This window comes from Coffea eugenioides, chromosome 3 (assembly GCF_003713205.1).
Source record: "Coffea eugenioides isolate CCC68of chromosome 3, Ceug_1.0, whole genome shotgun sequence".
In the NCBI taxonomy this organism is placed as follows: Eukaryota; Viridiplantae; Streptophyta; class Magnoliopsida; order Gentianales; family Rubiaceae; genus Coffea; species Coffea eugenioides.
Window position 1 is genome coordinate 46098832 of NC_040037.1, and position 72089 is coordinate 46170920.

The window sequence follows — 72089 nt, forward strand, 5'->3', positions numbered from 1 at the left end:
TGGTTTCTTAACTTTAACACGCTTTTACCCCCTTTATAAGAAGAAAAATTATGTTACGAATTTTAGTTTTCCGTATCCGTTATGTTACATTTCCTCTCTTTTAGTTCATGTATAGTTATCTATATAGAATAATTTTTTTTCTTCGAGTCACATCTTTTGCATATTCCTGACCTCTTTAAGGAATTATTTTTGGGCTTCACAATTAATGTGATTTGTACCAATTAAATTTTAAAGAGGTATTTTATCCCTCTCAATACCCCTCTAGGTCTAAGTTTGCATTCATATAGAAGCATTCAAATGTGATAAGTTTTGTAAGTTAGATTAAAAAATTTTTTGACTAAATCTAGCAACTAACCTTAATTAGGTTGAAAAAGTGCCTTAGATTTAATCTTTGCTTGCCCTTTTTTCAATCATAATTTTTCGAACTCTTTTCTCTTGTTTTTGAAGATCTGAAGTCGTCTAAAAGATTTTTATTTATTTTTTCATATAAAATATATTTTGGATGACTTGGTACACTTAAACTTGATACCAAGTGACGATTCTTTTTCTAAAAATCCTTTTTAAACTAATATTTTGGGCCCAAGCTGTCACATTATTTAAAGTCCCATTTTAGCCTCCTTTTTCTTTATTTTCTTAAAATTCAAAACTCATTTTTAAAACACCCTTTTCTCTTTTATTTAAAAAATGGGGCGCGACAGATGCTCAATGATAATGGTGATTTGTATAGATTTCTCAAACGATGAACTAACCATTTTCTTCTTCCAATTTACCCATATTTTGAAGTTATTTCTGCCTTTTATTGTTGCTACAACATCCCGAAGTGGCCGTTGCATTTCAATGGTCTATTAGTTCCTCACTTCCAAAATGTTTTCAATTGTATACTTTTTTCCCCTTTGGTTTCTGGAATGTTTATTTTTTTTGGACAGCATAAGGGAATTAAGGGCACCAAAATACTCTCTTTCCTCCAACATGCATTTTCTAATATTACTTTTGATCAAAGGGGCTAACATTGTTAACCAACTATCAATTTCAAGGGTGCTAAGCATGATTATTAGGGAGGCTAAGTGATATTTCACAAAGTTTAGGGGAGATTTATGAAATTACCCCTTTTATTTATCATGTAAATATTTCGTTTCCCTCTTTACTTTATTTTTTTAGTGAGTTTTTCTTATCATTCTTTTTATTTATCATGTAAATAGTTTGTTTCCCTTTTACTTTAATAATGAAATGGTTTGGCAAACAAGGATCCAATGAGCACCCACTAAGAGGGAATTCAGGTTTTAGCCTTTTTTTTTCCTCAAAAAGTGTAGTTAATTTAGGAAGTACCTAAATGCAGGGGGTGTATTAATTGTGACCATGCTATCAACATGGTAAATTAAGTGTAATTTAGATGTTAGATTTTTGGCATATCTTGTCACTTTGATTTGTAAAATTATGTATTGTTGCTTTCATTTGTAAATGGGATAATTTCATAAACCTCCCCTGAGATTTCTGACAATTTCACCGACATCCCCTAAAGTTTGTAAAATTACACAAACCTCCACTGAGGTTAAGGTTTTGATAACAAAGTTAGTCTAATTAGAAAAAGTAATATTAAAAAAGTACTTTAAGGAAAGAGATAAATTTTTATTCCATAGATACCCCTTATGCATGTATATAAGTCGTATTAGTAAATGAATAAAAAAAATTAAAAGTTAGAAACAATTAATAAACACATTTAACCACTCAAAAAGTTCACATTTAATAAATTAAACACTACAAATAAGCAACAAAACTACACTAATGATTACAAAATTCAGTAAAACAGACTAGTCACCTCTTTTAATTTGATGTTTGCTATGATTCTTGTAATTTTGAATAGAAAAATTTTCAAATTTTGTCTATTTTTTTCCTCCTTTCTCCTTATTTTCATGAAATTACTTTACAATTGTCTCCTTTATTTCCATAGAATTACTTTGCAATTATCACAACTTTAAGTGTTTCAAAGAAAATTGAAAAAAGGGAAAAGAAAGGCAAAATTTGAAATTATTTTTTGTTTAAAACTACAAGAATCATAGCAAATATTATGTTAAAAGAGATGACTAATTTATTTTGCTGAATCTTGTAATCATTAGTGTAGTTTTGTTACTTATCTGTCTAATTTATTAAATGTGAACTTTTTGAGTGGTTAAATTTGAGTATTAATTGTTTTTAACTTTTAATTATTTTTTTTCTTTTACCAATACGACTTATGTACATGCATAAGAGGTATTTATGGAATAAAAATCTCTTTCTCTTTAAAGTACTTTTTTAATGTTACTTTTTCTAATTGGACTAACTTTGTTATCAAAACCTTAACCTTAGGGGAGGTTTGTGTAAGTTTACAAACTTTAGGGGAGGCTGGTGAAATTGTTAGAAACCTTAGGGGAGGTTTCGGAAATTAAGTCACTCTATCCTATATCTAACATTATTGTATTGTATTTCGAATAACTTATAAACAACTTTAGTTCCATAAAATTCTTTTCCTAATACAAAATGTCACCATCTACTCAAATACCCATAGTGATGTTAGAAAGTGTGTCAAACTTAAATACATACCAAATCCTAGGTATTATTGAAAAGTAAAAGCTAAAATCACTGCACTAAATCATATTGGTGCTTTTAATATAATATAGATATAGATATAAGATTAACTTATAAACCAACTACTAGTTAGGAATTTCTTGGTAGTGCCTCTTCTTGTCCTTGGTTTCAACTCTTTCATATGTATATATACACACACATATATGAATTTCATCGTATAAACCTCAAACAACTAGAAAACTTTATGGAATCCGAAATGTAATAGTTTGACCTGTCTTGGTCTTTTTAGTTCTTATTGGCCCAAAGCTCCAGCAATTGGTTACTTAGACAATGGACTTGTTCAAAGTTTTTTTTTTTTTTTTTTGATATGGGATTTTTCAAAGCTGCTTGTCCTAGTGATTAAATTTGCCATATTTAGCAATTGAAAACCAAGTCGGGTGATTTAAAACATTGATCAATACAGATATACCGACAGAAACACACAATCAGATAGAGATATCTATATTGGAGCGACATACGGGCAACCACTTGAAAGGGATGTGTTTGGGCAGGCTGTGGAACAAGCAACCGCCAGCACTAAACAAATGCGGCGTTGTTGATCATGCTAAAATATTATACACCTTTGATAGCAATTGCTTTACATTCTTAACAGAATTACGCTGAATCCGGTTTTATGACTTGGAACAATTTTAAAATTACAAGTGGTAGTATTATTTAGTCGTATATTATTAAAAAGTGCATGAAGTGGAAGAAAACAAATATGTTCATATTTGGTTTTACATTTGCTAGGCCAAGTGTGAAACTATTTTCGGGTTGAACAGGTCGTCGATTATAATACGGCTAAAGGTGAAGGAGAACAAGCAAAGTATATAGTGGCTAATTTTTCATTGGAATTGAAATGAATCAGTTGTGGAAAAAGGGAGTCAATAATTGTTAAATAACCAATATAAAATAATTGACATTTGAATTTTTTTTGTTCTAAATTCAGATTGCTGATATCAATGTGCGTACGTGGTGGTTAGTAATATATATTCAAACGTAAATTTCAGATTAATGCTTTAATATCTTTACCTTATTGTGTTTTTTAAAACCAGTGAATGACCATTGTCTTAAGTTGATTTAATTGAACGGACTAGTTTTCCACAAAAAATTGTGCTTTTAAATTTCAATATCGATGTGAACTGATAAATGATTTATAAAAATTCCTGTAAGTGACTTATGATCGCGAAAATATGTCTTGACCCGTAATAGTGATCGAAATCGAATCCACCCAAATTTTTATTTTTATCAAAAGATATCTCAATAAAAAATGTTATTGTATAAAATGATAATTCTACAATTGATTTCAACTCTTTGCTTCTCATCTGGACTATCATATTCATTCCTATTCTTGTGTTGTCTGCGAGATATGTGATCAATCATTGAGCAAGCGATAAACTATGATTTTAAATTCGGACCGGGCCAGTTGGTCCAACTGGTTGAATCGGGAACAGTTAGGCATCGGGTTTGAGCCTCTCCAAAAGCTTGCCTAACAAAAATTCAGTCAAACTTGATCAAAGCCCGGGTTTAACCGGAAACCCACTAAATCGGTGAGAACTGGGGTTTTCATTTTTTTTCTTGTTTTAGTTGAACTTTTTTTTTTAGCTGACTTTTGGTTTACTTTTTTATTTTCATGAATTATATTGAAGAAAAAAAATATAAATCAAGCTTAATTGATCTATCAAGCAAGATCTACTATAGATCTAATATCAAAATTCAAAAACCAAAAGAAAAAAGTAAGTAAGAGAGATGGAGAATAGAAACAAAAAAAAATGTTGATTTACGTTTTGAATCAAAAACTTTAAAAACATGAGAGGAAAGAATGTAAACAATAAGATGATATGATATTTTCTTCTGGTAATAGAAGAAAAAAAGACAAAAATTAAAAGCAAAAAAGAGATTGGTAAAAAAAAAAGAGACCCAGAAGAGGAATGAAAAGATGGAGAAAGATGGATAGTCATCGAAAAGACAGCAACTCTTCAATGTTTTTGGAGAAAACCTACTCCTAAGGCTCATCCAAACCAACCTTTGCCGGCTTCACTACTTGGTATGCCATCTTGTCAATGATCCTTTTGCTGCTGCTTACCCAAGGATGAGGAGGCCGCAAGATGGTATTGCAGCGACCTGGGGCTCTGTTTCTTTCTTTTGTGGAAAACAGTACTAGGGTTAATGAAGTGAATGTTTAATAAACTTTTCTATTATTTTGTTTTGACTCCTAAATATTTTAAACAACATATAATTACTCCTATAAGTTTTTCTAGATTTTCAATTGTAGCTTCAATTTCTTTACTTCTTCAAATAGGTCTTACAAATTTTGTTCTAACCTTATCAATTTATATTTACAGCTTCTAGACATTAAATTTGAGTTAGGTTCGAAGGGTATTGTATAGTAGAATGTTTGGAAATAAAGGTTAATATATATTATCTAAAATTAATATATATTTATGACATCACGATGATATTGTCCAATTCTGAGATAGGTCTAACTCTAGTCGAATCCATTGAACCTGGCCCTTGGGCTCTGCCGAATCACTGTCGGGTCTAAGTTTCAAAACATAGCCAATAAATCACTCAGCAACTACTTTTGAAGCAAGCAACCACCATGACTAAACAATTGTGGCATTGTTCATCGTGCTAAAATATTATACACCATTGAAAGCTATTGCTTTAAATTCTTAACAGAATAACGCTGAATCTGGTTTATGACTTGGAACAATTCTCAAAGTACCATTAGTTAGCATTATTTAGTCGTATATCATTAAAAAGTGTGTGAAGTGGAAGTAAGAAAATTAGCAAGCTCACATTTGGTTACTTTTTCACCAAAAAAAAAAATGCTTTTGAATTTCACTATCAATGTGAAGATTGTATTAGTGGACAATTTGCAAAAATTCTTACAAGTTACTTATGGTGCCGAAAATATGCCTTGACCCGTAACTGTAATCGAAATCAAATCCGTCCAAATTTTTATTTTTATCCAAAAAAAAGTCTCAATCAAAATATCCATTCCTGATTTCAACTCTTTGCTTCTCATCTGGACTATCATATCCATTCCTATTATTACGTTGTCGACAAAATATGTGATCAATCATCGAGCAAGCGATAAATCGCCAAACAACTACTTTTGGTAATCTTTTTTGAACCACATTAATTTACTACATATAACTTTTAGAATATACATACATACATATATTACATGTTTCATCCTATGAACCTTAAACAGCTAGAAAACTTTATGGAATAGAAAACATAGTTTGACCTATCTAGGTTTTATTGGTTATTATTAGTCCCAAAACTTAAGCGATTGGATACTTCTTGTTCAAAGTTTTATTTTTAATTCTTTGAATATGGGATTAGTTCAAAGCTGCTTGTCCTAATGATTGGACTTGCAATATCTAGCCAGTGAAAAGCAAGAGGGGTGAATTTATAACATTGACCAATACATATATACCGACAGAAACACACAACCAGCTACTACGCGAAAGGGATCGATGTGTTTGCACAAATTGTGGAAGCAAGCAACCACCATGACAAAACAATTGTGACGTTGTTCATCATGCTAAAATATCATACACCTTAGAAAGCTATTGCTTTAAATTCTTAAAAAAAAATTACGCTGATCAGGTTTTATGACTTGGAACAATTTTTAAAGTACCATTAGTGGCATTATTTAGTCGTATATCACTAAAAAGTGCATGAAGTGGAAGTGAGAAAATTAACATGTTCACATTTGACATTTTTGGGTTCAACAGGTCGTCGATTATAGTACAGCTAAAGGTGAAGAAGAACAAGCAAAGTGTATGGTGGCTAACTGTTCAATGATATTGAAATCAATCAGTTGTGGAGAAAGAGCGTCAATTATTCTTAAATAACCAATATAACTTAAATAACCAATATAAAATAATTCACATTTGACATTTTCTTGTTCTAAATTCAGATTGCTGATATCAATGTGCGCTTATCGTGATTAGTAGTATATTTTGAAGTAGATTTTTGGATCAATATTTTAAATTTTTTACCATATTGTGTTTTTTTACAACTAATGGATGACTAGAATTTCAAACTAACTTAATTGATAAAAAAGAACTATTTTTTCACAAAAAATCACTTGTTTGAATCCCGCGACAATCTGTAAGAATTCTTACAATTGACTTATAGTTTCGAAAACATGTTTTGACTCGTGGTGGTGACCGAAATCGAACTCATTGAAACTTTTATTCCTACCCAAAAAAAAAAAAAAGTCTCAATCAGAAATCTTGCACTGTTGTGGCATCCTTTCCGGAAATAGTAGTATGTAGCACACTTAAAAATATAACTTCCATTGCGTTTCCCGTTGCTCCCATACACAAGTTATATTAGGTATCTCCTACCCAATATTTGTTCGATGCTCAACCACAAGATAGTGCAACTATCTATGAACAAAAGATGGTACAAATCCTTGTCCTGTGCTTTCCTCCAGAACTAGATTTCAAAGTCAAACTGTAACGTTTTGCAGTAGAGTTATGTGATTCTACTTGAAATACAAAATCCATATTTGGTAAACAAAGACGGGATACCACTATCTTTTGTTCGGTGCCCAAATACAAGATAGTGGAAATTTTTACAAAATAAAAATGATACAAATACTTGTCTCGTTCTTTCTTCATTAACAAGATTTCCAAGTTCAAAGAGTAGAATTTCATACAAGAGTTGAATGATCCTACTTGAAATATAAAATCCATGTATTGTGATGCAATTTGGAATAATATTATCATTAGTTGTTGCCTGAAAATTTAAAGGTAGCTAGCATGATTATCTAAAACTTACTTGTAGAGATACAACGATTAATGCTTCTAGGCTAGAGTTTTTTTTTTTTTTTGGGGGGGGAGGGGGGGTTACTTCAAAGACGGAGAAGGGATACTTAGTCTAAATTTTATTATGATGAAAATAAAAAAAATATGGAGGAGGACAAAAACCTGACCTCCGATACAATACTTGGAATGGGAAAATACAATAATAAAAAACGAAGTACTACTGTAGTACAATTATACGATAATTAAATCTGCACAATCTGAAGCAATTTTGGCTCGAATGTCATTCCCTCACGGATAAGGATAGCTGTTGTTGAGGATGAGATTGTAAACATGCCAAAGCATTACCTGACGAGTAGGTATCCCCGAAAACTTGACTCGAGGAACCAATTATTTGGGACAACAGTAATCTAATCCTTTTCAGATCAAAGTATAATGGCCAAGAAGAATGACTGAATGAGAACCCGAATTCAGCAAAGAAAGTAAGGCTCGAGAAAATCTCAACTGGAGGGGAGAGTTGAATCTCAGGAACATGATCAAATTGTGGTGCTACAATCAACCGTTGAGATAAAGGAAATGTCACAATAATTTCGGTGCTGCATTATGACCAATAAAAAAGTGCGTATCAGTTTTTGCAGACGCGTTTTAGCAGAACAAATAGGTCAGCATCTTTGCGAATTTCTTGATCAAAGATTGAGCAATTCTCTTCAAGTTTCTTAGCAAATAGATCGAACACCTGATCCACAATGTCTGTTTCGAAATGATCTTTGATGAAGCCCTCACAGATAGATCTGGTCTGTTCATTTTTGCATCAAAAGGCAAGTGCTGCATTGGGTGATCCAATATCTTTATTCTTTCATCTCTAAAATGGCCATTCGCTTTTATAACCTGGTCCAATTCTTCAATTGATGGAAAGTACATTGGCAAGTTGAATGAATGCACTTTTTCTTGACTGATAAATCCCTGCAGCATACACAAACGAGCAGCCACAAAGTCAGAAGAAATCATTTGAACTGATGACAGTGACCCCAATACTTGCATTGCAGATCAAATTAGTAAACTAGATTATTAATTAAAATATCTAAAATGAAGAAAAAGAATATGAAAATTTTCAGATCCTACCAAGTAGGCCATCTCAAAAAGACATAATCCTAACAGCTCTTGGAGGAACCCTGCCCCAGTATTAAAGGGAAGGGCGCCACTCGGAACACACTACAAGAAATTCGGCCTTTTGTGATAACATTCTCAGTGACATCAGAAAAAGTAGTCACAGTTGAGCAAATTTAGTGACGACTTTTGATGTTATCATAAATGACTGAGGGTAGACTCATCATTAGTGACAATACGGGATTAATCGTCACAATATAGGCGGCGCGCAACTGGCCTGTGTGGCGGGAAATTACCATCGTGACGACTTGAAAAAATATTGTAACTGAAATAGGCCCTATAATGACTACTTACAATATTATCACAATGTGGTTACCGGTTCAAAGTTAATGACAACAATTAGTCGTCACTGTTTAAAGTAATTGTTCCCAACTCACTTTCATTAATATTCTACTATGCCACCCTGAATTTTTCAATATTGCCCCATATGTTGTAAATAAATTTTATTAATTCTATTATGGCACCTTATCTTTTACATTTTAACCCCGTATGTGGTAAACTAATTTCATTAACTCTACCATGACACCTATCTTTTGCAATTTAGCCTCATGTGTAATAAACCAATTTCATTAATTCTATTATGGCACCCTAACATTTACAATTTAGCCTATGTTTTTCATTAGTAAAATGGGGAAGGCATTGTAATTAAAATGTATACATATTTTATAATTGTTCCAACATCATCACTGTCGCTCAACCAGTTCAGAGGTAATGACAACAATTAGTTGTCACTGTCTAAAGTACTTGTTCTTTGATCATTTTCATTAATTCTATTATGCCACCCTAACTTTTGTAATTTAGCTCCAAATGTAATAAAAAAATTTCATTAATTCTACTATAACGCCATAACTTTTGTAATTTAGCCCCATATGCAGTACACTAATTTTTTTAATTCTACTATTACACCCTAACTTTTGTAATTTTGCCCCATATGTAGTATACCAATTTCTTTAACTCTACCATTACACCATAACTTTTGCAATTAAGCCCTATATCTAATTCGCCAATTTCATTAAATCAACTATGGCACTCTAACTTTTGCAATTTAGCCCTATATGTAATATACAAATTTCATTATTTGTACTATGGCACCCTATGGTGTTGCAATTTAGCGCTATTTTTATTAGCAAACTATAAAAGGTATCTTAATAAACTATATATGTATACCTATTTTATAATTTTCCCAAACTTAGGTAATAATTTGTTATAAATGTAAAAAAATTCATACATTCCCCATTTATCCAAATGACAACATGGTGAAAAATTAATAATTTGGATAATCTAAAAATAGAGGTAGTCAATAATAGAATTTAACAATAAAACTTAACATGAAATTAAGTCTAATCCTAGCATTTGCATGATCAAAAGGTTGTTATTAATTATAGAAGCCATATTTATCATTTATGAATTGGTACATATACCAAATAAATAGATTTAACATTTCGTACATGTATTTGCAAACTATTTTGATTGTTCAATCAACTAATTCAATTGTTAGGTCTTGTGAGACTGCAAGTCATACATAATTGATAACACCACAAAATGAGTACCAAAAAGATTTTAATTAAAAAGTGCTTATTTTTTTTAATCGTAAACATATTTCTAACAACATTTTTACTTTTTGAACTATTTTATTGTATAATAAATTAGAAAAATTCCTATATTAGTTAAAATTGGTAAAAACAAAATTTGCCAAACACACTAAATTGTCATATTCTATTATTTTAACACAATTTGAGAGTAAAAAAAAAAAAAAACTCAAAACAATAGAAAAACTTAATTACATAATGATGAGAAAAAGAAAAAAGTGAGAGATAGGTGAAAGGACAAAGAAAGCGTGCACTTCTTGCATCTAAATAAGGAAAAGCCGTGCTTTTCATATGTACGGAACTAAGAGGGGTAAACTAAAAAATTCAAGTGGCGTGGCGGGCTGAAGGGACTTTAGGGAAATGACACCGTTTGATTCTATGTCCTAATGACTTAGCCTAAATTTAAGACATCTAAAACGCAGTATACCAATTCACAAACCTCTCACCCCCATCAGAAATGGCTTCGCCGCCGCTCTCCCTGTAGTTACCGTTATCCCTCTTGAGAATGAAATGGAGGCCAACGCCAACTCCCTCCCTCTGCCTGACGTCATGAAAGCCCCAATCCGGCCCGACATCCTCCAAGACGTTCATCGTGACATCTCCAAGAACTCTCGCCAACCCTACGCCGTCTCTAGGTCCGTCAGCCACCAAACCTCCGCCGAGTCCTGGGGTACTGGTCGCGTTGTTTCCCGTATCTCTTGTGTTCTTGGCGGCGACACTCACCGTGCCGGCCAGGGTGCCTATGGCAACATGTGCAGCGGTGGCCGCATGTTTGCTCCGACCAAGATCTGGCGCCGTTGGCACCGCAAGGTCCCAGTCAACAAGAAATAGTATGCCGTGGTTTCTGCCATCGCCGCCTCTGCAGTGCCTCCCTTGTCATGGCCTGCTGCCACCGCATTGAGTCTGTCCTGCAAATCCCCTGTGTGATCTCCGATTCTGCTGAGGCCATAGAGAAAACCTCCAATGCTATCAGTCTTCTCAAGAAATTTGGGGCTTACCCTGATGCTGAGAAGGCTAAGGACAGCTAGGGTATCAGCCCAGGAAAGGGTAAGATGCACATTATTAGACAATACTACTAGTTAATCGAGATATCAGAGCACAATTTTGTAATGTAGTGCATGCAGATTACATTTTGTACAGTTGCTTTTCATTCATAAAGGCTTAACATTATGATTATTTGAAGCTTATTCTTTTCAATTATTTGTCATTACTAGAATTCCAAAAAAATTTAAATTTCTGGTAAGTGCTTCAAGTGCTGAGGTTTTCTAAAACCCTTTCATTCTACACGAGTAATTGGGAAGGCATGGTGTCAGGACTCTTAAAATTGAAAGCAGTCAAGAATTCTGACATCCTTCATTTGCAAGGTGAACTTGGTCTACGGTGGGAAAAAATAGAATATAATTTACTGAACACCTTGATGATTGACAAACTGTTTGATGACATTCACCTGACAAAGATTATGTCTATAAATAAATTATTGTTGGCTTCATGCTCACTTAGAATTAACCACAGCATAAGGTATAAATCTATTACTGAAACTGCAGCTTCATGGTTGCACGAATATCTGGTTGAAAGGACTATGGGAAAATTTTGACTCTGTTTTTGTTTTTACCACAGTCATGGTGATACAATTTCAGACTGTATATTGCAATATTAGGGTCGACTTTGACCGATTGATTAATGCCATCGGGTGGCGTCCCTACACTTATATTGTTGACCGTCCGGCTTTTGTAGAGTTGGTTAGGCAGTTCTATGCCACATTTGAGTTCAACCTCCCCACTGGTTACACAGTTTCTACTCCCAAGTCATCCGTTTTTGATTAATGGGTCAAGAGTTCCACCACTCCATTACTGATTTCAATCTAGCCCTTGATTTTATTGATCCAGCCTATGCCGAGTCTCGGGAGTATGCCGAGAGTACGTGTGACTACGTAGAGCCTTTTTTCTCCCGCTATCGCTATATTTGGGAGGATATGTCTGTCGACCGTGCTGATTATGACCCCCGTCAATCTAAGAGTTGTTATCTGAAGGACTTGGCGTCTCGCTATATCCAGCGTTTCTTGGCCTATAGTTTCTCGGGTAGGCGAGATAGCTCGGCCATTTTGTCTAAGCCGGAGTTTTTCTTTATTTGGTGCATGCATAACAACATTAAGGTTAATCTGGGGTGCTGGCTCGCTTCTCAATTCAAATCTGTTTTACCTAAAAAGAAGCGCCCCCTGATTTTTGGGTCATATATTACTTATTTGGCTGTTAATTTGCATGTGCTTGATCTCTCTAACCATGATTTGCATGAAGCCTGTCAAATGGAGCCCTTAAACATTCCTTGTCTAGAGAAAATGGGCTTGGTACGGAAGGGTGAAGACGGGTGGGAGGTTGTTCCCCTTGTACCGACTTGTGTCCCTCCTCGATCCTCTTTTGCCCATTCTTCCACTGCTGGCGGCTATCCTGGCCCGTCTACCTCCGCACCGCCTCCTCCAACCCCAGGTGCTAATGACTAGCACCAACTCCAGATGCAAGTTCAGAGACTGGAGGCTCGGGTGACCCACATTGACGTCAACGTGCATAACATGGCGCAGAATTTGGCAGCATTTATGCACCATGCAGGTCTTGCTCCTCAATTCCCGCCTGACCTGCCATTGTTTTGACAACTTCAGGGAAGTACCGTTGCCCTTCCCCTTGCTTTTGGTGTTATATTATCACATTGAGGGCAATGTGTAATTTAGGTGGGGGGAGATCAGTTATGGTGTTAGTTTTTTTTCAATTTTTAGTTTCTAGAGGGTTTTTCTTTATTTTTAGTTTGTTTTTGTCTATCTTTCGTTTATTTTCTTTTTCTTTTTTCTAGTGATCAGTTCTTATATGAATACCAAGTTTGATGTTGGATTGCTGCCTCCAATTCTGCTATTGCCAAGTTTTATTAATAAAAGTGTATCTAGTTAATGTGGTTGAGTCCAAGAACATCTCGTTGGTGAATATCGATGACTGTTCGACTCTTATAATTTTTGGGCTAACTTTCTAAGCATAGGGAATAATTGTTGGCATTTTTCATGTGAATTGGTCCAGTTATTAACTTTAGTTCTCCATGTTTGAAAATATGAGGCCGGCTGCTGTTACTTTTGTGTTATTTTTAGTTATTGTGCTATATGGCTGCAAATAAGAGTTGATTGTACTCCGCTAGTGTCACTACTGAGTAACCGGAGATTTTCATCAAAAAGTGTCGATTCTCATGTCAAAAAGTAGCGATCACTATGAGTATATGGTTTTATAGCGATCGGAGTTGAGTAACTGAGCTCCTCCATCTGGCAAATGTTGGAATTCGCATCAAAAGGTTCTAATGTCTAGAGACTAAGTCTTTTCTTACTATTAAAAAAATAGAAAAATAGAAAAACGTGATAAAAAGGCGAAGATTGTGTTAGTATGTGAAAAAGTCAGCTTGCCGATTTGTGAATTTAATGTTGAGATTTTGGTTAATAGTTGGACCATTTGCTGATGAATGTTGAGCAACCATTCCTTTTTCTTAGGTCAGTTTGCCTTAATTTGGAGGAGTTAGTGGTTTAGAAGCTAACTGGGGTGATTTTTCTTGGATCTTGACCTGTGATGCTTGATATATGTTTTTTTTGGTTTCTTGGCAATACGATAGTTGGAGAAATAACCATTGTCAAAATTTGGTGTTTGATTGTTGTTCTCGTGCTTAAGGACAAGCATGATTCAGGTGTGCGGGGAATTGATAGAGTGTTAATTGTTAGTAATTTTATTGTTAGGAATTGAAAAAGTCAGCTTGCCGATTTGTGAATTTAATGTTGAGATTTTGGTTAATAGTTGGACCATTTGCTGATGAATGTTGAGCAACCATTCCTTTTTCTTAGGTCAGTTTGCCTTAATTTGGAGGAGTTAGTGGTTTAGAAGCTAACTGGGGTGATTTTTCTTGGATCTTGACCTGTGATGCTTGATATATGTTTTTTTTGGTTTCTTGGCAATACGATAGTTGGAGCAATAACCATTGTCAAAATTTGGTGTTTGATTGTTGTTCTCGTGCTTAAGGACAAGCATGATTCAGGTGTGCGGGGAATTGATAGAGTGTTAATTGTTAGTAATTTTATTGTTAATTTCTCCCTTTGTCCTTACCAAATATTGTTTTAAATTATTAATATATACTTATATTTGGTATTTGGACCTATCTACAGGAAGTAGAACTAAAAAGTGCTAAAAAGGGGGGATCTTTTGGAGAAAATTGCTCCACACGTGGGAGACTTCAAAAAGCTTCACGAACTTGGCCCACAGGGTACTAAGCAACGGACTTCCTTTTCCTTTTGCTGATAAAGAGTTGCTGACTAGGAGTCTTCCTGTCAAGAGGAAACGAAAAAAGTGGAATTCAGAGAGCTTCCTTTTTGTACCTTTTTTCTCAATTCGGCGGGACAACGTAGGGAGCATTAGTCATTGTTTAAGAGACAGTTTAGTTTTCTTTCTTTTTTTTTTCATGCGTGACTCTTGTTCGATAAAAGTCCCGATTGGAGAAACATCGTTTATTTCTTGATTATCTAGTGAAAAACGTGATGTCTTTGCAATCAATTAATTTGCGTGGAGATTTACTGATGTGGCGTGGTTAAGTTTTCCATCTAGTCAAGGATCAACGCGATAACGCAGTCCCGAATATCTATGAGATCGAATTAATTTTCATGCGTTCCTTAATTTGTTAATATTTGCACGTTGTCTGCTTGAATTTCCATGGGATTATTTTGTTAATTGAATGTCAAGGGTCCAATGTTCAATGCGACTTATTAATCTCCTGTCAAATTAGTCAATTAAATCTGTAATTATTTAAATTGATTAATATCAGTGGCAACTAGCATTTTTATACACTAGGGGAGCGTGCAATCTATTTTACATAACCCTCGTAGCGTGTTATTGATTAGGGTTAGGCTTTTCTAGTTTTTTATGCAATTAGGAAATTAATTTCTATGGTCGTACCTAGGAGTGTTTCCTGGTTAGGGGTAATCAACGGCCGTACCTTGGTTGTCAATAAATTAAGAAAAAGCTGATCGTCAGAACTTATTGGCGACTATAACTAACATGTTAATAAAATTAAGTGAACCTCCATTGCATCAATGATCGGATGATTGGACTGTGTCTGTGAAGTTGTATCCTTGGCTAGAACTTGCCTATTATTTATTTAATTCCTGTCTACATTCGTGTTAGTTAATTGTTTACTTTTGGTTGAATTGCTTAATTGTTTTTAGTTTCATTCCGATAAAATTCCCCGTTGTTAACTTGAACTTTAGTAAGAAACGAATTACTCTCAATTCCTGAGGATACGACCCTACTAGCCCTGTTTACAAAGCAATAATTATTTGTGAATAAGCAATCCTATTCTGGTATATCGGGTCAAGCAAACTCTTCGGGAACGGGGTAAATCAAGTAACCCATTGTACACCTAGAGTCCCTGCTCTAGTACTTAGAATTGGGTTTTGATTACTTAGAATTTTACTAATTACTATTTTCAGTGAATTGTACTTGGTGAGTTAGCTTTTGAATTTTGTTTATTCTATTTTCATTTTCATTCCATTAAATATCCCCCAATTTTGTTCTATTGACTTGGGAAGAAACAACTTCCTACCCGTTCCCTGTGGAATCGACCCTACTTGCCATTGTATACAAATTTAATACTTTTGTAGACAAATCTAGTATATCGGATCAAGCACACTCTTTGGAGACAGGGTGAATATAGTAACCTATTGCACATCTAGAGTTACTACTCCAGTACTTAGATTTGTTCTATTATTAATTATGGTGGTAATTAGGATTTTTTAGTAATTATTATTGCACAGGCTCAACACCTGTCAGTAATCATTAGAATAACCTTTTTCTATGGAAAACATACCAGTTTTTAAGTAAATATTACCATCCTTTTAGTGAAAGTTACAACTCCTTCAAGAACTTTTAGGACTTTTTAAACCAAATAAACTTTTAGCAAAATTTACCAATTAGTACTTTTCTATCTGACAATTGGTAAAAATTATAATTTTTTTTAGCAAAACTTATTACATTGTTGACAAACCTTACCAACTTTCAAGCATAACTAATCATTCTTTTTACAAAAAATTCACTACTATTTCAAATAAAACATTTTACTTCATTTACCATTCTTAGCATTTTTGTAGCAAAGTTTGTAATCTATTGAATATTTTACTAACTTTGTATCAAAACTTAAAAAAATAAACTTTGTAGCAAAACTTAGTAGTATATAAAAATTTTATTAAGTCTCTTATAAAATATACAACTTTTACTACAGTTCATGTTCCTTGATTAAAAAGTCTTGTTAAATTTTAGCAAAACTTACCACATCCTTCTAAAAGCAAAATTATCTACTTCATCGCAAAAATCATAAAAGCCCATTCAGGAAAAAATAATTATTTATGAATAAAGTTATAACTTTTTCTAAGGATGCTGTATATTTTTTGCTAGGTAGGATTATGTTAAAAAAAAGGTATTAAAAGTGCTTGAGGATGATTGTAAATATCACTAACGGAATAATAAATTTTATCAAAAGTTTATTAGGTCATAAGAAAGTACTAAAAAGTCCTTGAAAAAGCATTAGTTTCATTAAAAGAATGGTAAATTTTACTTAAAAAATGGTATGTTTTGGCATTAAGAAATGGAAGATTTTGCTAATGAAGCCATAAATTTTCCTTGAAAATGTATTAATTTTTTTATATAAGAATAGTAAGTTTTGCTTGAAAGTTAATAGGATTTGGGAATGATGCAGTAAATTTTACTAAAAAAAGTGACAACACGTGTTAATGAAATCTTATCTAAAAGATGCATTAACAAGGCCTAGTCCAATGCTTGATTATTTCTGAGTACATGTTTTCAGGTGGGATCTTGCTTTGGTATGGTAACTACGTACTCTTCAGGTAACGACAATAGATATTATTAGTTTAGTTGACAAAATACAAAGATTTGACAATACTAATTTGATTAACCAAAGAGCACCTTTACAAGATGTTAGGTTACATGTAAAACCACAGTTCATTTGGTCGGCCATTCGACTATAAATAATGGATTCTTAATGGTCCAGTTTTTTTTTTAACTCATAATATGTTTACAAGTTGTGCCAATTTATGGTTACGAAAAAAATTGTCTTAAATGACAAAAGCTGACTAGTTTTACGAGTTTTGGCCATTAAAATTACAACGTTAGCTGATGATTAATTATTTTCTCAAGGACAGGACATTACATAGTAAATCATTTTCTCAAGGACAGGCCATTAAAATTACAATGTTGGCTAATGATTAATTCCACACACGGCTTTCAATTTTGAGCTCTCATGCATAATAATAAATAGTAGAATTAAACATTTATAGTCAAATTTTTCACTTTTCTCTTTTTTCACATACTTTCACTATTACCTTGATCTACATTTAAGAGAAACTTTTTACAACCTTCTCCAAATTACTTGCTAACATTTTTTTTCTACCCTTTAGTATTTCTGATGAGCTGATGGTTCGTGGACTAATTAAGTCATCATCATTGTTGTTCACCTTCACACTTCACCCCACCTGAAGAAAAGGGTGCGTGCTTAAACGCTCTAGGTCGGCAGAAATCTCTAGCACAGCTGTCAAGAAACAACCAAGCATCCACAAGAATACTATCACAACTCGAGAGAGATCAGATTCAAGAAAAATAAAGACTTTTGTTCATTTTCCTAAGCCATGTTCTGCATGAAGTTGAGTTAACGGGGATTGAAGTAGAGGGTCATTTAATTGAAGAATAGCTAGTTTGGAGAGAATTGAAGAAGAGAGTGCAGCAATGGCAGCCCTTCGGCTCCTCCTCTTTTTTTTAGTGATGACTGCAGGATGTCGTGGGATCTTCCCTAACACGGATCCTCGCGATAGTAATTGATGCGACTGCCAAAAACGTGATCCGAACTGGACAGCAGGAGACTGAGCGAATTGGGTGAGCTCGAACTGATATGAACGAGCCGCGTGAACTGTCCTGCAAAGAGAGATGAACGAAGGGGCTACTTCCCCGCAGTAGCCCCGACGTTCAAGTCAGTCAGAGCTTCAAGAGCAAAGGAACGGTATAAAATACTGTAGCCAGCGTACCTTGTCCCGTCCTGATGCGTGGTATTTATAGAGCTCTTGGTAGTAGTTTCCTTATAGAACTATAAGTCCTGGTGGGAGAAGGTTTCTCCTAGGGTTCCGTCCGTAGCCTCCAACAAGTTCGGAGGCCGTGGCCCATCAAGCCCATCCAAATGAGGGGCGGCGGCCTTGCGCGAACTGCCCTCCTGTCTGTCCGAACTGACCTGTTCGAACAGACGGGTTACCATGTCCGAACTGACACGTGCCTATGGTAAATTGGCCCCACTACACTAGCCCCCCTTCAAGTCTAGAGTCATGGAAGGGTTGCATGAATCTGGACCGAATTTTGAGATGACGCTTCAGTTCGACGGGAGGACCCACCATTTTGCAATCATTGTCTTGGCCTGAGTAACCGTCACATCCGCTTACATAACGGTCGCTTCAACCGTCATGTCGCCTCCTAATTACAGTTGCCAGACCAAGCGTCGCCTAGTGCCACGGTTACTGGAATTAAATTCAAATTTTAATTCGGGACGCTTCGTCTTCCCGCTCTGATGGCCTGTAAATAGGCCCCACCAGACGTCACTTTCATGCTTTCTCATTCATTCTCTCCACCCTCCATTTTCCAGTAGTTCGATCTTCCTTCTTTCCCAAGTCTGTTCGTGCGTCCGTCCGAGAGTTCGGTCAGGAGTCTGTTCGATCGTTACCTTGAGCACATCTTCACACCCGAACTGTCTTCCCCTATTCTCACTAGTAAGCCCTCTTTTTCCTCCTTTGTATGTCTTCTTCTGAACACTCCGATATAACCAACCCGGTCCCTAGGCATAGGATAGCCCGACCTGTACACATAGAAGTCCTTTCTTCCTCTTCTCCCTCTAGCTCGACCTCCCTTAGTTCCTCGGGATCTGAATACGTTCCTTTCCCAGCTCATTCTCCTGTTCGAGCGATAGACCAAACCGAACAGCCAACCCAGTCTGTTGTCGGAACTGTGGCCCAAGGAATCCCCCTGGAAGCAGTTCCAGTTCATACGAGGGCAGGGGGCCTGACATCGACTTCGGGGAAATTGATGTGATCCCTCCTATCTTAGAGCAGGGGACGTGGATGAGCTGGTAGGGAAATATAACATTCCCCTCCAGTTCGAGGCTAGGGCTGCCCAACCTGGGGAGTATGCCAGCCGACCTCCTCCAGGGTTCGTGGCCATTTACAGGGATCAGCTCATAGCTGGTCTTCGACTTCCTATCCCCAACTTTCTTTTTCAAATTCTGACCTTCTGGGGAATCCGAGTAACCCAACTCGTCCCCAATGCAGTTCGGTCCATTCTGGGTTTCTTCATTCTGTGTCGAGTCCTTGAGATCCCGTACTCCTTAGATTTGTTTAGGTCGTTCTTCCAGATGAAGATCAGCGGGCACACGTTCACGGTTGGTTCTACTTCGCTCGGAGGAGCGGAGCTCCCACCCACGACCTGTTTACGGGGGCCCCCTCCTCGATCAAGGGCTGGAAGGCCCAGTTCTTCTTCATGAAGAACATAGGTTTTCCTCCCCCGACTTGGAGGGAGAAAATCCAAGTGTCTGACCCTTTTCCATCATCTCTTCTCGAGGCAGAACAGGATCGATTGGTCAGTTCGGGCTTGAGGTTGGGCGTGAAGGAATTAAGTAACGCCCAACTCTGGGCAGCTGGTTTGATCCGATCAGACGTCACTGCTCCGGCTCCCGATCTCCAACCCCTCGCCCCGAACGACCTGGATGCCTGTAACTTTCTTTTGCTTATTCTGTCTTTTCCTTTCTTGTACGAACTCTTGCCTGTTTCAACCTGATTAACTCTCCTCCTTTGTTGCAGTGAAAAGGTTTTCGCAGCTGCTGAACCTTGGCTCAAGTTCTCTTACTCCTGCACCTTCTGCCACCCCAAGAGGCTCGGCCCCCCCACAGCCTCCACTAGCGCCTGCTCACCAGGCCCTCACTCACTTATCTCCAATGGAGGAGCCCGAGAAGAAGAAGAGGAAGACGTCCAAGGCCAAGAGGGCCCGGACTGAGGCCACTTCTTCTCCAGTTCCAGCAGAGCGATCTGCTCCCACACCCCAGCTCAACCACTATGGGGTGAACTCTGCCGAGCAACAGGCTTCGTCGGAGTCTCCTCTGGCGATGTGGCGGCAGAGAAATGTCATTTCCCTGAAGGAGATGTCTGAGCTGAGCTCTCACCCCCACCCTATGTACTTTTGTCCGAAGTGGGGGTTGTCGGTCAACGACCTAGCTCAGTTCCCAGAGGCAGCCCGGGAGCTCCTTCGCGGCACAGTCCTCCCCTGCGACTACAACTTTATTCGCGTCGCGTCAGGCCCCGAATTACTCCAGCACTACTACCTCAGTGCGGCTCAGGTCAGTCCCAGACTCCCTATTCCCTTTATTTCAATCAAGTTCTAGTTTCCTTACTATGTTCGAATGCAGCTGAACGTGGCCGGCTCTGAACTGACGAGGAGGTACGAGAACATGAACGAGACACTGTCTCAGGTTGAAGCGGCCAAGGACAAGTTGGAGAACCAGCTCGACGTCGCGGAGGCCGAGTTGGAGTCCTTGAAGAAGCAGCTCGGCGAAGCTCAGGCCAGTCGCGAGCTGGAGGAGAAAAAGAGCGCCGACCTAACGACTCAGTTGGAGGCCGAGCAGAAGAGGTCGGCCGAGCCGGCCACTCAAATTGAGGCCGCTGGCGAGGAGGGTCGCCGCTTAAGCGTTCAAGAGTTCAAGAGGTCAGAAGAATTCCTGAATGACCTGGCCATCTTGAACGGACCAGTCCTCCAGATCGGCTATACTCAGGCGATGGATGACGTGCAAGCCCTCCATCTGCTCGGCTTCGAGCTCGGGAGATGGCCGAGCTATAACCCTCATGCGCCCGAGTAGATAGATCGACTGGTGGAGGGATACGCACATGGACAAAAGCTGGCCGATCCTACCCTACCTCCGACTTCCGCCGAGCCCGAGCAGGAGCACTAAGGGGAGAATTAGATAGTGCTTAGTGTAGGGAGTGTGGCCGAGCTGAGTAGGATCAATTCATTTTTGTATGAACTCATTTCCCTGTAAATCTTCTTTTGAACGAAATGAAGCAGCTTTTGTCCAACACTTGATAAAATACCATAAATTTCTCATCATACTTCTGTGTGCATTTGTGCGAACTGGCTACTGACTCGCTCGACTTGACTTGCAAAAAATAACTCCAACTAAGTTCTAAGGTGATCAGGTCGGGTAATGCATGAATAGTATAATCGAGCTCTATCAAAAGAGTCTCAAATTCGAATTATGCCAAGTACGTGGGACTTCCTCCCTATTAAGATGAGCTAACCTACAGTACCCTGCGCCATCTACTTCTTTCACCACATAGGGCCCTTCCCAGTTCAGACCCAATTTGTTTGTACCCGAGACCCTACTTACGGCATTCTTTCGTAAGACCAGGTCTCCTGGCTTGAAAGAGAGGTGTCTTACTCTGGCATTGTAGTGCCGCGCGATCTGTCCCTTGTACTTAGCCATTCGTATAGCTGCTTCTTCTCTCTTCTGTTCGAGCAGATCCAAGTTGAGTCGCATTTCTCCTTCGTTATCCTGGGCCACGAAATTCTGCACCCTGCTTGAAGGCATACCAATTTCTACTGGAATTACTGCCTCTACTCCATAAGTTAAAACGAATGGAGTCTTTTGGGTGGCAGTTCGGGCGTATTCGGTAGGCCCTGAATATGGTAGGCAGTTCATCCACCCATCTCGTTCGAGCAGATTCTATTCGAGTCTTTAAACCGTGTAGGATAGTTCGATTGACGTTTTCTACTTGACCATTAGCTTGAGGGTATCCCACAGAGGTGAAGTGTTGCTGGATCCCGAGCTCGGAGCACCAATCTCGAAATGAACTATCGACGAACTGTCGGCCGTTGTCCGAGACCAGAGCTCGCGGGACGCCGAACCAACAGACTATATTCTTTCAAAAGAACTTCTGTACTGACCTGCTGCTAATGGTGTTGAGCGGTCGGCCTCCACCCACTTAGTGAAGTAGTCTATGGCCACCACCAGATATTCATAGCCTCCAGGAGCTCGGGAAAAGGGACCAAGCAGGTCAATTCCCCATTGGAAGAACGGCCACGAGCTCTGAAGTGGAATCATATCCTGAGTTGGAGCGTGGTGGACTGGTACGTGCAATTGGCATGACCTGCACTGTGCTACCAGTTTGGCTGAGTCTCAAAAGATAGTGGGCCAGTAGTATCCGAATAGCATCCCCTTCTTGGCCAAAACTCGCGGGCCAACATGGTTCCCGCAGATGCCCTCGTGCAGTTCGCGCAGGACGTAGTTTCCTTCCTCGGACGTGACACATTTCAGCCATGGACGCAAGTATGACTTCCGATACAGTACTCCATTCATGAGCACATACCTTTGTGACTTGAGGAGGATTTTTCGAGCCTTCGCTTTGGTTGAAGGGAGCTCACCATTGGCTAAGTATCGCACAACAGGGTCCATCCATGAGCTCATTACCTGAATCACGGCGGCGTCCAACTGTTCGTACGCCCGCCTCTTGACGACCTCTACCAGAACCTTCTTATTCAGCGTGCCGAACGACGTGAATGCTAGCTTGGAAAGGGCATCTTATTTGGACTTCGGGGAACCTGTTCGAGTGTGACTGTTTGAACAGACTCCTCAGTTCATGCGCCTTGGCGACATATTTTTTCAACGGCTCTTTCTTGATTTCGTAATTTCCCAGGACTTGGTTTACTATCAACCGCGAATTACTATACACCTTTGTTGATTCAGCCCCCAATTTTCGGGCCATCTCCATCCCCGTGATCAGAGCCTCGTATTCAGATTCATTATTAGAGGCTCTGAAGTCGAACCTTAGGGCGTAAGCTAGCTCCTCTCGAGTGGGGCTGATCAGAAGGAGCCCTGCTCCACATCCTTCCATGCACGAAGCCCCGTCCACATACAGCACCCAGGTCGGGATGGGTTGCCCAACAGCCTCCTTGGTTTTTTCTTCCTCCATTCGTACAACAGCTTTTCTGCTCTGTTTGGCGTCAACTCGTGTTGGAGCTCCTTGAGCCTGCTTGGTCTCAGCTAGTTTTTCACCGGCCTCTCCGGCCTGCTCGAGCGGGAGCATATACGGCCTGTTTGGCCTCAGCTCGAGCGGGAGCATATACGGCCTGTTTGGCCTCAGCTCGTGAAGGAGCTTCTTGGGCCTGCTTGGCCTCAGCCGGTTGTCCACCGGCCTCTCCGGCCTGTTCGGCCTCTGCTCGTGCAGGAGCTTCTTCGGCCTGGAAGACCTCAGCTCGCGAAGGAGTTTCTCCGGCTTGTATGGCCTCAACCGGCTTTCTGCCGGCCTCTCCGGCCTGTTCGGCCTCAGCTCACGTAGGAGCCTCTCCGGCCTTCATGACCTCAGCCCGCACAGGAGCTTCTTGGGCCTCTCTAGCCTGAACCGGCTTTGTGCCGGCCTCTCCGGTCTATTTAGCCTCGGCTTGGCAGGAGCTTTTCCGGCCTGTTGTCCGAGGAAAATGCCTTCCCCTATAAAATTAGCCAGTGCCTGGGCTTTGATGGCTGTCTGCAGTTGGTAACCAAGGTCATACTCAGATAGCTCTACAGCCCATCTGACCATTCTCCCTGACACGTCGGGCTTAGACAGGATCTGTTTCAAGGGTTGGTCGGTTATTACCACAATGGGGTGAGTTTGGAAGTACGGTCTGAGTTTTCGGTCTACGTGAACTAGTGTTAAAACATACCGCTCCACTGCTAAATATCTGGTCTCCGCCCCTTGCAGAGCTCGGCTGACATAGTATACCGGCCTTTGGACCTTGCCTTCTTCGCGGACCAACACCGCACTCACTGCCTCCTCTGCAACAGCTAAATAGACGAACAGAGTTTCGCCTTGTCCAGGAGAGGTCAAAGCAGGTAGTTTGGCGATGTGGGCCTTCAGTTCGTCAAAGGCTTTCTGACACTCGGGGGTCTACTCGAACTGGGGACCTCGCCTTAAGGCCTTAAAGAAAGGGAAAACCCGAACTGCTAATTTCGATAGGAACCTGTTCAAGGCCGCCATCCTTCCAACTAGCCGTTGCACCTCCTTGATGTTTCTAGGGGGAGCCATATCCATGATGGCTTTTACCTTATCCAGGTTGGCCCTTACTCCGTCTTTGGATATTTGGTACCCCAGGAATTTGCCCGACCTGACCCCGAAAATGCACTTCTTGGGGTTCAAACGCATGCGTGAGCTCCGAAGGACGTTGAAGACCTCCCTAAGGTCCGTGATGAACTGCTCCTCAGTTTGGCTCTTGACTAGCATATCATCCACATAGACCTCCATATTCCTGCCAATTTGATCTTTGAACAGTTTATTCACCAGTCTTTGGTAAGTCGCATCTGCATTTTTTAGGCCAAATGGCATGGTGACCTAACAATAGGTGCCGTATTCAGTGACGAAAGAGGTCTTCTCCTGGTCCTCCTCGTCCATGGCTATCTGGTAATACCCTTTGAAAGCATCCAAGAAACAGAAGATCTCGTATCCCGTGGTGGAGTCCACAAGTAGGTCGATTCGGGGGAGAGGGTAGGAGTCCTTCGGGCAAGCTTTGTTCAGGTCGGCGAAGTCTACGCATATCCTCCAGGCCTTATCGTCTTTTTTTACCAGCACAGGGTTGGCCAGCCAGGTCGAATAAAAGACCTCCTTCACGATTTTCGCCTCTAACAACTTTTCGACCTCATCCCTGACGACCTCATTCCTTTCAGGCGCAAAGTTCCACTTCTTCTGTTTCACATGTCGGATATTGGGGTCCATATGAAGCTTGTGAACTGCCAGTTCGGTCGGGATCCCGGGCATGTCATCCGCACTCCACTCGAAAATTTCCGCGTATTCTTCCAGAAGGGACTCTAGTGCTCTCCTGGTCAGCTCGCTCAGGCAGGAGCCCGTCTTGACCGCGCGATCTGGTTGTCCTCTGCTGACCGGCAGCTCGATCAACCCCTCATCTTTCTCCAGTCTCTCCACTTTCCCCACTGGCTCCCAAGGCTCCAGGCAGGTCGTTTGAGCCACCAGCTTTTCCTTACCTTTGAGAGTGGCGTTGTAGCAGGCCTGAGTTACTTCTGGATCTCCCAGCATCTCCGCAACTCCGGCAAGCATGGGGAATTTCATGCTAAGGTGCAGCGTCGAGCAGACGGCTCGGAGTGCATTCAGAGTAGGCCGCCCCAGAATCATATTATACAACGAGGGCTCCTTCACCACTACAAAGTTCACTGGGACAGTTCGGCATTTTGGCGACACCCCCACCTTGACCATGGGAGTTATCATTCCCTCAGGTCTTACCGATGGACCTGCGAAACCAATTAGGGGAGTTTGGACAGGAATGAGCTGCTTGTCTTCCAGTTGCAGTTCTTTAAAGGTCTTGTAATATAACACGTCAATGGCGCTCCCGTTGTCTATGTACACCTTCTTCGCTTTATAGTTGCATGTTACGACCTCTATCACGATGGCCTCATGATTATTGGAGGCCAATGGCACCGCGTCCTCAGGCCCATAGATGATTTCTTCATACATTCTTAATCATTTATTGGGATTTTCCTCACTAGGGAGAGGGCGGTTGTTCCGTCGGGCGGTGTGACTATCACCTCCAACAGACCTCCCAACGATGGTGTTGATCACCCCTACCAGGTGCTGCCCTTCCTGTTCGGGAGTTCGGTCCTGGGGTCCCCGAGGTCGGTCGCGCGGGTGGCTCGCGCGTCCTCGCCTATATTTCCCCTGTCTCTGGTCAGTTCGTCCGTCACGTATGAACTGCCTCAAGTGTCCCCGCTTGATCAACTCCTCGATGTCTTTCTTGAGGTGCCGACAGTTTTCGGTTTCGTGTCCTACGCCCCGATGGTAAGCGCAGTCAAACCTTGATCTCGCCTGGTCCTGTCGCTGAGTAACTGTCGGGGGGCTCAGGGGAGGCCCTCTTGCTTCATCACTGCGAGGACCTGAACTTGGGGCGCTGTGAAGGAGGTCCAGGCCCGCTCTCTCTCATAGGGCCTGCTCTTGGGCAGGCGATCGGAGGTACTCTTTCGTGCCTGGCCAGGTCACGCATCCCTCGAGTCTGCGTCCTTCCTTCGTCTGTCGTCCCTTAGCTTCTCCTGTTCGCCTTTCAAGCGGCTGGCTTCCTTCACATTAGCCTTCTCGTGAGCTCGATCCAGCATCTCCTGAACTGATTTGGGAGGTCTTTCGACGAACTCAGTGTATAGTTTCTGCTTGCACAGCCCATTGATGAAAACGGCCATGACGATCTTATCATCCCGGTCCCGAACCTGGAGGGACTCGTTGTTGAATCGCACCATGTACTTACGCAGCGACTCCTTAGGCTTTTGGTGAACTGTCATCAGATGAGCTGTGGTTTTGGAGAATGCTCGCGACGAGACGAACTAAGCTGCGAATAGTCGCGTGAGCTGGCTGAATGATCGAATTGACCTAGGGGCAATGCTTGGAACCATTGACACGCCTTGCCCTCCAAGAACATCGAGAAGGTCTTACACCGGATTGGAGGTGCATATGGGTCAAGAATGCGAACAGGTGATCCTCCAGATCCGTGGTTGCATCGTAAGATTTCATGGTTAGTATTTTGAACCTTGCGGGCAGCGGGTAGTTCTCGATATTCGGCACGAAAGGGGAGGCGGTGTATCTGTCTGCCTCTAGATTCAGCAAGAGTTCCAATTCGTCTTGGATCTGATAGTCATCCTTCCTTGGGGAGGGCCCCCGGAAGGGCTCGGGGTGTTCTGTCCGGGAGTTCTTGTGAGAGGGTTACGGAACATCGACATGCTCCCACCTGAGCTCCTTTTGTGCCCGCTTCTGCCTGGGATTGGGGCTCCCCGTCTGGGACTCCGAATGCTCTACTCCATCCATCTTTCGTGCCTTGGGCCCCTGGTCACGAGAGTCCCCTGCCTGCCCCTTGAGATAGTTCACAACCGCTTCAAAGATGGGTAAGTTCTCCGCCACCGTTTGCACTAGCTGCTCAGGCGGGATCCGAGAGAGCTCTGCCCCCTCTCCCCCGGGAACTGGTTCTTGATGGGAATTTTGGGAGTTGCTTCACTCGTTCCCCCGGGACTCACCAGCGTTCCTCGTAGATCTAGTTCTTGGCATGATTTGCAAAAGAAGAATTGTTGTTCCCACAGACGGCGCCAATTGATGCGACTGACAAAAACGTGATCCGAACTGGACAGTAGGAGACTTAGTGAATTGGGTGAGCCCGAACTGATGGGAACGAGCCGCGCGAACTGTCCTGCAAAGAGAGATGAACGACGGGGCTAATTCCCCAGAGTAGCTCCGACGGTCAAGTCAGTCAGAGTTTCAAGAGCAAAGGAACGGTATAAAATACTGTAGCCAGCGTACCTTGTCCTGTCCTGATGCATGGTATTTATAGAGTTCTTGGTATTAGTTTCCTTATAGGACTATGAGTCCTGGTGGGAGAAAGTTTCTCCTTAGGTTCCGTCCGTGGCCTCCGACAAGTTCAGAGGTCGTGGCCCATCAGGCCCATCCAAATGAGGGGCGGTGGCCTTGCGCGAACTGCCCTCCTGTCTGTCCGAATTGACCTGTCCGAACAGACGGGTCACCATGTCCGAACTGACACGTGGCTATGGCAAATTGGCCCCCACTACAGTAATGTACTAGTCTCGTGCTGCATGCTTTTCCAAGAATATCACAGTATACAATTGCAGGCATTTCTTATCCAATTTGATGACATCGGATTGCACTTTTGGTTGGACTGCTTTATTGATACACTTTGCGTCCAAATCCAGTACTTTTGTTGGTGTAAAGAGTGAACTAGCCTCGTCATTCTTCATGAAAAATGTCATTGTAGCTTTTACATTTTGACATCGATTTGAACTATAATATATATCAAGAATACAACTACTAGCTTGTAGTAGATAGTAGAGTTTATAAACAAATAAATTATTAGTTTTCTTCAAGTTCAAATTTGGGCAGGAAGATGCATTTAGCCGAGTTGGATAAAAAATTTTGAAGCTTTGAATCAGCCAGGGTCTTTGAAACACATGACAGCATCATATGTAGCTATTCTTATGGGATTATGGTCTATATGTATGAAAAGAATTTTTTTCAGTTTGGGAAAGGGGGGAGGAAAAGTAGGAAAAAGTTATTAGCTACATATTCTATGCTTTCCATTTCTTAGATTGGATCAAGAAAAATGGTTGAGTTGGGGCGTAGGGAAAGAGAAATCATGTTCCTTGATTTTTGCTTCTTTGTTGCTTCTCGCATGAGTACTTTAGTTACAGTATAAACTACAAAGTTGAGAAAAGGTTGACCTTAGAGTTCCAATTAAAGCCTGGAACTAATGAATCAACTCTGGAATTCCATGATCATGGTAAACAGTTGTCTCTGGATTAATTTGAGAAGCTAATGGTAATGAAACCAATGAATGAAAGAACAACCAGGCCACAACTTTATGCCAAAAAGGGAAAATAAAAAAAAGGCATCATAGGAACCTCATTTTTTTCACCTTTCCTGCTCCAGTAACCTATGTAAAGACAATTTGAAGTATTTCATCACTTAATTTTCTGCCAGATTTTCCCCCATCCAGTTGGCCCAAACAAATACAATTTTTGGCAGCCTATTAATTCTTGCTAGTATGTACTTTTCGTTAATGGAGTCTCATAAATGTACCATCTCTTTGATTACGTAGTTTCTATGCTTGCAAAGTCCTTTTGATCTTAAGTGGATACAAATTCTTCTTCTTCTTTTTTATTTATCTCAAGTGTATTCAAATTCTTGCAGTTGATGTTCTTCTGTCTTTGAAAGATCAGTGGCAAAACACAGCACCAAGTTGGGGCAAGTCAGATGATCCTTGTGGATTTCCTTGGGAAGGAGTCTCCTGTAACAACAACTCAAGAGTAGTTCGTCTATTCTTTCAGGCTATCACGAATTCATGATGGTATTCGCTTTGAGGTCCCTTGATAGCCTAAAAAAATCTATGTCAGTAGCCTCAAACTATGCATTGATACTTCAGGAAATTATCAGCTATGGGACTAACAGGTAAACTCAGTGCTGATATTGGAGGACTCACTAAATTGATGACCATGTAAGTCTCTCTCAAGCACAAAATTTTACAAAGTTTTTAAATTTGCATTCATTCAATTCACGTTTCTAAATATTGTTTCAGCGATCTGTCATCCAACCGAGGTCTCACTGGTCCACTCTCTCCACGAATAAGAGACTTGCAAAATTTGAGTATATTGTAATCAATCTGACAAAATCCTACATCAAATTTTGATCCCTGGAAACTATTTCCAGGAACATATTTATGAAGGAAGTCTTTTTTTTTTATCAATGTTTTCGCCTATGTTGCTCAGAATCCTATGTGGATGTAGCTTCAATGGAAATATACCAAGTGAACTAGGGAATCTTGCACAATTGTACTTCCTGTAAGTATCTTGAGACAACAGTATGAAAACATGGCATTATACATGGACTTATTTGAGGATTTGCTGATCTCAATTAAATCTCTGCTTCATCTTCCATGACAGGGCACTTAACTTAAATAACTTCACCGGGGAGATACCACCATCGCTGGGAAAGCTTTCCAACTTATCCTGTCTTGATATAGCAGATAATCAGTTGACAGGATCAATACCTATTTCATCATCTCTGACTGAAACACCAAGATTGGACCTCCTAAAAAAGGCACAAGAAACACCAAGATCACCAGCCCCCTTCCCAGATACTCCACCAAGATTGGACCAAGATTGGAAAGCTTTAGGTCGTCCCGAGGAGTAAGGCAAGGAGATCCGTTATCGCCTGCTCTTTTTTTGATTGCAGCGGAGTATCTGGGAAGGGGGCTGCAGAATTTTATTTCTGAAGACGTCAGTAGACAATATTTAGCTTCAGGAGGCATTGTCCCTTTTTTGGCTTTTGCAGACGACTTGATAATTTTTACAAGAGCTTCTGAAGATTGTTTGCGGGATCTCTTGGGTCTTTTACATCGGTACCAGTCTTGTTCAGGTCAGCGAATTAATGTTGCCAAGAGTTCTTTTATTTGTTCCTCTCGAGTCTCGGATTCTCTTCTAAACAAGATTTCGGATAAGACTGGGTACAGACGTCAATTTTTGCCTTTTGTTTATCTGGGTGTTCCGATTGATAAGGCAAGGTTGAAATGCATTCATTTTGATGGACTGGTATCGAAAATAAGAGGTAGGATTTCTCACTGGAGCTCTAAGTTACTATCTATGGGAGGGAAAATTATTTTACTACGGCATGTATTGGGGTCAATGCCGTTATATTTATGTCAAGTCATGGATCCCCCCAAGGCTATTATGATCTCCATAGGACGGCTATTTAATGCTTTCCTCTGGGATGGTGAATCACGGAAGATTCATTGGATCTCATGGGAAAAACTATGCTTCCCGAAGGAGGAGGGTGGACTCGGTTTTCGTTCTCTCGAGGCTATGGTTCAAGCTTTTTCTTGTAAGCTATGGTGGAATTTTAGGTTGCAATTATCCCCATGGGCAAAATTTATGCTTTCTAAATATGCACAGCAGTCTCATCCTTCGAAGGTGGAACTTGGTCGCTCCTCACCTGTATGGCGTCGGCTTGTTAGTATCCGGGAGGCGGCTGAGCCAAATATTCGATGGTGTTTAGGAGAGGGTTTAGTAGACTTCTGGTATGACAGATGGCTACTCGGTGATCCTTTCTGTCATCTTTACTGTCGGCAGGACTCTCCTCATTACCTAGTGGCGGAATTTTTTATTGGAGACAAATGGAATGAGGCAAAACTAAGGCTGTGGTTACCAGAACCTATTGTGTCGCAAGTTCTACAGGTCCATTTTGACCCATCTAAGAAGGACTCCATGGTGTGGTCTCTCTCTGCTGATGGGCTTTTTTCCGTTTCCACGGCTTGGGAGATTGTGAGGAACAAGAGGAATATATCACTGGTCTCCGGGTTGATTTGGAACGCCATTGCGCCTATCAAATTGTCATTCTTTGTGTGGAGGTTGCTTCATAATTTTCTTCCTTTGGAAGAGAATTTACAGCAGAAGGGATTCAAGTTAGTCTCAAGATGTGAATGCTGTCAAGCAAGTTCCGAATCGGGGCTCCACGTCTTCCTTGATGGTCCAATTGCCACTTCTGTGTGGGACCATTTCTTCAATATTTTTGGTCTGAAAAAGCTGAAGTTCTCTTGTATTTCAGCTTTGCTGTTCCACTGGTTTCTTTCGTTACCCAAGCTCAACAAGAACCATATACGGGTTGCTCTCCCGATTATTGTTCTGTGGTTTATTTGGAAAGGACGCAACGCAGCGAAGTTTCAAGGGGTAAACCTCTCAGCTGCTCAGGTCATTTGGGAGGTTGAGAGTCTCTTAAAGCAAATGGGTACAACAAATGTATTCACAAATGATTCTTCCAAGGGACACAGATGTTATATGGTCAACTTTAGCTCCTTCAACTACAATTTCGCATCGGCATGTGGCCGTATCTTGGGATAAACCTCCTTCGGGCAATGTTTTGAAAACCGGACCGGACCGGTCGGTTCGACCGGTTGAACCGCGAACCGGCCATGGCACCGGTCCGGTTCAATGACATTGTTGACTTTGCTAGAAAACCGGTCAAAGACCGGTTGAACCGTGAAAACCGTCGAACCGGATTGAATCGGCGGTTTTTCGGTTTTCAGCTTTCCCTCTTTTTTTTTTTTTAAGTTTTGCAAAATGCAGCTATCAAGATTCGAACCCAAGACCTTTGTAATAAAAGACCAATGTATTAACCGTTGCACCATCACATCTTATTAGTTTTTTTTGATAACTTATTTATATAAAGCAAACACTCATATTTCTTTTTTCCATTTTTCTTACAAAATCTCATCCCCTCATGGCTCTTTCTTTTTAATTTTCAACTCTCTCTCTCTCTCTCGATCCTCTTTTCTTTTGTCACTCCCTTTTTAATCAAACCTCTTTATTTTTAATTTATTGATATTTTCTTCCATCTTTTAATTTTGTTTTTGTCCATTAAATTGAAAAAAGTTAAAAAAGAATTTTTTTTAACCCAAATTATTTAATGCCACAACCACTCACTTTTATCTTATTTTTTGTTTCTTATCAAATTTACATTTCTATTTTCGATTTTCTTGACTTCCTTCGAACTCCAAATTTTCTTTTTTAAATTGCAATCTCTAAATCCCAAAACGTAAATTAAAATTTAAGTTTATAATATCTAAATTCTCAGAGACATGAATTTTGTATAATTTCAAAATATTGTGATATTTTGGGGTTGGATTTAGATATAATTGAAATTGAGATGAAATTTATTTGTTTTAACTTATAATTTAAAAAATTTATTTTTAAAAATCCAAGTTATTAAAAAATAGTAAACTTTTCATCATATAAAATATTAAATTAGTCCATTACATGTCTTATTTTGTACATATATATATTTATATAAATTATTTTTAAAAAAATTTATTGAACCGAGGTTGAACCGGTCCGACCGGTTGAACCTCGACCCTTTCACTTCACCGGTTCAATTAACGGTCCGATTTTTAAAACATTGCCTAAGACATGACATGGAGAAGAGAATCTGCATATTAAGTGGCTCTTAGAGTCTCTTGCTACTAATACTCTCGTTTATGCCTTGGCTAAAAAGCTTGAGCTGCAGGTAAAATGGCCTTAATTTTAAGTACTCTTGTAACTTAGCATAATTTTGAATTTGGCCCTGAACAAATAATTCAACTCTTGATTCGAGTTCGAACAAGAAATATGATTTGATTAAAGTATCAAATAAAATTCGAGTTGAATATTCGACTCATACATATTCAATTGATTAAAGTTCAATACAACTCAAATAATTTTTTATATTTTTTAGTTTCTTAATATTTTTTATAAAATTATGCACTTACTATTTTATTATTAAAAAATTAAATAAAATTCTAAGCTCCGAATTGAGCTCGAGCCTAGTGAGTACTAAATTGAATCAAACTCAACCTTAAATTTTAAACTCGTTTAGGATTCGAATTGAGCTTTCGTTTGAGTCCAAAAATTCAAATCAAGTCGAAAAATTAGAATTGGAATCTGAGTCTAACAGTTAAGAAGTTCGAGTAAATTCGTTTGCTGCCCTAGCTTTATGGATTTGAAATCCACGAAATACAAGTTGAAAAGCCAAACAATTAATCAAGAAACCAGAGCATCAAAAAACTATTCAAAAGTTTCCTTTCCTTTCTTCCTCAATCTCCATCCCTTGACCAAGACAAAAAAGATGTTCACTAGTAACGACATACAAGAAAGGTCTATCAATCCTTTAAAGGGCTAAGGGAAAGAGGAAATGAAACCCCAACTCAAGGGAAGAACAACAGGGACAATAATTACAAAAACCTTTACAACTATACAAAATTCCTGTAGAATTGAGGGATTATTTCCTCACCTCAAAATTAGGGAATGCTTTCTCTATAACATGAGTTGGCACTATGTACTGTTATGATTTTTCTTTGTGTATGTCAAATATGGATCCTGAGCAATGGTCAAAACATCTGGCCTCTCTGCCTGATTATATGTAAGACAACGACGAATAAAATCCTGCAAAACATAAAAGGAGTTGCTACTTCAGCATACAGGACAAAAGTGATGAAAGAAAAGTTTAGCGCAGTCTATATACCAGTATTCTTCAGCTTTTTGTCAGCAAATGTCCTTTAAACACATGTTAACATCATTCATCGCAGAAAATCCAAAAACTAAAATAAACATTGTAATAAAGAATCCAAGCTAAACAAGGAAACATCCTAAAGGTATAAATTTTGCACCTTTGCCAAACAAATAATTTAGAAATCCATCAACAGTATTGTTATCAATTTTCATGAGAATCAGCAATGGCAGTTTTATTTAATAAATCATCATCATAGTTTCTTCATTTTTGACATACCTAGCAAGTTTCTCTATTTCGTTTTGTTCCTTCATCAATCATTTCCATATTATGACTTGCAATATGAGTAAAAGGAAGCATGAACATTATGTCTGAGCCAGTCAGCCAGATGTTAATCTGTCTCAGAAACTGCTATAAAACATTGATACAAATGAGATTTTCAAATTTGCAGCACATCTGGCTTGGAGAATTGCCAGAGACGAGTGGGGGGTGGGGGTGGGGGAATAGATTGACATGTTTGTAAATGGACACCCTCGATTGAATTTCATACAGAATACTTCCGCTAACAGAAAGTATAGACATTGACGAGTCAAAACCCATATACTGAAATAAATTTTGAAGCACTTCAATACCACACAAAAATTGACTCCACTATGTTGGAAACAATAACCATTATGAAACAAACAAGAGGATATCATGAATAAACTCAGTAGCATCCACATGATTGGCATGCTTATCCATTACAGATAAATTAAAGAGATAATTGTTGAAACTTTTGTCAAATAAGATTTACACAAGTGAAAACACATCAAATTGTAAAGTATAAGAAAGATGATCGATTTCACACCCCACTTTTACTGTTATCAAATTGTGGTAATAAACACTAGCAATTAGTGCTGGTGATGGTGATAGTGGTGGTGGTGGTGGTCATAGTAACAATGATATAGTCTCTCCTACGCAGACACTCTTAGAGAATTTACCCTACATAAGGATGTCGAAGATTATCACCCCAAGAAACATTAGCAAAGAAGTTTACACACAAATGATTAGTGAACCTGCCTTTGCCTCGTTCGACACAGCTGGCCTTGAAGGAAAATCCACCTTGCGGGCTTTAATGATGGTATCTTCGCGTAAAACAAACAAAACAGACAGAATTCAACCAAGATCAATCTAGCAAACGTCCGTGATCTATCCCCCATTCTAACAACAACTCCCAATTTTCCTTACTACGAGGAGCTTTAGCCCATAAGAGACAAGTCAAGTTGAACAATTTTAACCACTGTTGATTTAATAAAATTTGGAGTGAAGCCCTCCAACGTGTACAGGGCTTGTCTTTCCAAAAAAACAAAAAACAAAAAACAAAACCGCTGCTGCAACTACTTCCATTATCAGTATTCTGTATACGAAAATCAACATTTAGTCTTTCCCAAATTTAGTATATTTTAGTGCATAATTGAAAATTTCTCTTGGCGCAAGTGGAAAATTATAGATTTGCAATCAATTACAAATTTTCCTCGAAAATAGATGCCCAGTGATCAACTATGGCGCTTCATAGTTCACCTTTTCCAGTCTTATACGTAGGAGTTGGTCTTAATAGTGCATTAATTTTTCATAGTTAATCAGAATTTTCTATGACAAAAAAAAGAAGAAGATTCATGAAGAAAATAATCTATTGGCTGTACTTTATTTCGATTTAGACATCAATAGTGCAATGGCAAAAGGACTTTGTAGATGAAGCTAGTTGATGTAATGAATTTATGATGATTTAATTAACTAAAAAGGCAATCAATCGGTCTACTAAATGTCATACTCAAGAGGTCATCATCTTTGTCAAAGGGTCTATACATTCCATACATTAGTAGTAAAAGTTAGTGGATTTGTTACTATTGCTGACCATGTTAGCCACTGATTTCTATTAAATCATGTCTTCAGCTTCTTATAAGCTTCTCTATACCCTACCTAATCTCATACCATTTTATTTTCTCTTGGATTATGTGGAATGCCTACTTGACTGCCTGCAATGCCTATATTTTAATGATTCCGGTACATTTTCAAAATCTTCAATTTATTTTGTAAAGTATCGAAGTTCAGTTCACTAATTGGCCATAAAAACAGATCAATAGCAAAGTTGAAATATGCCACTTATCCTGAGACTTTGCAGAAAGTTTGGAATGTTAATGTTGTCCCTTGTAATCCGAATTATCCGATTATGTGAAACTGAGGTTGTTGAAGGGTGAGATGAGTTTTTCACTTGTATACAAGCTGTTTAATGGGGTTTTCAATAAAAACTTTATCATTTGCTCCAAAAAAAAAAAAAAAAGAAGAAGGGTGAGTTGAGGAAGCTGAATGCTAAGCAATATAGTTCTATTAGTGATAGAATAAACAGGTGTGTATGGCCAGTTATGTGAAGTGCAATCCTTTTCCTTCATTCACCATTTGATATCTCTTTGCAATTTCAAGAACAATCTCAGAGTAGTTGTCTCAACTAGGAGGCGACCAGCTAGGATTTATGTTTACTTTACGGGCCAAAGATACTGGCCTGGCCACGTCTTCTTCTTCTTGGTTTTTTTTTTTTAATTCTTCTTATAGATCTTTCAGGCGAGTAAGCAACCTTTTGGGGAAATAATGTGGTATATTTGGACATTGGGATAATTTAACAAATCTCCTCTGAGTTTATAACAAATTCATCATAGTTCCCCTCAAATTATGACATGACGCTTGTGTCTATTAGCTATTGATTTCCAAGGTAAATACTGAAGTTTACCTCTATGTTTACCATTGACACTTTCTATACAAAGCGATACAAATTATATATAAGAGATTTGTGAAAATGTTATACTTCCGAGCTATAACTCATAAACAAAGGCATTCGTAAAACCCTTTTGATTCAAATATATAGATATACTCAACTATACACTTAACAACTTAATGTGTGCTAAAGTGAGTAGAATAGGCTTTTGAAAAAAGTACTCAAAAGTATGCTACTTCCATCATTACCTTCTAGCACGCATTGTGCAAACTCTTTTCAAATAGAAAAAAGGGAACGGAAAGGAGATACAAAAAAGGGTTACAAATTCTTTAAAATATGGCAAGGGTAAGCATGGAAGTAACATATAACATGAAACAAACATGTTAAGGAAACCTTAAATCAAGAGAGGCAACAGTAAGTTTGAAAACTTTGGTGCAGCTAAATGAAGTCAAAATCCTAAAACAAGGTTGATGGAATTATCCTTCGTAAACTTTATGTGTCCGTGGCCAAGTGAAAAAATACTGTTCAAAATTCTTATTTCTATCGGAACCATTTCGAGGAACTCCAATTTGGATGTCAATAATAAAAGAAATTTTCCCTATGGTACAACTGATTTTGAAATTTACTAATTATTTATATTTTTTTCCGGAGATGATAACTGCTATATAACCTAATCTATCCTACACTAAAGGGGAGGGGGCGGACCTAAAGAGGCCCAGGGGTATATAGGAAGCAAATGCATTGTATATAGGAAGCTGAAAACCAAACAAGACTTTATTATTAGGTTATCAGTATTATTAGTCGTATCCAAGTGTCATAACGTTATTGATAGTATAATTGGGTTGCATGATTATGGTTGAAAGTGTGGAATATGCGATTAAACTCCGTCTTAGGTGATAAGGTGTTAATTGTTAGTAATTTTATTGTTAATTTTCCCTTTTATCCTTGTCAAATATTATTTTAATTATTAATATTTATTTATATTTGGTATTTGGACTCAATTTCAGGGAATGGAGCAGAAAACTACAAAAAATGAAGGACTTTCTAGAAACAATGGAGTCTTCAAACAATCGGGCCCACATGGTGCCACAAACGGATGGCATTTCCTTTTTGCTGATTAGGAGTTGAAGTCTTTGATGGGCAACAGGAAACGAAAAGTAGAGAAAAATTCGGCAGAGCCTTCTTTTTGTACTTGGACTCCCAATTCGTTGGGGACCACAGAGAGCATTAAGGAGTCATACTTTTGCTTGGAATAAAAAGAACGTACAGAGGCTAGGGGTAGTTTTTAGCAATAGTTTAGTTTTCTTGCTTTTTCCTTTTCATGCACGCCTACTGTTTGACAAAAGTCCCAACCGGAGAAATATCTTTCACCTCTTGATAATTTAGTGAAAAACCCAATGCCTTTGCAATCAATTAATTTGCGTGGAGATTTATTTATGTGGCGTGGCTAAACTTTTCATCTAGTCAAGGATCAACTCGACGGCACAGTCCCGAATATCTGTGAGATCTAATTAGTTTTCACGCGTTCTTATTTTGTTAATATTTGCACGTTATCTATTCGAATTTCCATGGAATTATTTTGTTAATTGGATGTCAAGGGCTCGATGTTCAATGTGACTTATTAATCTCCTGCCAAATTAGTCAATTAAATCTATAATTGTTTGATTGGTTAATATTAGTGGCAACTGGCGTGTTTATACACTAGGGGAACGTGCAATCTAATTTAAATAACCCTCGTAGCGTGTTATTGATTGAGGTTAGGTTTTTCTAATTCTTAATGCAATTGAAAAATTAATTCCTACGGTCGTACCTAGGAGTATTTTCTGGTTAGGGGTAATCAATGGTCGTACCTTGATTATCAATAAATTAAGGAAATATTGGTCGTTAGAGTTCGTCGGCGACTATAACTAGCCTATTAATAAATTAAGTGAACCTCCCTTACATCAATGATCGGGTAAGTGGACTGTGTCTGAGTAGTTGTATCCTTGGCTAGAATTTATCTATTCTTGAATTAATTCCTGTCTACATTCGTGTTAGTTAATTATTCATTTTATTTGAATTGCTTAATTATTTGTAACTTTATTCTGATGAAACCCCCCTTTTACCAATTGGAATCTCAAAGAGACAAATATCCCCAATTCGTGAGGAAACGACCTTACTTGTCACTGTCTACCAATTAGTAAATTTTGTCAAATAATTAATTCTGGTATATCGGATTAAGTAAACTCTTCGGGAACAGGGTGAATCAAGTAATCCATTGCACACCTAGAGTCCCTACTCCAGTACCTAGAATTGATTATTGACTGCTTTTATTGGCAATTGGGTTTATTTTTATTATTGCACAGGTTCGGCACCTGTCAATTTTTTGCGCCGTTGCTGGGGACTGGTGCCAGATTAATTTGTTTCTTTTTGAAGTCATCTTGTTTTCATTTTTTATTTGTTTTTCTCTTATTTTTTTTATATAGTTTATGGCTGCTAACATTCCGTATTTTGATGATAGACTGGACTTTATTCCTAAATGGGGTTATGAGACTCGTGTTTTTCCTAATGATCAATTGGCTGTTGCAAATTGTGAGACTTATTTTTCACCTCGATTTCAAACGTGGTATGACCCTTACTCAAACAGGTATGATCAAGGATGGTGGGATAATTCTAATTTTAATTATGCGACCGGGCCAATGGATTTTCAACAGCAAGAGTCTCTCAACAACCATCATCCATGTCAGGTATGTCTCTTGAAAAAATGATTGAACTACTAGCTGCTAATACATATCGATTTCATCAGGAGACACAAGCGATGGCGGATCAAGTGCAACTATTGATATCCGGAATGGCGGATCAAGTGCATCTATTGACATCCAGGATAACGCAATTAGCTCCTCACATGAGTGAAAAATTGCCCTCACAGACCAACATCGACCTTGAAGAAGATGAGAGTGCAATTATCCTGACAAATGACATAGAGCTGCAAGAGTCTCAAGAAAATGGATCTAAAGATGCAATTGAAAAGGAAGTTGAAGTGCAAGAAATGAGACCCCAACATCAACTTGTTCAAGTGAATATTGAATCTAGTGACCAATCTCCAAATGCTGTGACATCTCCTCCATTCCTTAATCAATATTTTCCTGACTCTTATTCTTCAATTCCTATTAATGAGATTGATTTTATTATACCAGAAAATTTTGAATTTCATGACAGGAATAAGTTAAGAGCGGTAATGGCAAAATATGTTGAACCAATAAATGCACTTGATGGAGGAGTGAGTGGAGAATTCAGATTATTATTGACTTGTTTGGCGCCATCTACTAGTCCATGGACGACCGTAGCTCGTGTGCTCGAGGATTACTCTATTTACGTGGGCTATCAGGATTATATAGAGGATGAAACATTGAAACGAGTCACAAGATTTTATCCTCCCTGAACAAACATGACAATGTCTAGTCAAAAACGTTAAAAAAATGCGCTTTTTGAGAGGCAACCCAAATATTGGTTTTATTATATTTCGTTGTTCCATTCTTTCGTTTTGTCGTTTCTCATTTGGGTAGTAGTCGGTCTTAATATTTTTCTTCACTGTGATCAGGACAGGAATCTTGGCGTGCCCATGCGGTGTCAGTGACTCCAAAGGTCAGTGGACGTTTGCCAATTTTGGCGTACCCACGCCATGTTGGTAAAACCTTGACATCTCGTGACGTTGGCAAAAAGTGGAATCTTGGCGTACCCACACGGTGAGGGCACGCAAAAGTGATTCCTGAAGTCAGTGGACGTTTACTAATCTTGGCGTGCTCACGTGGTGTTTGACGACCCAAAACCAAAAAAAAAAAATAGAAAAATTAAAATAAAATTATTTTCCTTTTTTCTACCTTCAGCTTTTTTTTTTTCAAAAATTCAGATTTTGAAAATTTAAATTCGAAAAAAAAAGATTGAAAAAAAATTTTTTTTAAAGAAAAAAAATTCCCAAAACTATTTTATTTTCTCTTTTTTTTCTTTCTTTTTCTCTTTCTTTTTCTTTTTCCCTTTTCTTTTTCCTTTTTCTCTTCTTTCTCTTCTTTCTTTCTTTCTTTTTCTTTCTTCCTCCTTTCTTTCCCTTTTCTTCCCCGCTGCCCTGCTTCTCTTTTCTTTTATTTCTTCTTTCGGCTGAACCTCCATCCGCCGCCACCCACCTCGCACGCTGCCGCCGCTCCGAGCTCCCTCCTCACAGATCTCTTTCTCCAACCGCGTGCCGCCAATCTTGAGCGGCCCCGAGCGCGCAGCATCGCGCGCCGCCAGCGGCGATTGCCTCATTCATCTCCGCCCCCGCTACCATTCTCAATCCAACTCTGGTGTCCTGTCCGTTCTTCCCTTTGTGGTTCTTCAGTGGTCTCTTGCTTTTTGGTGTTTTTCTATTCACTGTGGGCAATGGCTTTTGTTTGAGTGGTATCTGGTCCCGTTTGTATTTCTCTTTTGCTTTTGTTTGTCTAGATTACTTGTTGTTGATTGAATTTGGGTGCCCTTGCTATCGATCGATTCAATTTGATTTAATTCTTCCTTGTGTGATAACCAGTGGTACTGGTTGGGGTCTTTCGACTATAGTTGTTGCTTATATTTGGTCAGATACTTACTTGTTTGGAAGTTCAAGTTCTTGTGATTAAATTGTTGCTCAAATTCTGATCTACTGTTGCTAGAACTTTTGGTTGGTGTGCAATTGACTGTTCAATTGAAGACAATTGTTGAGATTTTGGGTGGAATTGTGTCTAATTGCTGAAATTTGTTGTTAGTGTCCAATTGGGCACTATTTGGTCTAATTGCCTTGTTTTGGAGTATTCTAGCAAGACTTTCAATTATGTAGTTCATTGGGGGCACTTGCTGCGATTTTGGGCTGCCTTGATCCTGAATTTGACGACATTTGGATCACAAGTGCCTATTGATTGCAATTGTTATCAGTGTTGGGGTATTTGTCTACCCTTCCCTTATGATTAGAGTGACATCTAGAGACCATGGTGAGGCCAAGATCCACTTCTAGGTTTAGGATACCTAGACACTCGCAGCCTCCTCCTACCCTAGGGGCTGACGAATGGCACCAGCTCCAGATGCGAGTTGAGCGACTAGAGACTCGGATGGCCCACATTGACGTCAACGTGCATAACATGACACGGAATTTGGTAGCATTTATGCACCATGCGGGTCTTGCTCCTCAATTTCCACCTGACCCGCCAATGTTTTGATGACTTCAGGGAAGTCCCGTTGCCCTTCTTCTTGCTATTACTATTTATTTATTACATTGAGGGCAATGTGTCATTTAGGTGTGGGGGGAGATCAGTTGTGGTGCTAGTTTTTTTTTCATTTTTTTAGTTTCTAAAGGCTTTTCCTTTATTTTTAGTGTGTTTTTGCCTATCTTTCTTTTATTTTATTTTATTTTTTTTTCTAGTGATCAGTTCTTATATGAATACCAAGTTTTGATGTTGGGTTGTTGTCTCTAATGCTGCTATTGCCAAGTTTTAGTAACAAAAGTATATCAAATTAATGTGGTTGAGTTCAAGAACATCTCTTTGGTGAATATCAGTAATTGCTTGACTCTTCTAATTTTTGGTTAACTTTTTTGGGCGTAGGGAATGATTGTTGGCATTTTTCATATGATTTGGTCCAATTATTAATTTTAGTTCTCCATGTTTGGAAATTTGAGGCTGGCTGCTGTTACTTTTGTGTTGTTTTTAGCTATTGTGCTATATGGTTGTAAATAAGAGTTGACTGTACTCCGCGAGTTGTTACTACTGAGTAACCGGGGATCTTCACCTAAAGTGTCGATTCTCGCGTCAAAAAGTAGTAATTGCTATGAGTGCGTGGTCGTGTAGCGATCGGAGCTGAGTAACCGAGCTCCTCCATCTGGCAAATATTGGAGTTCGCGTCAAAAAGTCTCTAATGGCTAGAGACTAAGTCTTTTGTTACTATTGGAAAAAAAGAAAAAAATAGAAAAATAGAAAAAAAATGTGATAAAAAGGCGAAGATTGTTTTAGTGTGTGAAAAAGTCAGCTTGCCGATTTGTGAATTTAATATTGAGATTTTAGTTAATAGTTGGATCATTTGCTGATAAGTGTTAAGCGACCATTCCTTTTTCTTAGATTAGTTTGCCTTAATTTGGACGAGTTGGTGGTTTGGAAGCTAACTGGGGTGATTTTTCTTGGATTTTGACCTGTGATGCTTGATACTCCCTCCGTCCCACTTTGTAGTCCTGGTTGTTTTTTCACACAGTTTAAGAAAAAGTAGTTAATTTTGTTGGAACAATCAATTTAGGTATCTATTTTCCTAAAATACCCTCACATTAATTAGAGTGTAACTTTATGGGAACTTGAATTGATGGTAAAAAAAGAATCAATTCTCATTAAATGGGGTAGATTTATAATAACAACAACTTACATTGAATAAGGGTATTTTAGAAAAATTAAAATATAACTACATTCTTCAATTGGAAACTGGACTACAATTTGGGACAGACAAAAAAGGAAAACGGGACTATCAAAGTGGGATGGAGGGAGTATATGTTTTTCTTGGTATCCTGGCAATATGATAGTTGGAGCAATAACCATTGTCAAATTTTGGTGTTTGATTGTTGCTCTCATGCTTGAGGGCAAGCATGGTTCAGGTGTGAGGAGAATTGATAGGGTGTTAATTGTTAGTAATTTTATTGTTAATTTTCCCTTTTATCCTTGCCAAATATTGTTTTAATTATTAATATTTACTTATATTTGGTATTTGGACTCAATTTCAGGGAATAGAGTAGAAAACTACAAAAAAGGAGGGACTTTATGGAGACAATGGAGACTTCAAACAACCGGGGCCACATGGTGCCACAAACGGATGGCATTTCCTTTTTGCTGATTTGGAGTTGAAGTCTTTGATGGGCAACAGGAAACGAAAAGTAGAGAAAAATTCGGCAGAGCTTTCTTTTTGTACTTGGACTCCCAATTCGTTGGGGACCACAGAGAGCATTAAGGAGTCATACTTTTGCTTGGAATAAAAAGAACGTACAAAGGCTAGGGATAGTTTTTAGCAATAGTTTAGTTTTCTTCCTTTTTCCTTTTCATGCATGCCTACTGTTCGACAAAAGTCCCAACTGGAGAAATATCTTTCACCTCTTGATTATTTAGTGAAAAACCCGATGCCTTTGCAATCAATTAATTTGCGTAGAAATTTATTTATGCGGCGTGGCTAAGCTTTTCATCTAGTCAAGGATCAACTCGACGGCGCAGTCCCGAATATCTGTGAGATCTAATTAGTTTTCACGCGTTCTTAATTTGTTAATAATTGCGCGTTGTCTATTCGAATTTTCATGGGATTATTTTGTTAATTGGATGTCAAGGGATCGATGTTCAATGTGACTTATTAATCTCCTGCCAAATTAGTCAATTAAATCCGTAATTGTTTGATTGGTTAATATTAGTGGCAACTGGCGTGTTTACACACCAGGGGAACATGCAATCTAATTTAAATAACCCTCGTAGCGTGTTATTGATTGGGGTTAGGTTTTTCTAGTTATTAATGCAATTGAAAAATTAATTCCTACGGTCGTACCTAGGAGTATTTTCTGGTTAGGGGTAATCAATGGTCGTATCTTGGTTATCAATAAATTAAAGAAAAATTGGTTGTTAGAGTTCGTCGGCGACTATAACTGGCCTATTAATAAATTAAGTGAACCTCCCTTACATCAATGATCGGGTAAGTGGACTGTGTTTGAATAGTTGTATTCTTGGTTAGAATTTATCTATTCTTGAATTAATTCCTGTGTATATTCGTGTTAGTTAATTATTCGTTTTATTTGAATTGCTTAATTATTTGTAGCTTTATTCTAATGAAACACCCCTTTTACCAATTGGAATCTCAAAGAGACAAATATCACCAATTCCTGAGGAGACGACCCTATTTGCCACTGTCTGCCAATTAGTAAATTTTGTCAAATAATTAATTCTGGTATATCGGATTAAGCAAACTCTTCGAGAACAGGGTGAATCAAGTAACCCATTGCACACCTAGAGTCCCTGCTCCAGTACCTAGAATTGATTATTGACTACTTTTGACGGGCGTAGGGTATACATATAACATTAAACTCATCCTAATCAAGTTTTACATTTATAAACTCCTAAATACCCTACACGCGATTTATCGCAAGTATACGAATCGTGAGCGAGTATAGGGTATTAAAGGTCGATCCCACAAGGAAGATTGCAATTACCGGTACTACTAAAGCTTCTCTATTATTTAGACTATCAATGAATTATAACAAATTTAACCTACTGAACTTATGCAAGAAAATAACAAATGAAAGCTCCTTAGGTTGTGGTATCCCTAACTACTCATGCAAGTGCTATATTTGGATCATTGAATACTACTATCTAGGTTAGTTATGGTGTAATTTCCTTAAACATATGAAACCTACTTTCGTAGTGAATCAACTATATTCATAACTAATCCATACCTATTCTCATGGTTATGAAATTAGCTACAAGTTCATTTTTTCAATGAAATTACATGAAATTAATCACTAAAACTACATAGGTGCACCTCTACTCTCGTGAGTGTACTCCCTATGTTTAGCACTTCTTAAACTAGTGTTAAATCTCAATTTTTATTGCAGAAACAACACCTTAGATAATCACAATCAATGGTACTAGATTAATCATGATTTAAAGAGCCAAAGTACTAAATAACTTGCTCAAATCATAGCAATCAAATAACCAAATAATAAATAGTAACAATTATAGAAAGTTCAACCAAACCCAAGGCATAAACTTTAGAGACACTTATTAAACAAAAAATCCAGAACTTGCATATCAACTAAACTTAGAATCCAATACAAAAGATAAAGAGTTGGAAAAGAGATAACCCTTGTCACATGAGCTTCAACTCCTCCTTCTTCATCTCCATTTTCATCCTAATCTAGCTAATATACAAGAATGGAAGAGCTATACTATTCTAAACTAAACTATCCTACTACTCAGAAAGTGCAAGAGCTACATCTCTGCACTCCAACTTTCTCCTGTATGTCTCTCTGTTCTCCCTTCAATCTTGCAAGCTTTGGCTATATAAAGGTGAAAGTTGGTCAAGAAGTGAGGTTTACACCTCCCTTTTACAGTTGGGAATGTTTCTCACATGTCTAGCATCACATGTGACTTAGTGGAGGTGAAATTGAGTTTCCCACGTAAAGAGCAGCCTTCTCTGACCACAATCCGGCCAGAAATCTAGCCAAGTTCCGGCTGGATTGCTACAGTGACATTTTGGTGCACTTTTGTTCAATTTCCAGCTCTGCTCCAATTTTGTGTCAATTTCAACTGAACTTTTCTTGATGATAAAAGCTGATTTAGCTCTTGATCAACATAAAATTTGTAGCCCTTTGAGTTAACTTTCCAATGCATCAAGAATCACCTCATTTGGATCTGTGTAGGCTGAGAAATGATCGAAATACCTTTGACTGCTCACTGCCCTGTTTCAGCTTCGACCAATAGAAATTAGCTACTGTAATTCGGCTTTTTGACCTAGAAAAGCTTCAAAATGGATTCAGATGTATTCACCAAAGTTGTAGATCTATCTCTTATCTTCAAATTGGTTTAAGAATCATCTCAATCCGATCATTATAGCTCAAGTTATAGCCAAAATACGAAAATGTGTCAAAACTGTCAAAATGCACAAAATCCAAGTAAAAAGTGATAAAAACCTCATTTAATTACTTAAAAGCATTTTTCACCAATTATAGTCAAAATGAATCATTTTCTTCCAATAATGTAACCAAAGTGACTAACAATAATATAAAATATCATACAATTATTACGTAAATTAGTCACTTATCAGCTTTTATTGGCAATTAGATTTATTTTTATTATTGCACAGGTTCGGCACCTATCATTAGGAGTACTGGTTTTGCTGTGGGATTTTTCGTTTTCTTTGTCAGCTGCATGGTGCTTTAGAGCATAAGCCCTTGTTTTGTTTCGAAACATCACGGCCAAAATTGCCAATAGCATATCGAAACATGAACACAAAATGAAAGATGTGAGGAAACTTTAATGAAGATATGCCTTGAGATTTAAACACCAAAGACAAAAGCTCAAAAAATATTATCAACGGATCAAAATAAGAACTTGATTATTGGTAAAACACTCCAACAAGTTAAGTCGAACCAAGATCAACATAATCAATTATTTGATTTCAAGAGTCATAACTTTTGCTTGTAAAGAACAAATAAAGTTAAACAATTTATTGCTTTTTTCCCCCCAGTCAGCTGTGTACCTCAACATTATTTCACGTCAAAAACTTGTTTTTCCTCGGATTAAATACCCTAGCATCTGAGGTTATCACCAGTCTCGACACCCAATTGTCTACAATATTCAGTATAATACTCAACTCGAGCACTAACTGTGTTTGGATTTGCACCATCACATTCAAGCCGACCATTAATGGCACGAATTGTAGCCCCAAAACCCTGGCCAGAAGTGATAAGATCATGACAATGGTTCATCCAATACCACAAGCCAGTTTTGAATGAAATAACATTATTTGTAGCTACAGTTTCAGGTTGGCTGAGTCCATTGAATCCAATGCTTTCGCCTGCTGGTCCATAGTTAGAGTTCCATGATAACTGTATTGGACCCCTGCCGTAATATCCCTTGCCTGGCACACATGGATACTGAGTGTTGCTCTCATCACAGTAATCTCTGGAGGGGCCGTCTATCTCTTCTATGTAGCACAAATCTGCGCAATATAAAGAAATTTTGTCACTCAATTGAAATGATTGATAAAGGGTTAGAATCAAAGAAAATCAGGAGGTCTGGAATTTTTTGTAAATTTTTAGATTTGATTGTTTTACTAATGAATTCAATTGGTGAGAAAAGACTTTATCCCATTTTGTAAAAATTGGGTTGGACAGACCTAAAGTAAACACTCTTTTTATGAGGTAAAATTTTAGAATGATTTAACATTATAGGGTTATACGATAGATAAATAAAAATTGGCAATAGCAAGATTAAGAAGGGACCAACAGTGATATAAAAATTACAAAGGTATCATGGACGTCTAAAATATATTTCGCTAATAAATTCGAACTAATTTACGGCCAAATTTAGGTGAAATAGTTAATTCTACTTGGTAAATTGGAAGTTCGGAAATGTGTATCTGTCAGTTGTCATACTCATGAGCGAGCCAATCTTAACTTAAAAAAAAAAAGAAAAAAAAAAGGAAAAGAAAAAAGGAATCCAAAAGATAAAAGTAGAAAAGGCATGAATTTTAAAACGTAACCGTAATAACCACTGAGCTAAACCACCGCCTCTCCTGGTGGGGTGGGAGGTCAGGGGTTCAACCCTTGCCTCCCACCAAATTGTCTGCCCCTCATGGGTAACTCGGTTGGTCTCAACCCCGTGGTTACCGTGCTCGGGAGGATGGGGTCTCTCCTCCCGGTTCGGAGTGGGATTAGTCGGGCCCCGCAAGGATTGATTCGAACACCCACTCCGTCAGCAAAAAAAAAAAAAAAATTTAAAACGTAACCGTAATACCTTGTACCCGAAACAAATATGTGCAATACTTATTAAGCTAAGCAAAGCCACATGATCTACACTTAGATGCAGCAAAATATACAACCACCTTAAGCTTGGAATGTAAAGGCAGAAAAACTTGCTTACGTAGATATAAAAGTGACCGCTACAAGAAAAGTAAAAAGAATATGGAGATAATAATCCTTCTGTTCATCATGATAAATTATTTAACAGTAATAAATCTTTCATATTCAAGTTTTATTTTTTGAAGAAAAAATTCTTGGATAATAGTGCACAGGAGATTCCAAGATATACTATCTAGAAATTCACAGGAGCTACTAAAAAAGTAGAAAATATCTTCAAAATTTAATTTCCAAGCTAGTGTTATTCAAAACTTACGTCCAGTCTCATGAGTGACATGAGCAAAGAAAGCAGCAATCTCCCTTTTAGAATCATCAACAGAACCAACGGTTCCAAACTGGGGATACGAATTCAGAGCTTCAAGAAAAGCTGATCGAGTATAGAACCCTTTTCCAGCACAGCTTGAAGCAGCTTGATCAGCAATCCCATTAAAGAAAGCGTCCGTCACAATATCAGCAACTGAAACGCCACTATTACCACTGCTCGGAGCAGCGGTGCAAGGGCCGGATTGACAGCCAGAGCCACAGTAGTCGTTGCCGGTACCGCAATAGCCGAATTTGCTGCAGCACAAGTCTGGTGCACAGCCGCAGTTTTGGCTTTCAATCAGCTGTGGAAAGGCTCCTACAAGAACTACAATGGAGAAAATGATGGTTGGAAAACTCTTCATTTTTGGATTTGATAAAGGAGAGAAGCTTGTGGGCAGCAGTTGTATCAGAAAAAAGGGTATATATAGGGAAGAGAACTGAAAACTGATCAGCTTGTGTGAAGCATGCACAGCTGCTATTGTTGAAAATATTGAATTTGAGCAATTAAAGAAAACAGAACAGAAGACGAAAGCGTGAATGGTTGACTTCTATCGAGTGTATTGACTTTGACATTGTCAATGAAGCGGAAACTTTCTTTCTTGGCTTCTAGAATGGGAAAGGTCAAAAAGTAAGATTTTGGCCAATTCGTATGAACAATTGTGAGAATAAGGCATGTAGACTCACAAGTCCCCACTAGAATGTGTGCAAAAATATAATTTGAAGTTGCCTAAACCATTTAATTTCATACTTGTTATTGAGTTTATTTGCCTAACTGTGTTTTAGTAATACTTCAAAATTGTGTTTGAGTTAGAACGGAAAAAAATATGAGACATATTTTTTTTTAATTGCAATTCCAGAAATAAAATCTTATAAAACATGTATTAGAAAAATTTTGAGGGTAAATGATATGAAAAAAAAGGAAATAGTTCTATAAATTGACATAAGTGTTCATCGGCTTTTGGAAAAATTAAGAAAGAATAAAGCAGCCGACATATATATCATGCATAACAACATTATGTGGCTTTTGTTAGTACACGCTATGACCATATATGTTTCATTTGAGATGCTTGTCGGATGTGTTGAATTGTTTGGCAATGAAATGCTCCAAAATGTCAGCACTATAGTTTATAAATAGTATTAGGTCATAGTGAATTATCGACATATCGTTACATGCAGAGTCGTGAAAATATACAAGTCTTTCCCTATCATTAATTAGTTGGTCAAATGACAATTTTAGAATGGAGCTTCATGGCGGCTGACTATGTCAAGAAACATCTTGCAGTAAATTGGGCGAGTTAATGTACTTTTCTTTTTCTAAATATTTCCACTTAAACTCTCAAATCGACCATAGTGTTAACTAATTTTGCTTTGGTTTTATTCTTGGTTCGCAAAATTCAGAAAAACCAAAATAAAACCTTGTTACTGAAGATATCAAAATGGTAACCCAAATTGATTTTGAAAAACATTCTGAACCAAATTTCAAGTTTTGGTTTCTTTGCTCTTTCTCTACTGAAAGGCAACTTCCCGGGCCAAGAAATTGAAACAAATAGTATGATGCTTAGGTTTTCTATGCTCTTACGATCAAGTCAAACCATGCTTATAATCAATTACATATAATCAATTACATAAAAAATTACGGGCAATTTCGTCATTATTTGGGAGGAGGAGGAATATTAAGCAAAAAAAAAAAGTTCTATTAAGAAAACGCTGAAGCATATTATTTTCCAGGAATAAAAAAGAACGAGCAGAGAAATACATTAGTTTGGATGACATTACAACATTTAGCAACATGATTAGGGATGCAATGGGATGGGTGCCAATTGGGAATCAATGGGATGGGAGAAAATGCAGGAGGGGATGGAGGCATTGGAGAATATTTCTCCTCCAACATTAAATGGATACCTCCATCCCATCCCCTAAAACCCCTTGTTGCTATTCCTAAACAGGATGCTACTTATATCCTCTCTCTATGAGCATGTGTGGCTAGTGAGGAATGCAGGATTTTGATTTTGGCGGGGGGAGCGTGGGGCAAATTGACAATCAAGAAACAATAGAAAAAAAAAAACCTTAGCAAATAAAGCACACAAACTTAAAATGAGAGTTTAATATACGATAAATAAAATATAAATATTTTTAATAATAAAATACACCATATAAATAAAATGATAGAGCAATAATTGGGCACCATAAGTACTGTTATTTGGTTATAATGTTGGCTACTTACCATGCTAAGTAGTGCAGCTTTGCTCATATTTGATATTTGTGTAAATTGTAGGCGGTTGGTATCGAAAGTGGTCTCTCGATTTCAGGCATGCCCATGCCAGAAACTGTAAAGAGACTCCTCAAAGGTGGACCGCGGGACTAATTAACTAAACTTACCTTTATTCCTGCTGGACGCTGCTAGAAGTGCGTTAAAACAAAAAGGCAATAATTTCCAGCGAATTGGGTAACAACCAATAAGGAGGAAAATTAGGGGCATTAGTCTATAAAGCCGGACCGCGAGATTGGTAGACAAAGTGGGGAATTAGGAAGTCTGCAAAGCGGCTATTTTCTCGTGGGCTGCAGAGGTGAAAAGGACAAGTACTTTGAGTCTTGCAGAGAGCTTTTGAGTTCTCTTACATTTTGTCTTGCAGCGGCCACCCGGGAGAGGATTGAAAAAGCCAGATTCACGTGGGATTAGGAGATTAGCTTTTGTTTCTTGTATCCCCGGGTAGACGATCTGCTCTCTGCTTTGCTTTTGATGACTTTCTTTAGACCTTTTTCTTTACTTTTCTCCAGCACGAACACGAAACCAAAAAGGAAGCAAGACTTTTCGTTTGTCTCTTCGTTATTTCATCTTTCCCAACTTTTTGGTAATTAAGTGGATGGAATCAATCAAATCACGCGAGATTGATATGATGAGGAACGGCTAGGTTTCTCCGCTACCCAAAGGTCAACGCGAAGGCGCGGTCCATAACATCTGTGAGATCTAATCGAACTTTCACTATTTCTTCCAATCCGTTACTCTTCGTGCGTTTCCTGGATTAACTGTTTATGGTTATTTTATTAATTGAGTATCAACGGCCGGATATTTAATTTAATCTAATAGCCTATTGTCATGTTAACTAAATTGAATCCGTAATTGTTCGTTTAGTTGATAATTAGTGACAACCATCATAATTGGCTTTATGTTGGGGAAACGTAAAATCTAATTTAAATAAACCCTCTTAGCATGTTTATTGGTTAGGGTTGGATTTTTCTAGCGTTAATGCAACTGAATAATTAAATTCCTACGATCGTACCTAGGGTTATTTCTGGTTAGAGAAGCAGTCAACGGTCGTACCTTGGCTGTCGAAAAAGTAAGAAAAAACTGGCTGTCAGAACTTGTTGATAGCTATAACCAACATAGTGACGAATGAGTGAAATATCTTTGCATCGATGATCATATAATTAGACCGTGCCTGAAAAGTTGATCCTTTAGGTAGAATTTTGCTAATTGCTATTTTTAGTGAATTGTACTTGGCGAGTTAGCTTTTAAATTTTGTTTATTTTATTTTCATTTTCATTCCATTAAATATCCCCCAATTTTGTTCTATTGACTTTGAAAGAAACAACTTCTTACCCGTTACTTGTGGAATCGACCCTACTTGCCATTTTCAGAAACAACTTCTTAAATTTTAATCCTTACGAAACCCAGCTTCTCTCTCAATTTTCAGAGGTTTCTTTTCCTTCATCATGTCAAAGCTACTATTATAATCACTGTAATTAGATAGCTAAACCTATCATTCCAATTATACCCTTGGTCCGCCGTGGGAAATACATAAAATGTGGTGGCGCTGCCCAACAAGTCCCACATTGAACCAGATAAAATTGTTTAAGGACTAAATTGGTGGAAAAAAATCGTAAATGATGAAATTGATTTAAGTGAAAAAGTTCAAGAACCAAATTGGCGATTTTTCCTTATTATTATTATTATTAGTCTGAGATGCCGAACAAGTTGTGGAGACTTACTTCACCTTTACAAGGTCATTGGAGGGCTTGACGAGGTGCAATGTGGTAAGGAAAGGCACTAAAAACTCTTTTTTCTTTATTAAAAAACATACAAATTGCACTAATAATGGCTGAAAATGCATCCAACATGCAATAGTGAAAAATCGTTAGATGCAAGATATATAAAAGTTAACAAAAATTATCTTAGTACCTCTGATATATTCCAAATTCAGATAAATCATCTGCCCCCAATGAATATATGTGCATATCATCATTGTCAATAAATATTTATGCATATCATTGTTGCTAGATTTTATATTGAAGTGGTTCAAGCTCCAAATCTAGTTTTAGACTTGAGAAAATAAGTTAAGAAATTCAAGATTTGACATACAAATTTGAAAAGCTCTCAAATCTAACAAAGCAAGATATAAAATTATCTAAATAAAACTCTCACTAGGATATCTTAGTAGAGAAGAAAATTCTCACTATAATTTATTCGACATAAAAAAAAATGAGAAGTCAAACAGAGGGAGGAAGGCATTCCTCCATGGAGGAAAAAATAATTGTCTTGAAGGTTTTGTAGAGAGATGGTGGAGAAACTTCTTTTGTTTTATCCATTGGATATCTTTCTAATTGTTAGCTAACGAACAATAAACTCTAAATGAAACTACTAAATTTGCAACCGAAGACATTTTTGTTCTTGTATTTTAGTATCGTAATCATCACCCAATCAGAGTCGCCCATGACGGCTTCATTAAATATATAATTTGGGGGAACCAGGATTTCACTACAAGAAAATTGTTCATCAGTGACAACACAAAGTCATCACAGAACATACAAATATCGTCACAAATACCTTTTATTGACGACTTTTTGATCGTCACAAAGTCGTCACTAAATCCCCGTCGGTAAAAGTAAACAGTGACGACCTAAAATGTCGTCACTAAATAGTTCTTATTAGTGACGACTTTAAGTAGAGCATTTTTGACAAAAGATCAAGTCGTCAATAAAACACTTCCAGATTGTCGTCACTAATGACAACTATTTAGTGACGTGTCGTCACTAAATAGTTGTCATCAGTGACAACAATCCGGAAGTGTTTTATTGACGAATTGACCTTTTGTCAAAAATGCTCTACTTAAGGTCGTCACTAAAAAGCACCGAAAGCCATTGTATATAACTATTTTACTGACAACAATTGTCGTCACAAATGTAGCTTAGATTTAGTGACAGTCTCTGTTGTGACAAGAAGTTTTTATTTTCTATTTTGTGACAACTTTTTTTTGTCATTAGATAATTTCTCAATAGCTTAATAGTCATAATTTGGCCTGTAATCATTGCTAAATCATTGATTTTAAACAAACCATACAAATAAACATGAACGATTGATAACCAAAAGTATTTGCATTAGATTACATGGTAATAATATAGCATTCTCAAATGCCAAATTCAAGTATACATTACCCAACTAATGCCTACAAAAATAACATTTGTCCAAAATATCACTTGTACATAAGGTACATTTACAAAAGCAATCACAGTTTAAGAAATTGAAGAACATCTAAATGAACCACTCCATGAGCAAAAGGCAATTTTGTCTTCAACATTCTTCAACCATAACCGTAGATATCTTCCAAAAGCTAGTATGAATAGCATTTATCTGTCATAAAAGAGTAAAAGAAGTAGTTAAGGGGAGGAGTACAATAATAAAGAACAAGTAATGAGACTTAGATTATTAAGACAAAAATTACAATTCATTAAGAACCTCATATAATTTGGGCCCACATATTACAACACCAGCAAGAAGTTAGAAATCACAGTCCAATCTATACAAATACAACACTGCATAAGCTCAACTAAATAGCTCTCTAAAACAGTTTTTTTTTATTTCTTTCTTCTTCTTTAAATAGCTCAACTTATTGAACAATTAAATTGAACTCCCACAGTAATTATTGTTTAATCTTTATGCTTGATAGGGTATAATTTGTTAGTATTTTTATTATTAATTTTCCCTTCTATCCCTGAAAAATATTGTGTTAATTGCTGATATTTACTCATATTTGGTATTTGGAATCAATTTCAGGAATGAAGCAGAAAACTACCAAAAAGGAGGGACTTTGTGAAAAATACGGAGACTTCTAAGGGCTTCAATCCTTGAGCCCTTGAATTGGTGGGGGAACCACAAGCTAGTGAAAGGCATTTGGTCATTTGGGCTTCAAAGAAAGCAACGTAGAGAGACTTGGAACAAGAAGTACTTGGGAGGCTTTGTCCACATGTGTGGGGACCACCTAGATAGCTTTTAGTCATCTTTCTTTTGTTGCTTTAAAAGGGGACAACGTACAGAAGCAAAAGATATCTAGGGCTTTAGTTTTAGTTTTTTAGTTTAGTTCTAGTTTTCTTTCTTTGGACTGGCCTCTGACACACGCCAGGTATTCGACAATATTCCCCAACGGGGAGATCTTCTCATGAGGCGTGGTTAAGCTTTTCTAGTCAAGGGGACAACTGACGATTTGGTTCGACAATTACTGTGAGATCGAATCTGTTTTAATTATTTTCTTCATTTATTGGTATTTATATGTTTCTTGATTTTAATTGCTATGGCCTTGTGTATGATTGATTAGTGCGCAATAATTAATTATTCATATAGGCTATTTTTGCTAAATAGGGGTAATTGAATCCGTAATTGTTCGTTATCTCTACCTCAGTAGCAACTGGCGTAATTGGGTTTATGTCAGGGGAGCATATGATCTAATTTAAACAAACCCTCGTAGCGTGTTTGTTGGTTAGGATTGAGCCTTTCTAATTATTAATGCAATCTAGAAATTAAATCCTACGGTCGTACCTAGGGTTATTTTTGGGTTAGAGAAATAGCTAACGGTCGTACCTTAGCTATCGAGAAATTAAGGAAGGGTTGGTTGTTTATCGCGTGCATGACAACTATAACTAATCTATTACTAAATGTTGGAATTATTTCTGCATCAATGATCAGTGCATGAACCATTTCTGAAGTGTACCCTTGGCTAGAGTTTTCCCTTAATTATTTCTCTTAATCAATTATTTCCTGCAGTTAATTTATTTAGTTAATCCAAAAACCCCCCATACTTTGGACTCTAGAAGAAACGAATTATCCCCAGTCCCTGTGGATTCGACTCTACTCACCGCTATATACAAAATCTGTATTTTTCTCGAGTAGGTATTTATTATTGTACAGGTTCGGCACCTGTCAATGCTTTTGGTTGTTTATATATTAAAACACAGAAAGCAACTTATTGTACGAGGTGTGAATACAGGAGGTACTAGCCCTCTTTGATTTTAGGAGTTTATGCTTCATAAATCATGAAGGAAACGATGCCTCTGTAGGATTAAACTGTGCAAAGAGAATGAGCTATTTGCCTCACAATGTGAAAGTGAAGACCATCTAAACAGGTGAAACCAATCAAAGTTCACAAATGCCCCCTTAGCATTATACTCATTTCTTTCAAGTCACTACATAGGCAAAAACAAGATTGCTATCCATGCATGGTCTGTCGCTTGTACTTGGAAATAATATACTATTGCAGATGAAGAATCAGATTTTTACGTCTCTATTGATAAACTAACAGCACTATATACATGATACCTAGATATTTCCCAAAGAATAAGTTCAGATAACAATGATGCATAACATCAGCCCCAAAAAATGTTATTACACAACCATCAGCCCCATAACCATAACCATAAACTACACAACCATAACAAAAAATAGTCCACAATGATGGATAACATCAGCCCCAAAAAAGGATTAAGTTAGACTGGATTCCCTCAAGGTTTGCCAGGTACTCTTTCCTCTCCCTTCACCTCACCTCCTCAGCTGTCTTATCTCTTCCCCTTGAAGACCCCCCACCTTTTGGCCAGTCTAGTGAGGAACCATCTCAGACCATAAAAGTGAAAAAATAAATAAATAAATAAATGCGGCAACGTGTATAGAATTGATAATACACAAATCCGGAGTCAAGTACAAAACCATTTGCACTTTAAGCCTCTTATAAAAATATATTAAAATGGGTGTCCCTTCTTTTTGGAGATATCTACCTATAATTGCTGCTCCTACAGTTCGAATAGAAAATCATTGTAGAACTAATATTATAACTCTAGAGGTTTACACTTTCTTTACACATGAGAGACGTCATACTAGATCATTCAATATTTGTTTCCAATGAGATCCCATCTTCAGAAAATTAAATCAATATACATGAAACAAAAGAAATAGAGGTCGTAAGGCAATATCACATATATAACAAGGTTAAATGTTTAACGCAATTTAGATTTTATTCTATAATCACTCACAATCCCATATTATATCAAGTAATAGAGTATTTTCCATTTCCAATCTAATCAAACTAGAGAATGAGCTAATTAATATGGCGCTTTTTGCTATAGTTGAAAACTGCCCAAGTGAACTGCCAATTCACATAACCAAGCCAGTTTGGTTTTGTTCAGACAACTTCTATACTGAAGTTAACAATTCAGCTTGAAAGAGCAACTAAGGGTGGTGTTTGATAACCCCATTAAGCACTTAAACTTAATGGATTAAGCATTTTTCCTATTAAGTTTGTTTGATAACAAAACTCCACAACATCTGAATCCATTAAGAGACACTTAATTTCTTTGAAAAATTTTAAGTGAAAATTTAATCATTTAATTTGCTGAATGTTTGAACTAGGGTAACATTATTCATCAAAAATATTATTTCACATACTAGCACACTTTCATACATGCACACAGCCTCTTTCTCTTTCACACACACGCACACACATATAGTCTCTCTCACGCACACTTTCTCTCTCTCTTTGACACACACACACTCTCTCCCTCTCACATATACTCTCTCTCTCTCTCTCTCTCTCTCTCTCTCTCTCAGGCACACTTGTCTCTCCTCTCTCTCTCTCTCTCACACGCTAACATTTGTTGTTTAGCATATTTTATTTCAAACATAACTCGCTTATTATACATAGACATGCATTTTTGTTCCCAACATGCATTTGCATACATAAACACCATACACTATTCGTATTGGAATTTCAGTTTAACAATATTAATGAGTGATATTTAAACTTTATAATTTGTGTATAATAAAATTTTCTCATTCAGTCCGTATAATTTATGTATAATAAAAGTTTTCATTCAGTGCTCAAATTCAGTAGATTATCAAACCGGTTTGACTTAATGAAATCAGCAACGTCAGTACTTAAATTTCAGCCTTCAAATTTCAGTTTTATCAAACACCCATAAATCAAATGAAATTGAGCCATGGATCAGCCCAACCCCAGATCCCACCATTCCAATCTACAACCCTCAACTAACCCACAGCAAACCCCCCCCCAAAAGAAAAAACTCTCTCACCTGCTCGCTAACCCTTCCTCTCTTTCACAAACTTGCCTGCCACCCATTGACCCCAGTCTTCCCCATGCTTGTCCCTCTCCCTGAAAAAGAATCTAAGCTTGATTTGCCACTTCATGGAGGCATATATGGCATTGACATTATTCTTCTTGGTTTTGAGTGATGATATCAGGTGGGGTAAAAACTATCATACTGAGGCTAATGGCAGAGGCTGAGGATAGCACAAATGATCAGTGCCAAGTGTTGCAATATTCCCTAAGCAATCAACCAGGCATGCAAACATACTCAGGTATACATACATACTTAGGCAAACATCAGATCATAGAACCAAATAAGCATTTTAAGTGAGTAATTGCCACAAACCTCTCCTAAGCTTCTCGGCATAGTCCTTCCCACGTTGCAAGTAATCTGCACTATAACTTGAGGGAATACTAGAGTCAGTTTTGGTGCGACCCATGAGCCTTTTTTCTTGTAAGAGCTTTTTGGCAGCCTCAGTTTCCTCAATATTCCTTAATTTGTATCTGTCACAAATGGGAGAATTTGAGCACAACTTATTGCATAGAGATCTGCAAGCTGAACCTATCTGTATAATATTTCAACAGAAATTAAGATGTTCTATTCTTGACACAGACAACAAATGCCACCTCAAGACATTTTAGTTTTCCCAACCAAAATTAAATAAAAAGTTTGCAGTAGAGATACATCATGTTGTATAAGACAAATTAAGATATGCCTAGTCACAGTGAGGAAAATTAGCATACTCCATGGGAAGCTAAACCTCGGCAATACCAGTAGTCCACTGCGTAGAGCTTTCCTCTGAATTTCGCCTCTTAACCTAAGGGAAACATTAGGACACTTCATAAAAAGAATATTAAGTAGATAAATCTTAAAAGGATATTGAACACAATAAAGTGGGAAAAAATGACTAATTTCAGTGACCACAACTCCTTAAGTAGATGGTAAACTGAACGCCCCATGTACAAAATCTGCACTTGATTAGGGCCAAAAAAGTACATAGTACAATTTCTTTGCTTTCGATTGATGCTGCAGTAATCATCTACAAAATCTTACTTTTACAGTTATACGTATGTGTTATGTGGTATGATACCAAAAAAGTTCTTCACTAAGTTTTTATGGCCATTCGTCACTTTATGAAAAGGTTGTTTCTGTATCCCCATACAGTTTTCAGCCATAAGCAGTGACTAACTATTTTTGGAAGGTATTGATCCTTTTATCCAAGAGGAATAGCTTCTCATCACATTGCAGCAGGGACATTGGGCATATTCACTTTTAAATTAAAATTCTGTCCTCTTAGTATTAATCCCTCAAGAATAAACTATTTCCTCTGTAAATCTCCCACCTTTATTTTCTGTACCATCTAAATACTTGGGGTCTAGGTAGTTCTTAATAGACATCCAACTCCTATCCATATTGTTGCAGCCCTTTATCCTACCATAAAGAATATGACCGTCACATTATATAGAAAACAAATGCAATGTAATATGAACTAAATTTAAACTCCTCAAATACCAGCAATGGGATCCAAGGTGTAAAACACATTTTTAGCAAAAATCAACCATCTCAAGTACAAATGCATTAGTAAGGCAACAAACTAAATAGAATCTGCAGCCACAGTATACATGCAAAAGTTTAGCAAACAAAAGATAAAGCCAAAAGATTTACCTACTTTCTTATCTCTTTTCTTTTTTAGTAAAAGAGGTCTACTATAATGCCAATTCCGCATTCATTCGTTGGAAACTAATTCGCAGATAAACAATTCACCATTAAAGAATGCTTATTTTGCTCTTTTGGACACTTGCTTCTCAATAAATATTCATTCATTGGCTTTTAGAACTATCCAAATTTTAAATTTTTGTCTACACTTGGGAATTTGCACTGTAGTACAAAATAACAAATGGTGAAAAGTTGGCAGGACAGTAAAGAAGGAAAAGCAAAGAAACAAAACAAAGACAGCCGGCAATCTGAATAGTAAAACAATTACAAAGAAAAATTAGTTTACCAGATCAGCTCCCACTGTCCTATGCATGAGACCTGACTGGGTCTTCCAGTCAAACATCTTGAGCCGACTGCAAAATTTCAATTTCTAATTAAAATACGAAACATTTGCCAGCATGCGCTGCGCTGCCCATCGTGAACAATTGGACTCTTATTTTCAAACCTTCAACGGTCAACATTCAAATACCACAACGTACATCGCTTTATTATTCTCGTCTATGATTTTGAACAATTCCCTCTTTTCCCCTACCTATTCCTACCTTTGAGTCTTTGACCTCAATAATTTGGCAAACAAAAGATAAAGCCAAATAAACTCGAATAGACAGCTTCTCAAACCTGATCGATGCACCAATCAAGCGGACTCCTCTTCGAAATAACGGACATCCAACTCAACGACCAATCACGCTTGCAGAAATGAACTTGAAACAAATCAGCCACAGGTTAGATGAATCGAGTCGAGCGGGGGGAGTTCCGAGTACAACATAGCTATGATAGCATCTAATAATCAAGAGCTGCTAAAAGATTTTGGGCAGAAATTTGCAAAAAATATTGTAGAATATTAGGGATTTGGAAAAATTGGGGAAAATGTATAGGAGAGAGAAAAATGAACCTTTCCAATGAAAACCTTGCCCTTTAATGTTGGACAGCCATGGTGATGCTAGTGAGAAGCCAGAGAACGGATTTGCTGTGTGGGTGAAAGTATCAGGTGCCGTGCGGAAGCTCTGTTTTGTGCTCAGTGCAGAAGCTTGTTGGTTTTAGCTCGGTGAAAGTTTGTGTTGCTCAAGTGTTCCGTTGCTTTTGTTTTCAGAATGTGTTCCGCTGCTTTGGTCTTTGCTTTGCTTTGGATATTGTTTTTGTTGCGCGGCACTTTCACTATGGGCAGATCAAAATTTTGACTTCACTCATTTTCCCTCCATTTGATACCAAAAATCATGTTTTTTTCTGGATTTGTAATATGGTTTGAACCATAGATTTTAATGCTATAGTATTATTCTTTATTTTTTAGCAAAAAATAAAAATTTTCATCAACATAGGTGGCAAAATTTGTTAATTTCATATAATTGAAAATGTACTTTTATAATTTGCTAATATTTTATACTAATTTCTTATAATTGCAGCACTAAAGAACATCATGTAATTGAAAATAATTAAACTCAAATTATATGGTTATAACATAGTTTCAATAAAAATAATCATTTTCCCAACATTTGAGACCAATCATCATGCTTTTTTTTATTTTTAATTTGGTTTGAAGCATAGATTTTATTGCTATAGTATTATTCTTTATTTTTTAGTACAAAAACACAAATTTTCATCAATATAGGTGGCAAAATTTGTTAATTACATATAAGTGAAAATATACTTTTATAATTTGCAAATATTTTAGCCCTGCAATTTTTTATAATTGCAGCACTAAAGCACATCATTAATTGAAAATAACGAAAGTCAAATTCTATGGTTATAACAGACTTTCATTAAAAATAATCAAATGCTATTAATAAGACATTATTGTTAAGTCAAAATCAAAGAAAATTTAGTGATGACATAATGTTATCACTAATTTATTCAAGATTATAATGACAAGAAAAGTCGTCACTAATTAAATTGCTAGTTTTTAATATTGTCAATTGCTAGTTTTTAATACTTTTGTGAAAATATTGATAATGGTTGAGAAAATTTTGTTACATTACTGCAAGTGATAAATGTACTTTTGTTCTTTTTCAAACATTTATTTTAATGTTTAATTTTGTTTAAAACTATTGTACTAGTATAGATTTGCAAGACAAAACTTAAGTTCTCAATAGTTAAAAAATTCATTACAGAGAAAACACAAAGTAGTAGTTGCAAAATGTGTATAAATTACAGATATTTTAATGTGTATAAATTACAGTTTATTTTAATGTTTAATTTTGTTTGAAACTATTTTACTAGTATAGATTTGCAAGACATAGATTTATGGGTAATTTCTTTTTTTTTTTGCTTTCACATATTTAATTTATGTTAAATACAAAACCTACCAGTTTCCCTTTCATAAAAATATTAGTGCAACACTTTTTGAATTTTACTTACAAACATTTATGTATTTAACATAAATTAAATGATTCAGAGTGAAATGCCCATAAAGAGCAGAATATTTGTTCATGTAATGGAGGAAACCCACAAAGAGTTGGTACTTTATGGGCCATTTCTTTTTTTAAAAAAATTTAATTTATGTTGAAAAGATAACCTGCCAGTTTTCGTTTTGTAAGAAATCAGTGTAACACTTTTTGAATTTTACTTACAAACATTTATAAATTTATCATAAATTATATGTTTGAGAGTAAAATGCCCATAAAAAGTTGGTACTTTGAATAGATAATGCTCATTTGCCCATAAACTACACTCCCTGAAGGCTATTTTGTTAATTACTTTGTAGTACTTTGTTATTCCTTTGCTAATACTACTTGGCATGTAGTACAAAGGATAAATCTGGCATAAATTTCTTATTCCATTGATAAAAAACCTGCCTGCCTTATAACTATTGTAATGAAAGATATATCTTTAGAGTTTATAACAAATTATTACTTAAGTTTGAGAAAATTATAAAATATTTATGCATAGTTTATCAAGATACCATTCGCAATTTCCTAATAAAAAAATAGGGGCTAAATTGTAAAAGCTAGGGTGCCATAATAGAAATAATAAAATTGGTGTATTACATATGGGGGTTAAATTGCAAAAGTTATAGTGCCATAGTAGAATTAATGAAATTTGTGAATTACATATGGGGCTAAATTACAAAAGTTAGGGAGTAATAATAGAATTAAAGAAATCGGTGTACTACATATGGGGCTAAATTGTAAAAGTTAAGGTATCATAATAGAATTAATGGAATTTTTTACAACATTTGGGGCTAAATCGTAAAAGTTAAGGTGGCACAGTAGAATTAATGAAAGTGACTTAGAAATAAGTACTTTAAACAGTGACGATTAATTCTTGTCACTAAATCAGAATCGGTAGAGTGACAGTGACGATATTAGAAGTTGTCACTATATAGATCATTTTAGTGACAACTTTTTCAAGGTCGTCACTGAAGACTTAGTTGCTTTGAGCAATTATGACAACTCTCCTTGTCGTCTCTAAACAACCACGTTTTGTGACGACTTTTGTCGTCACTAAAAAATGTTGTCACTAATAACCATATTTCTTGCAGTGTAGTTTGTGACGAAAATAACAGGTCGTCACTAAACATTTAGTTGCTTTGATGCAATTGTGACAACTTTAGGTGTCGCGACTAAAGAAGCTCCTTTTGTGACGACTTATTGTCATCACTACAAAATGTTGTCACTAATAACTTTTTTTTTAGTGATCAGTGACGACAACAAAAAGTCGTCCGTAAATAGGCCAAGCAATAGTGATGATGTTCTTAATGTCGTCACTATTGTGTGTTCTAAACACTCCAGCGCTCTTGCTAAATCTTGGCGGGAATTTACTAGTGACGACTTAGAACACAAATGAGTTGGCTCCCATTAGAGGTTTGTGACGAGTTAGAAAGTCGTCAATAAAGGATCCACTTTTGTGACAATTTTTTTTCGTCACAGAGAAAAGTTGTCACTGATGACCAATTTTCTTGTAGTGATTTGAGGCCAAATTTCGGCAACCTTCAAGGCACTTCATTGTTTTCTCACAAATTTTGTTTATTTATTGTAAAAGATTAACTTTAAAGTATCCTCAAATTTCTTCCCTATTTTCTCTCATACTTTACCCGTGAAAAATGTTTGTCTTCATCTCGTTGATTGTCTCCCCCAGTGCATACAAATGTATTATGGGCATTTTGGTGAAAGAAAGGCATAAACCACAACTAAATTTTGCCAATAGCATATGAAAATATGAAGAAGAATAATAATAAATGAAGGATCTGTCTAACAGGTGTCCATAGAGCGTCATTAAAATATATCTCAGGCATCATGCTTTTGGAAATGTAAAATTAATTAGAAAAAATAAATAAATACAAGAAAGAGTAGATAAAATTAAATGAAAAAGTATATAAATGCAAGAAAGGTTAATAATTGTTAATAGATGTATATACATGATAGATTAGATGAACGTTAAATATGTTAACGAGTGCCTTATTAGCAACTGTTAAAAAAAACCCATAAATGAAAGATGTGATCACCAAATCATTGACAAAGAAATGTGTTGAAATTGAAACAAGAAAGTCAAACATGATAAGGGATCAAAAATAGAATTTAATAATTGCAGATACTCCAAGAAGTTGAGTTGAAATCAGTTATCCGATTTCAAATTCACAACTTCTGCTGTCAAAGAACTACAAAGTTACTCAACTTCTGCAAATTTTTATTAGTTTCGAAACTCTTACAAGTACCCTAGCACCTGAGATTATCACCGGGATCAACACCCAACTGGTCACAATATTCAGTATAATACTCAACACGAACACTAACAGCGTCCGGATTTGCACCATCACATTCAAGCTGTCCGTTAACGGCACGAATTGTAGCCCCAAAACCCTGACCAGAAATGATAAGATCATGACAATTGTTCATCCAGAACCACAAGGCAGTTTTGAATGAAATTGTAGACAATGGAATTTTAATTAATTCTTAAAATTATCATTGGTCTATAAATTATTTTTGCGGCTTATTTCTATCTAATCGGATATTGCCATATGTCATGTACACTTGAAAATTTTGGTTATTAAATGGCCAATTATATTTCTCCATGTGTTAAGTTGAAGTGTTCCAAATCAATTCAAATTGCAGGGATATTTCCGCCAACCAAATCATATCATATCACATGTCTATTGCATAGTTATTTAAATATTTATTTCTTATTAAAGAGATAATATTTGGAGTCGTTTGATCTGCAATGGTTTGTCCAATCAGACTGCGCCACGTCACTTGTCCCCACAGGCTTGGCCAATCGGGAAATTACCTATCTCTTTATTGATAAATATAAAATGAAGAGATAAAATTTGACTAGCACAGTCCTAATATGACTGCACGTCTTACAAGACAAGTAAAGTGGTACACAAGTCTTCAACCTCTACCTCTTGCTACAGCTATAAATAGGGTTCTCTCAAACCAAATCAAGGACAGATACACACACACAGATACACAGAGAGACTTCAAGAGGCATCTCATACACTCAAGTATTGAGGCTTCAAGCTACGAAGGGTTGGATCTTCAAGCTCTCCAAGTCTTTCGCATATCAAGGTTTGAGCCTCCAAATATTTTCAAATTCTTCAAATCTTCCATATCAAGATTTGAAAGAGTCAGTGGTTGATCCAAGAACAAGCTGCGAAGCCCTTGGATTGGCGTTCGAGGAGAATAATCGAAGGAAGCTCTCCATAAGTTCGAGAAACTTCCAAAGATTGTACCTACATATTTTTCTTAAATTTATATATCACATATTTGTCGTGTATATTTCTTGTTTCTGCAGACTTGAAATTTAATCGCGTACAAATTTTTAGCACGCCCGGTGGGACCATCTCTGCCTTCCATCTCTTCTCTTCGAATATTCAACTACATACATCATCAATGGCACCAAAGAGCAACAAAATCATGATTGCACGTTCCAAGGCTACTGATACTAAGCCTGTTCAGAAAGCTGCACATGTTGCCACCAATACCCGCGCTATTGGCCCTGTGACAAGGAGTATGATGAGAGCCTCCACCCAAAGTAGCATGGAAGCTCCATTGGCGCCAACTCCCGTTTTCGGTTCAACATCACCAATGAGTTATTCCTCCACGATGGGGATTGTAGAAACCAAATTTTTAGTGTAGTTTTATTTACTATTCTTTATGTTAATTTTTATTTACTTTTAGTCTTTTATTTTTATTTTTAAGTCATTTTAGCATAGAATGTATCAAAAAAAAAAAGGAAAATCATTCACAAAAATATGCCTTAGTTATTTTAGATTCAAGTTCATTGTTATTTAAAAAAAAGGAGGAAAAAAGGAAAATCAACACAAAAAAAGAAAAATTTAGCATTTCATTTTTATCTTTGTATGCCTAGTCTCGCTCTTTTTATTCAATTTTACTTAAGTTGTTGTTTCTTTACATTTTGTTCATTATTATTTAACTAAAAAAAAAAGGGGGAACAAGCTCACGAACCATGAGAAGCATAGGATCCTAGCCCTTTCTTCATGTTACAAGTTAAGCAGAAAAATGCACGGAAAAATTGCAGAAGTAAAAATATAGCTTAGCCCATTTCATTTTCCGCCGTTTTCCCATTGTTTTTCCTTTACCCTTGGATTGTCTTGACTTCATCCTACCTGGCTCTCATCTGGAATGAAGAGTGATCGGATGGTCATAGAAAAGTGGCAAAATGAGATTTATCAAGGGCCGTGAAGATCAGGGTTTGAGGGATATAAAGAGAGAAGGCTACGGGGTCTTTGGAAAAAAAAAGATGGAGTGACGGCTGAAACAGAGGGCAGAGGGAGAGTAGAAGGAAAAGAGGTTGCCGGCTGAGGGAAAAGAAAACAAAAAAAAGAAGACAGAAAGCTAAAAAAGGAAAACCAGAGTGAAGGAGAGATATCGTGAAGATAGCAAGAAACAACGGGAAATGAGAGAGCTTTCGTGAACAAGAGTGAAAAGTGAGAGAGGCAGCTTAGGGTCGGATGACGGCTGAAAGAAAAGGCTAGGTTTTGAGAGAGAGTTGGGGGGTGGCCGGCTGTAGGAAGAAAAGGGCTTGGAAAATCTGGAAAAGGGAGAGAGCGAGGGGACGGAGGGTTTCTGTGGTTGAAATCGCAGCAGAGAGCGGTTGTAGAGAAGAGAAGAAAAACGCAAGGGAGAGATCTGGAAGAGGCAGCTAGGTTCTGAGGGTTGAGAGAAAAAAAACGCAGCTTTGAACTGGAAAGAAGAGCGGCAGCGGGAAGAAAACATTTTTCAGAAGATCTGCTATTCAGGCTGATTTTTTGTTGCCTTTGGAGGCAATTTTCTCTAAAGAATCGGCTCCTTATTGGATATTTTAGGCAATCTGGAACATCTACAACGTGAGGGGAGTGATTTTCGTTCAAAGATCTTCTGAACGAAAGGTTGCCCAAGGTTGCCCCCCACGTGAGGATAGCGAAATCTGGAGCCAAAGTGACGACTTCATCAGCGCCGAAGTTCTGCGGCGGCGTTCTCAATCTCGTTTCTGAAATCTGCATGCATCTTCCAGACATATTTCAAATTGTTTTGCTTCACTAACTCTTGCAGGTAATTATAGCTTTGTTTCTTGTTGCTTTAACACAATTTTGATATGAAGATTTGAGTTCCGTCAGATTAGTTTCTTGTTCCTTCCTTGTGAATGCGATGGTATTTCATCCCTTTGTGGTTCCTGATGCCCTGAAGAATTAGTCTGATTGACTCAAATGCATTTAAAAGGCTTTAGGCTAGTTTGATGTCCAATAATTCGATGGGTTGGCTAGGAAAAATCATGACTTTCATGGAACCCAACTTCAGTTTACCGCAAGCTGCGTTTTTCTTTTCTTTGCTGCATTTCTGGTCCAGTTGCTTTGATTGGATCCTCTAGGATTGATAATCATGTTAATGACAATGGAATAAAGTTTAGTGGTAATGGGTTGAACGAATTCATGGTTTGTTCTTGTAAGTTTGCAAATGATTGAAACCTTCGTTGCTCCAAATTCAGTTTCTTTTGCTGTTTTTTTTTTTATGTTCAGCTCCCTGTTTGATTTCCGTGGGGTAAACAATGGCATTTGGTTGATGTTAGCAACATGGTCCTGAGGTCATTGCACTTGTGTTTGTTTTGGTTTGATTTGTTTCACGTCAGTGAGTCTCGGTTGGAATGAGAAAATTGCAGCAAGCTTTCTTTTCTGTTGCAGTAATTTTCCTTGCAACATTTGCATGAAAACATCAGAAAAATGATTGTCTTTTGTTTCTTGTTTAGATGTTGAAGTGATGTGTCTTGATTAGCTTCAAACTATGATTTTGTCTGAAAAATCTTCGAGCCAAGCTGCATATTTAGGTCCGAAATCTGAGAAGGAAACGAAAATGCAGCAAGTTTCATTTTTGTTGTTGCAAAAGCCGTTTCGTAGTTGTCATTTGCATGAAGTGCTTCCATGAATTGCAATTTTCAATGGGTATTTAGCCATGTTGAATGGGAAATAGGTCAAATCTTGCGTGAATCTTGCTGGCCGAAAGTTTCATGGGGCTGCAAAAGTTGAACGAAAATTGCAGTAGGAAACATAGGAATGATTCCGAACTTGCCAGTTTTTCTCATCTCCTCTTGGTTTGCATGTCTAAGCTAATGTTTTATGATGGTGTTGGAATCTAATGTGAGCTCCCTGAATAGCTAATGGAGTGGTAAAATCACAGAGAAAAGAGGAAATGTTTGATGCACTTCTGTTTGGCTGTTGCTGCATTTTTGTTTCTTCTTTTACTTTTATTTCTTGCATCACTGTCAGCCATCAATCCGGTTTTTCTCCCTTAGTCTTGTAATAAAAGTGGTGAATCCAAGTGGGTCAATGATTGGGAGTGGTGTCTTGTGATTGTTGAGGTGTTGGAGATGTGCATGGTGAGTAATGAAGCACAACAGAATTATTGCAGAAACAAGTTTCCTTCGTGGGTTGCATGCTTTTGCATGAAAAATGTCCAAGGAAAATTGCATTCCAACCCCGTATGTTCTTCCTCATGTTACAAAGGCCCAATTATATTCTAGTACCTTGCAATTAGGTCCTAGAATAATTGCAATTTGAACCATTACTTAGCCCTTTCTTTGCTCTTGGACCCTTGAAGTTCTCAAAATGTTTAATTGGACTTGAGTAATTGGTTAATATTTGCAATTGGGTCCTTGGTAGTTTTTCTATTTTAGAAATTTGATCAATAATTTACTTTTCTTGGAAATTATGCATTGTTTGATTCCATTTAAGTTGCAATTGGGAGGGATTTCGTGATTTTGTTTATATTTTACTATTTAATTGGTGCCTTGACCCATTTATTGTTTTGAAGCTATTTTTCCTTCATTTGATTGCCATTGCAAGGGAGGTACACTCTATCCCTCATTTTCACTTTATGTGATTTATGTGCTTAATTGCATGCCTTTTGAATGTTTTCATTTTATTTATTTATTTATTTATCCACTTTATTTGTTTTAGTTTTGTATAGTTATTTTCAATTTCGATCATTTGGAAGGCACTTGAATGCCAAAATTATAATAGCTAGGGTATTATTTTATTCCGTTTCCCTCTTAGATTGTAGTAGGCTTCCCCCGAATGTAATAGTTAGGGTTTTATTTGCTTTATTTGCCTTATATGTGTTTTGCATGTCTATGTGCTACGTGTTACCGCTTTCTTAGGGTATTGCATCTAGATATCATGATTATGTGTTATGTGCTATATGTGATTCATGTGTTTACATGCTTTTATTAGGTCTTACATGATTTATTTGGTTGTAATAAATGCATGTCGTCACCACACTAGTCTAACGCTAGTTGTGGCCGCCGTTCCCAAATCCGCACTAGTCCAATGCTAGTTGTGGCTCTTTGTTCGATTTCTCATTAGTCCAACGCTAGTGAGAAAGTAAAAATATGGGCTAGTCCAACGCTAGACCCTTAGGAGCCCCTTCGCACGGTTGATCATGATTGTGTGATCACTTCATGCATATTTTACTTTCTAGGGTCTTTTATCATTTTGTATGATATACCCCTTATACATATAGCCCTTATCCCTAATTTTTCTATATATATCCCCCCTATGTATGATACATAACATTAGAATTGCATTTCATTCTAGAAATAGGATTAGGGTAGTGCATTTGCTTGATTAGATTAGGGAAAGCCCCCTTGAGTATGGGATATTGACGAGTTTGGCCTTCTGGCCTTAGCACGCTCGTATTCCCTCTATTAAAGGGAAAATTGAGTCACGAACATTAGTCCCCCGTACCCAACATGATGCACTCCTTTAAGACATGTACATTTATATAATTATTTTATTTCTTTTCTTTTCTTTGAGTCTCATATTTTTGCATAATTCGTGACTTCTTCGAAATAATCACTTTGGGCATCACAATTAATGTGATTGGTACCAATTGAGTTTTGAAGAGATATTTTGACTCCCCAATACCCTCCTAGGTCTAGGGTATGCATTCATATAGTACATCCAAATGTGATAAATCTTTAGGTTAAAATAAGAAAATCTTGGACTAAATCGCGCAACTAGCCTTGGCTAGGTTGAAAGGGTGCCTTGGATTTTATCCTTGCCTTCCCTTTCTTCAAATGTGACTCCCGAATCTTTTTCTCTGATTTTCGTAGACTTAGAGTCGTTTAAAAAGGGTTTTTCTACTTTTTCTTTAAAATTCATTTTTAGGTGACTTGGTACACCTTAACTCTATACCAAGTGGCGACTCCGATTTTTATTTCAAAAACCCTTTTTAAACTATAATTTTGGCCCAAATCGTCGCACTTTAAAAGTCCCCTGGCCTTTTTCTTTTCCACACATATCACCAATTTTCAAACCTTACTTCACATTTCTTTATTTTATAAAAAATGGGGCGCGACAGCTGGCGACTCCAATGGGGACTTCCTAAGTGGGTCCGAGCACTTGATTTAGTTATTCTTTTCCTCTTCCACCCTTTTCAAGTATTGCATTTTGGATGTTTAGGATTGCATTTTTTTCCTTTTTAGGTTTTTTTTTGCATTTCGCTCGTATCAACTCACTCCCTCACCCATTTGGCGTACGATTGTTTTGATGGATGGATGGTTTATTTATGTTATCCCACGCTTTGCATTGTTGGGTGGGGGGTAGTCGCCCTAGAACCTCCGTCTGCATTTATGGTATTTAATCCCTCCCCTCAATAAGAAAGCACCTCATACGTGCATGCGTAGTCTTATTTACCATATTTTTTCTTTTTCGTGGGCGTTTCCCACACCTCCTTGTAGGATTAGGATTGATTGCCTTGGGTAAGCGAATGGTGTGCTCTGCGCCCATAGCGCTACCTAAGGGATCACTCGAGCCACCGATCAAAGGCCCTGGGAGTGATGACCCTTCGCCTTTAGGTCTGAAGGCTTGGGAGCCGAAGCCTTATCGAGTCTAGATGCATTAGTAAACCAAATCTCATGCATCCATATTAGAATTGCCTAGGGTAGAGTTGACCTTATCCTGAATTAGGAACACTAGGCACGAGGGGAGGGATTCCACCCTCCTTTCCTTATTTTCTTTATTGTCTTTTATATCAATTAATTGCCTCAACGTGTTATGTGATTATTTATTGAACTAACATTTCTTTGTTTTCTTGTCTTTTGCATTCAAAAACGCTAGGAATTAAGAGATCTGGCATGATCCACTTTTAGAACTTACCCTCTTAGATAGGTTATTGCATGTTTAAGATTCTAATGAATTGCATTTATAGATTGAAAATTGAACATCATTCTAGGCCCACCCTGGCAAATAAAGGGTCCCTTAGGTCATGTTTCATTTCAAATCGCATTTTTTACTGCTTTAATAAACTGGCATCATGCACAAGCCTTAGAGGGAATGCCACTTAGGGAATCCCGTGTTAGAAATAAGCCACCTTGTGTCTCGGATATATAATCCAATGAGACTTGCACGTCTATATTTCTTGTACCATCCAAAGGGGTAGTGCACAAGGTAAGGTAGGATCCGATCCCTTCCACAATAACGACACCAAGAATGATGGAACAATTTTGTACATTAGAATATGAGCATCTAACAATCATTTTTTGGCCATTTTAACATGGTTGGTAAAAATCCATTGCGTAAAAGACATTTCTTTGAAGGAATTCACAAATAAATTCTTTATTGTTGAGATGGTAAACATATTGAGGCCAAACCTTGATTTTAGAAGGCTCATAGACCAATGGGTAGACAATTCGATTGATTTTTGAATAAATCATCATTTTCATTCAATTCATTTGATCAAATTATCCATCAAATTCATTCATCTATTTGGTCAATTCACTCATTTTTTGGGACAATTCGGTCAATTTTGAATAAATCGTCATTTTCATTCATTTGACTAGTTTACCCCTTTTTAGAATGATCCGATCAATTTTGAATAAATCATCAATTCCATTCGACCAATTCACCCTCTTTAGGGTGATCTGATCAATTTTGAATAAGTTATCAATTCCACTCAATTCATTGGACCAGTTTATCTATTTTTTAAGGTAAGCTAGTCAATTTTGAATAAATTATCAATTTCATCCTATCCCTTTGACTCGCTTATTCCCTTTAGGGTTTTAGTCTAAGGTTCACTGAATAAATTAGTCGAGACAT

The 72089-nt window shown here is 37.5% G+C and overlaps 2 protein-coding genes and 1 pseudogene across 2 annotated transcripts; 1 reads left to right on the top strand and 2 right to left on the bottom strand.

Annotated features, from left to right (window-relative positions):
• The first annotated feature begins 10616 nt into the window (after nt 1-10616).
• LOC113766759 lies at nt 10617-11223 on the top strand (annotated as a pseudogene).
• A 13385-nt stretch (nt 11224-24608) lies between these two features.
• LOC113766760 lies at nt 24609-25742 on the bottom strand. The gene has a single exon (XM_027310915.1). It carries the CDS (start codon nt 25740-25742, stop codon nt 24609-24611), a length of 1134 nt encoding a protein of 377 aa, XP_027166716.1.
• Nucleotides 25743-46683: 20941 nt separating this feature from the next.
• Nucleotides 46684-48865, bottom strand: LOC113765615 (endochitinase EP3-like). The gene is made up of 2 exons (XM_027309847.1): nt 48441-48865; nt 46684-47265 (listed from the first exon to the last, which is right to left on the bottom strand). Exons 1-2 carry the CDS (start codon nt 48847-48849, stop codon nt 46853-46855), a joined length of 822 nt encoding a protein of 273 aa, XP_027165648.1. The 5' UTR covers nt 48850-48865; the 3' UTR covers nt 46684-46852.
• Nucleotides 48866-72089: the final 23224 nt, after the last annotated feature.

Excerpts from the sequence above, each read along its gene's own strand:
- LOC113765615 (XM_027309847.1), bottom strand. The coding sequence starts at position 48,849 with ATGAAGAGTTTTCCAACCATCATTTTCTCCATTGTAGTTCTTGTAGGA. Across the intron at positions 47,266-48,440 it reads TGTCACTCATGAGACTGGAC|ATTTGTGCTACATAGAAGAG; the intron begins GTAAGTTTTGAA and ends TATATTGCGCAG.
- LOC113766760 (XM_027310915.1), bottom strand. The coding sequence starts at position 25,742 with ATGTATGAAGAAATCATCTATGGGCCTGAGGACGCGGTGCCATTGGCC.